This window comes from Hordeum vulgare, chromosome 3H, assembly GCF_904849725.1.
Source record: "Hordeum vulgare subsp. vulgare chromosome 3H, MorexV3_pseudomolecules_assembly, whole genome shotgun sequence".
Classification (NCBI taxonomy): domain Eukaryota; kingdom Viridiplantae; phylum Streptophyta; class Magnoliopsida; order Poales; family Poaceae; genus Hordeum; species Hordeum vulgare.
Genome location: NC_058520.1, coordinates 615,618,664 through 615,687,857, shown reverse-complemented (window position 1 = coordinate 615,687,857; position 69,194 = coordinate 615,618,664). Strand labels below are relative to the sequence as shown.

At 44.1% G+C, this 69,194-nt stretch overlaps 8 protein-coding genes and 2 long non-coding RNA genes across 15 annotated transcripts in view; 5 read left to right on the top strand and 5 right to left on the bottom strand.

Moving 5' to 3' along the window:
* Window positions 1-38, bottom strand: part of LOC123442297 — a 2,025-nt gene extending 1,987 nt beyond the window's left edge. The window contains exon 1 of the mRNA XM_045118318.1: window positions 1-38. This exon is cut by the window's left edge and continues 1,179 nt beyond it. Within this exon, the coding sequence (XP_044974253.1) occupies window positions 1-38 (38 nt within the window).
* Window positions 39-201: 163 nt separating this feature from the next.
* Window positions 202-1,504, bottom strand: LOC123441172. The gene has a single exon (XM_045117675.1). The coding sequence runs from the start codon at window positions 1,401-1,403 to the stop codon at window positions 210-212; it is 1,194 nt and encodes a 397-aa protein (XP_044973610.1). The 5' UTR covers window positions 1,404-1,504; the 3' UTR covers window positions 202-209.
* Window positions 1,505-6,814: 5,310 nt separating this feature from the next.
* On the top strand, window positions 6,815-9,130 carry LOC123441171 (uncharacterized protein C24B11.05-like). The gene is made up of 9 exons (XM_045117674.1): window positions 6,815-7,056; window positions 7,263-7,344; window positions 7,459-7,524; window positions 7,711-7,808; window positions 7,897-7,934; window positions 8,060-8,147; window positions 8,228-8,500; window positions 8,596-8,661; window positions 8,755-9,130. Exons 2-9 carry the CDS (start codon window positions 7,281-7,283, stop codon window positions 8,908-8,910), a joined length of 849 nt encoding a protein of 282 aa, XP_044973609.1. The 5' UTR covers window positions 6,815-7,056; window positions 7,263-7,280; the 3' UTR covers window positions 8,911-9,130.
* Window positions 9,131-14,027: 4,897 nt separating this feature from the next.
* LOC123445701 (respirasome Complex Assembly Factor 1-like) lies at window positions 14,028-17,411 on the bottom strand. Its single transcript, XM_045122727.1, has 4 exons — window positions 17,087-17,411; window positions 16,901-17,004; window positions 14,596-14,725; window positions 14,028-14,274 (listed from the first exon to the last, which is right to left on the bottom strand). Exons 1-4 carry the CDS (start codon window positions 17,204-17,206, stop codon window positions 14,236-14,238), a joined length of 393 nt encoding a protein of 130 aa, XP_044978662.1. The 5' UTR covers window positions 17,207-17,411; the 3' UTR covers window positions 14,028-14,235.
* A 21,452-nt stretch (window positions 17,412-38,863) lies between these two features.
* On the top strand, window positions 38,864-43,830 carry LOC123445700 (telomere-binding protein 1-like). 4 transcript variants are annotated; one of them, XM_045122722.1, is made up of 11 exons: window positions 38,864-38,978; window positions 39,766-39,942; window positions 40,233-40,377; window positions 40,469-41,291; window positions 41,462-41,593; window positions 41,745-41,807; window positions 41,890-41,969; window positions 42,327-42,571; window positions 42,732-43,043; window positions 43,136-43,199; window positions 43,338-43,830. In XM_045122722.1, the coding sequence occupies exons 3-11, from the start codon at window positions 40,297-40,299 to the stop codon at window positions 43,512-43,514; spliced, it is 1,977 nt and encodes a 658-aa protein (XP_044978657.1). In that variant the 5' UTR covers window positions 38,864-38,978; window positions 39,766-39,942; window positions 40,233-40,296; the 3' UTR covers window positions 43,515-43,830. The 4 variants fall into 4 exon arrangements, with proteins under 4 accessions (XP_044978657.1, XP_044978658.1, XP_044978656.1 ...); XM_045122721.1 differs by having other exon boundaries at window positions 38,865-38,978; window positions 39,766-39,836; XM_045122723.1 differs by lacking the exon at window positions 39,766-39,942.
* A 612-nt stretch (window positions 43,831-44,442) lies between these two features.
* On the top strand, window positions 44,443-50,035 carry LOC123445694 (pentatricopeptide repeat-containing protein At4g39530). Of its 2 annotated transcripts, none has more exons than XM_045122716.1 (5): window positions 44,443-47,293; window positions 48,130-48,286; window positions 48,645-48,750; window positions 49,333-49,457; window positions 49,642-50,035. In XM_045122716.1, exon 1 carries the CDS (start codon window positions 44,527-44,529, stop codon window positions 46,798-46,800), a length of 2,274 nt encoding a protein of 757 aa, XP_044978651.1. In that variant the 5' UTR covers window positions 44,443-44,526; the 3' UTR covers window positions 46,801-47,293; window positions 48,130-48,286; window positions 48,645-48,750; window positions 49,333-49,457; window positions 49,642-50,035. The 2 variants fall into 2 exon arrangements, with proteins under 2 accessions (XP_044978651.1, XP_044978652.1); XM_045122717.1 differs by having other exon boundaries at window positions 48,599-48,772.
* A 1,556-nt stretch (window positions 50,036-51,591) lies between these two features.
* LOC123445696 (4-hydroxyphenylacetaldehyde oxime monooxygenase-like) lies at window positions 51,592-53,916 on the bottom strand. Its single transcript, XM_045122720.1, has 3 exons — window positions 53,228-53,916; window positions 52,705-53,142; window positions 51,592-52,605 (listed from the first exon to the last, which is right to left on the bottom strand). The coding sequence occupies exons 1-3, from the start codon at window positions 53,717-53,719 to the stop codon at window positions 51,991-51,993; spliced, it is 1,545 nt and encodes a 514-aa protein (XP_044978655.1). The 5' UTR covers window positions 53,720-53,916; the 3' UTR covers window positions 51,592-51,990.
* A 3,022-nt stretch (window positions 53,917-56,938) lies between these two features.
* Window positions 56,939-61,379, bottom strand: LOC123445695 (ankyrin repeat-containing protein ITN1-like). Of its 2 annotated transcripts, XM_045122719.1 has the most exons (4): window positions 61,306-61,379; window positions 60,139-60,802; window positions 59,446-59,981; window positions 56,939-58,695 (listed from the first exon to the last, which is right to left on the bottom strand). In XM_045122719.1, exons 2-4 carry the CDS (start codon window positions 60,776-60,778, stop codon window positions 58,096-58,098), a joined length of 1,776 nt encoding a protein of 591 aa, XP_044978654.1. In that variant the 5' UTR covers window positions 60,779-60,802; window positions 61,306-61,379; the 3' UTR covers window positions 56,939-58,095. The 2 variants fall into 2 exon arrangements, with proteins under 2 accessions (XP_044978654.1, XP_044978653.1); XM_045122718.1 differs by lacking the exon at window positions 61,306-61,379 and having other exon boundaries at window positions 60,139-60,902.
* On the top strand, window positions 59,889-60,189 carry LOC123445698. The gene is made up of 2 exons (XR_006631142.1): window positions 59,889-60,074; window positions 60,157-60,189. It is a non-coding gene; the product is annotated as an uncharacterized LOC123445698 (long non-coding RNA).
* Window positions 60,639-62,793, top strand: LOC123445697. The gene is made up of 3 exons (XR_006631141.1): window positions 60,639-60,727; window positions 60,896-62,327; window positions 62,523-62,793. It is a non-coding gene; the product is annotated as an uncharacterized LOC123445697 (long non-coding RNA).
* The last annotated feature ends 6,401 nt before the right edge of the window (window positions 62,794-69,194 follow it).

The following is a 69,194-nucleotide window of genomic DNA, read 5'->3' as shown; positions in this document are numbered from 1 at the left end:
AACTCGTGATCAGGTTCCATGAATCGGCGATGTCCCATATAGCATTTCTTGTGTCCATTCTTTAACCAAATAGAGCATGTATCTGATAGACAATGGGAGCACACTGCTAAATTTTCCCCGGACAAAGATCCACGCCCAGGCCAATCACTTATTGTCCATAGTAGTGCAGCACGTAAGAGAAACTTCTTAGATCGAGAGGCATCATAAGTCTAGACTCCATCATTCCAAAGCTCCAAAAGATCATCTATGGTCAGCTGCATGTAGACATCCATGTCTTTTCCTGGAGATTTTTTACCAGGGATGATGACAAAGAGGATAAAGTTTGATTGCTTCATACAAATCCATGGTGGAAGGTTGTAGGGGATCAAGATGATGGGCCATATGCTATATGAGAGATTCGTATTTCCAAAAGGGTTAAAAGCATCAGCTCCCAATCCAAGTCTAATGTTGCAAACTTCTGAACTGAAGTCTTCATGAGTAGCATCGAAGTGTTTCCATGCAGGTGAATCTGCTGGGTGTCGTATCAAGCCATCCTTTGTGCGGCCTTCGCTGTGCCACCTCATATCTGATGCTGTCTTTGTAGAAGCGAACAACCTTTGGAGTCTCTTCTTTAGCGGGAAATGGCGAACCACCTTTTGAGGCACCTTGTGGACACGCCTTCCATCAACTCCAGTATTTACGCTCTTCCATCTACTTGTGCCACACACTGGACATGATATGGCATCATCATGTTCCTTCCTAAATAGAATGCAATCATTTTTGCATGCATCTATACTGTCATATCCAATACCAATGGCTCTCACAAACTTTTTGGCCCCATGAAAATTTTTGGGCAAGGCATGACCTTCTGGAAGTGCTTCCTTAATTAGTGTCAATACCTCATCAAAGCAGACATTGCTCATTCCCCTCATATTCTTGACGTGAAGCAACCTCACCAAAAATTGCAGCTTCGAGAATCTTTTGCAACCCGGGTACAGCTCTTGGCGTCCATCATTAACTAATCTGTAGTATTCTTCAGCATCGTCGTCCAAATCATCTTCAGATTCTTGCTCCTCTCCTAAAGTACGAGTATCGTACATCCCAAATCCTTCCAGTAGCATCTCATCCATCTCATCACTATCAACATATTCTTCAAACTGTGAACTAGGACCTGAAGTTGTTTCAGAGGGCCGCATAGTTTCTCCATGATGAATCCATGTGGTATATCCAACCATGAATCCATCATAAATCAAATGATCATAGACTTCAAGTTCACCTAACCAGCGAGAGTTTGCACATATCTTGCAAGGGCAGAGAATCCTGCTGTTTTTTGCTGACGTACGAAAAGAAAAATTTATGAAGTTGGTAGTTCCTTCAGAATACTCGACGGAAGACCTTGCTGCTCGCATCCAACTCTTATCCATTCTCAACTGAATAGAACCAAGTTGTACACTCCTTCTGGGAGTACAGCTAGCTTATTGTGCAAGTGCCAGTAATTAGTGTATCTATATATCACCAATCTACAACATAGTCAAACTGCACAATGTCAAACCAAAATGATTGTTCAGGAGAATTATCTCAAACGATGTAGAAAAGGAAAGTAGCTGGGAGAGTTTCATCTAGCACATACATATGGTCAATCTACATGTATTAAACGATGTAGAACATCTAGCACAAACACAAAAGGAAAGTAAAACGATGTAGAAAAGTTTAGGAGAATTATCTCAAACACCTTGTGTGCACCTGGGCGTTGGATCAACAGCAGAACGTGAGCGAGCTTGATCCGTGCACAGCAACAGAACTTCAGGAGATCGGGAAGAGGGCCACCTTCCTCCTCCTCCGTCGCCTCCTCGGCCTGGCCAGCGCGAGTGGGGGGATCGGGAAGAGGGTCGAACTGGGCGGCTGGATGCGGCCGATTTGGTCCGAAGGCCGCCGGATCAGAGCTTCCCCCAAAGTTAAACCAGCGGCGCGGCCACGAGCATTGCGCGAGTGGAGCGGCGGGGAGACGGCGCGAGCGGAGCGGCGGGGAGGGCTACCGGCGGCGGCGGTTACCGGCTGCGGCTGCACACAAGGTGTCCACCGCGATGTGCAGAGAGAGTTTTCTTTTTTCTTTTTTCTTTTTTCTGTGTTGTCCACCGATGTGCAGAGAGAGGTGGGAGGGTTGTTTCGTAAATAGTCAAACATCAAGGGTCAAATTGTATAATAAAATTAATATTAGAGGCGCTCTCGGCCGGAATGCCAGTAACAATTGGAGGCACTTTTTCAAACTGCCATTAGTACATGATTTTAAGGCATTTTAGGAAATCGCCGTTAATAAAATGCCTCCTAATGACGTACGTGTTGTAGTGGCTTGCTAGGGACAGTGTTTTGTCTATGTATCCACACATGTATCTAAGTCTTCATTCAATACAATTATAGCATGGATAATAAACGATTATCTTGATACATGAATTATAACAATAACTTATTTATCATTGCTTCTAGGACATAATTCCAACAAGATCCATGTCCTCCATCGCCGAAGCCGACTCCGAACGGATGGAATTCAGGATGATCAGCTGCTCCAGCCACAGATCCACGTCCTTATCGCCGGAGCCGATTCCAAACAGATGGAAATCCGGATGATCAACAGCTCCGCTCCAGCCACAGATCCACGTCCTCCATCACCGGAGTCTCCTCCTCCCCAATATCTAGCGGCGGCGCCTCCTCCGTCGACTCTTGTTTGTCCCCCCCCCCCCCCCCCCCCCCCGCGGGCCACAGCTAGCGGTGGAAGGAAACAGGTCAGGCATCTGGAATCTGGACGGTGTACTTGTCCCTCCTTTTTGCATCACATTTTTTGTAATTGGATGCAAAATTCCGATTGCTTGTGTGATGGAGAATGGCACACGTAGCGGCATGACCACGTGATTCGGCAGCGTCCAAGATGATGGGCTGGCAGCTGCCTTCACACCCAAGTTAGCATTATATATTGTTATTACTACTATTGTACGTATTCAAATCATCGAATAATATAATTTGTTGGCTGATACCGACGTGAGTCATGGCGCCCGGTTGGTTGATTAGGACAGCAAACTGCACGCACTTGCACCGACCACAAGATATTAGTCACAAACTTTTTTCCTCGACTCGAATGGTACGAGTAGATTCCACAACATCACGAGACAAGACTAAATAAAATAATGGAGTACGGCGAATTAATATGTGTTTGATTGGTTACAAGGATAGACCATGAAAAGGGTGTTTCTTTATCGGAATTTTTTGTTGTAGGGACTAAAAAAATTCCTTTTAATCTCATATGAAAGAAACAAGAGAAAATTTTAGGAACTAAATAGAGTTATTTGGGACTAAAGGAAGAAGTCTCTATGGAAGGGTCTTTTTGAGACTTTTTGACACTTTTTCAACAGTACCCTTTCTTTTAGCATGTCATATAATAACTTTTACTCCCTCCATTCCTAAATATAAGTCTTTTAAGATATTTCATTAGGAGTCTACATACGGAGTAAAATGAGTGAATCTACATTCTAAAATATGTCTATATACATCCGTATATAATCCAAAACCTCTTTAGGCCTCGTTTGGTTAAGGGGGATTGAGGAGGTTTTCAAAGGGAGGGATTTCAGGGGATTGGGTGAATCCCTTTGTTCCACCCAATCCTCTCAAATCTCCGGGGTTTTGCTTCCACTAGTCCCCCGAGGAGGGTTTTGAAACACATGAATAGGAAGGGATTGAAGGGGAACGGAGGGGATTGGGCTAAGGAAACCCCTCCTACCAAATGGCACGCGGGGATCTGTGGGGTTTCTGGACCCCCTGGGGATTTTCCTCTCAAACCCTCCCCAATCCCCCTTAACCAAACAAGGCCTTAAAGACTTATATTTAGGAACGGAGGGAGTAGTAAATTACTACGGAGTATTATAACATGGTCTTTTTGCATGCCTTATTTTTTGCGGCAAAATTGACAAAAATGACCCCTGGGGCGAAAGAACTCACGGATTGACCCCTCGGAGGAAATAATTCACCGGCCTGACCCTTTTGTGTGGCGTCCGACACCTAGGCGCCACACTGTACTGTGTGACGCCTAGGTGTTCGGCGCCACACCCCCGACCACGTGGTAGGGAGGGGGCCACCCCCCAGGCAGTGTGACGCCTAAGCCTCAGGCGTCACACATTGTAATGTGTGGCGCCTAACGCTTAGGCGCCACACATGGACTTATACAGCCACGGCCCAGCCTCCCTCCCCACCCCCTCCCTCATTCAAACAGAAACTGCCGCTGTGGCGGCGGCTGGCTCTCATCCCCTCCCCCATCTCCTTCAGATCTGGGGATTTCTTCCTTGGATTGATCCCCCAAGGTAATGTCCTCCCCCATCCCTTCCCTTGGATCTGTTATCTTTTTCTGCTAAACTGATGCATGTTTGTTGTTACTTGTAGTTGGACGATGCTTGTCGCAGGACGACAAAGGACGATGGAGTTGGTGGTTGTATGCTCCTACTTTCAGTATGGAGCTGGGAACGCCTACCTGTTGGACGCCCTAAAAGCTCACAGTGGAATACCTGGGATGACCACGGCAACCCTGTACGGCAACCTACATGGGCTTACAAGTGGGAGTTGGTATCGGAGGTGGCAAGCGAAGTGAACCTATTGTACAAGCAATACACCAACGAGATGGATTCGCTTACCCCCGAGCAGGTAAGATGGTTTCAGAGTTAACTTCCAGCTTCTATGTTGTGAGTGAAATGAATTGTGGTATTCATCTTGTATTGTAGGTTGAATGGGAGCCATATGGTGTCGGGCCAAATTTTGGTGATGCACACATGTTCGAGCTGAATCCACTATGCGTGCAGGAAAGACATCTTTGGCTAATGCGTTGTCCCCTAATATGCAATTAGGCGGTTGAGTTTCATCTCTCGCATCGTGTGATGCGTCAATTTGGGTACTTTTAGCCACACCCGCTGGAGTGGGTGGACACGGACACACAGCTTCACAGGTAACAAAAAATAAATAGTGATTAGTTTTGTTCTTAATGTTGAGCGAGCTACTTATGTGTTTTGTTCAAAGCAGGTTGGATAGGAGGAGGCAGCGAAAAATCAAGGATTGGCAGAAGCATCATAAGAGCTATGTCGTTATGTTCGAGCAAAGTGTGCAGGCAACTTCGAGCATACAACGAACCCAGTACCGTCAGCATTGTCCTCTTGCGTTCAGCAACTACCTAAGATGGTTTCAGGAGAGTACTCGTGTCGAGATTTGTCTGCCGGCTTACGAGGAGGACATATTGGAAGAACCCACTGAGTACGATGCACTTGCCCAAGGCGGTTACAGCAAGTTGATTCGCGAAGGGTACCAAACTTCCTTCGCCTCTGTCCTGAACTTTGTGGTAAGTGTGCTCCCCTATGAAAATTATGAATTCTAGTGGACCTATTCACTTGCACTTATTTGTTGTCATTGTCTTGTGATCATAGCGCAAAGAGGTGAAGAAACAAGCTGATGAGTCGGAAGATATTCTAGATAACACACCTGGAGGACAAAAGGGAGAATCTGCACTTCGTCTATTCATAAAGGTGTTGTGTCATTATTATTATTTTGCCCACGAATGCAACATTACAGGTTACCTAATATATGTCATTTATATTTGAATCTAACAGGAACAGGGCAAGAAGTTACGTCGCCTATCCAACATTTTAGGTTGCCGTGACCCTGAATATATTTCACCTTCGAGATCCGGTTCATCCGAAAGAAATACTCTTGACGATTCAGCTTCTTCAGGCGCTCGTATGGATGATGGTGACATTACCTCGGCGGCTAATACCCAAAGAAATACTGTAGAGGATGATGTTGACACTCCTGAGGTATGACATAGCCATACAATTTGCACTTTCAACTTCAGCTTTGAACCTTCAAATTTGAACTTTCAACCTTCATATGTATTAGGCTGCGGACGACATGACGTTGAAGGCTTTCCAACGCTCCGCTTACATGTTGAAGCCCAGGAAGGAATTTAAGCGCTACTCACCGGATGATTATGCGAAAGGAAAGAATCCGGTGGCCGGGGGCTCTCGTTTGTCAAGGATGAGAAGCATGGACGATGAGGTTGAGGATGGTGATGACGATGAGTCGGATGACCCGGAGCAATTTGTGGTTGCGAGAAGGAAGAAGCTAGTATCCAAGAGGGGACGAGGCCCCAAGTGATTTGGAGTTGGTGTTGCACTTGTCGAGCTGAACTATTTACTTTTGTTGTGAACTATTTCGAGTTGTGAACCATTTAGTTGTTGTTAAATTTGTTTTGAACCATTTAGTTGTTGGCTATGATGATGATGTCAATAATTGTTGCACTTGATGATTCCTTGGCTTTCACATATATGATTGCTGCCAAAATTGCTTTATTGCTGTCAAAAATGCTGTTTTGATGTCTAAATTCAGATTCCAACAGGTTTTCACATGTGTGACGCCTAAGCCTAAGGCGCCACACACCTCACATGTGTGTGGCGCCTTAGGCTTAGGCGCCACAGATGTGAAATGGACTGGGGGAGGGGTGGGGAGGGGGGCTGGGCCGTGGCTGTATAAGTCCATGTGTGGTCCATGTATAAGTCAATGTGTGACGCCTGAGGTAGGCGTCACACTGCCTGGGGGGTGACCCCCTCCCTACCACGTGGTCGGGGGTGTGGCGCCGAACACCTAGGCATCACACAATACAGTGTGACGCCTAGGTGTCGGGCGCCACACAAAAGGGTCAGGCCGGTGAATTATTTCCTCCGAGGGGTCAATTCGTGAGTTCTTTCCCCAGAGTCATTTTTGTCAATTTTGCCATTTTTTGCGTCGGTTTTGCACCACGCTTGACGGGAGGGGACGGTTCCACTTTTCCGCGCCGAACGTCACCTTCTTTCCACCTTCCTCCTCCGTCCCTTCCCACTCCCACGCCGACGCCGACGCCGCCGACGCGCCCGTCCTCCGGTCTACATTATATACCCGCGCCCTCACAATCCACCATTTTTCTTCCTCTCCAACCCGCCATTATCCATCCTCAACCAGACGGTTCCCATCCCCGGGCGTCCTGCGTCTGCCATCTCCTTCGCTCCATCCGCGCAGGTAACTAAGTAGGCGCTGAGTTTTCTCCACTCCAATCTCCGCTCGTCCGTGCCGTGTATCCTCTCTCGCCGGCGGCACGGCCCTTTCTCCCGGACGCCGCCGCGCGCGCGCGCTGGGGCCTGTAATGCGACGCCGCAGATTCGATTTTCTCACAGATCTGCGCTCGTTTGGGGATTGATTGGCTCTCTTCTGCTGTTCTCTTGCAGATCGGCCGGCCGGTCGAAATGGGCCACGAGGGCGCCAAGTACGGCGACGACGGCCGCCCCACCTGCGACTGCCTCCTCTTCGGTACGACGTCCCTCTGCTCTGCCGCTGAATCTCCCCGTCAGGCTAAAATGATTCTCACACCAACTTCCTAGTGAATGTCTAATATACTCTACTTTGCTCCCTTCTTTTTTTTAGACCTCGATGACACGCTCTACCCGGTGGGATCAGGCATCGGCCTCGACGTCATGAACAACATCCAAGGTAACATACATAACTAACATAAGCCACACTCTGCTGATTGCTTTTACCGAAAATCTGCACCAGTAACATCGGTTTGCAGGGAGAGATAGATGTCAGATGCATGCCTTCTCTGTCTATGTATGTATATTATGGTGTTGATGAGTTCTCTTGCTGCTGTCTGACTAATTGGCTTGTCTGATGGTCCAGAATACATGATCGACAAGCTCGGCATCAACAAGGGCGTCAGCCTCGAGCTCTGCATCCTCCTCTACAAGCAGTATGGAACCACCATGGCCGGTCTCAGGGTGCGTATATATGGTCTCAATCCACAGCAAAAACGGCTTCTTTTGTTTCTTTCTATATATTGACCATATGTATGTCCTTGCGATGTAGGCCATTGGGTACCAATTCGACTACGATGATTTCCACGGGTAGGGTGCTGCCATGCCGGCTTCCCTACAATACAAACTCGTTGTTTCACTCTTCGTTTTGACCTGCAATTTTGGCAAAAACAGAGTAGAATTGCAGAGCCTTGATTGTTTCATTTGCTCTGCAGCTTTGTTCACGGAAGGTTGGCCTACGAAAAGCTCAAGCCCGACCCGGTGCTCAGGAACATCCTCCTCAGCCTACCCATCCGCAAACTCGTATGTATCTGAAACCTGAAACTTTTCATCAGGTCCAGTGATGGGATGTGACTATAATGTTGTATCCATTGTGCTGCTAGGTGTTCACGAACGGTGACAGGCTCCATGCTTCGAGGGCCATGAAGAGGCTCGGAATCGATGACTGCTTCGAGGGGGTTCTGTGCTTTGAGACATTGAACCCGGCATCGCCCACTCCTGTGCCATCTGACAAAGTTGAGATCTTCGATATAATGAAGCACCTGGCTCATCCTGAGCCTGGGGTTGAGCTGCCAAGATCACCAATCCTGTGCAAACCGAACATAGATGCAATGCTGCATGCCCTCAAGCTTGCCGACATCAATCCTCAGACTACTGTAAGTCCCGAATAACTCAATGGTCATATTCAGAGAGAGATTCATGGGTACCTCATGTTGTATGGTGTGCTAACTGGCTAAGAAACACGTGCCAGATATTTTTCGATGACAGCATCAGGAACATACAGGCCGGGAAGCAGATTGGAATGCACACTGTCCTGGTATGTAAAATCCTGCCTCCGGTTATGTCGCGCGAATTTGGTTGATGATCAGAGTTTGCTAATGTGTGTGTCGTTGAATCATTATACTACCAGGTTGGAACCTCTGAAAGGATTAAAGGCGCTGACCATGCCTTGGAGAGCCTTCACAACATGAAGGAGGCGTTTCCTGAACTGTGGGTGGAGGCTGTGAAGGACGAGGACGTCAGGAACTCGAGCAAAGTCGGAATCGAGACATCGGTGATCGCGTAAATCCTCATGAACTGACTCGGCCTTTTTGGGCGAACGGGCAGATGGGACAAACGTATCATTATCAGAGGCAATCCATGTACGCACTATCTGTATGTCTGACAGTAGATGCACTGATTAGAACAAGGGAAATGTTGTAATCGTGAAGGGAAACTGATACCACTTTCCTTATGTTTTTCCCCTGTAATAAGAAATAAAATGTTCTGGATGTCTGTGTCAGTCAGATCATAGCTGTTCTGCTAAGAAAACGTTAATGCTCTTGGCGTCAGCTTAATACACTTCACATGGCAATAGACCTGCTATGCTAATACTATTGACATTGCCAATAGGTGTGTAAACGAGTCGAGTTTGAGCGATCTAGACTATGCTCGGCTCAGCTTGCATCATACAAGTGATCTCCATTTGTTTTCTATTTGGCGCCTTAAGCATCTATTACTGTGTATTTTGCAAACGAGCGCACACCCTCTTCCTCACATATGACCTGAGGTAACCACTGGGATAGCTAAACTCTTGTGCTTTCTTACTTATCTTTTATTTTATCTTTTTTAAGCTAGCTGAAAGCCCCCAGTTTTGGAAAGCTTCCAGAGCCTAATCCGGTTTTTCCGGTCGCTGAATAGTTTTCGGTCCCCGGTTTCTAGACCGTTTTTGTTTCCTTTTCTTTTCGTTTATTTTCTTTAATATTTTTAATTATTTATTTTCTTTCTTTATTTTACTTTTTTACTTTTTTCAAGATGCTTGAACTTTTTCAAGTTTGATGAACATTTTTTTCAAAATGCATGAACTTTTTTCTTTCAATTCAATGAACCTTCCATATTTGATGATTTTTTCGAAATTAATAAACTTTTTTCAAAAATCAATTACTATTTTCAATGATTTATTTAAAGAATGATGAACTTTTTCAAATTTGATGAACTGCTCTTCGAAATAGATGAACTTTTCAAATTCGATTAACTGTTTTTTGAAATAGATGAACTTCTTCAAGTTTGTGAAATTTTCTTCAAAAAATGAACTCTTTCAAAATTGATTAACATTTTGGTTGGACCCTAAGAAACAAAAAATGCGATCGAGTGGCCAGGGAGAGGTTTCCTTCTTTCGGGGCGCCAGCAGCCTGTTTGGGCGGCTTAAGATGTCTTTAATAGTGTGCATGAGCTCAAAAATTACCTACAAACCCACTTTTGACTGCTTGATAACGTGTATAGACTCACGTTGACTATGCTCATCGCCTAGAAAAAGTTCTCCCATCCATGTTGAGTTGAGCACGCCTATATAGGTGGGTGCATGGACGCAGCCATGCTCTCCCCGACACATAAAAAATGTTCATAATTTCAAAAAATATATTAAATTTACAATAAAATTCATAATTTATAATTTCGTTTAAAATTTTAAAAAACATTTAGAATTTGAAAATTTGTTTAAATTTTCAAACAAGTATAGAATTTCAAAATTTCGTTAACTTCTCAAAAAATGTTGGGAATTTGATATCTCGTTTAAATTTTCAAAAAACAACGAGCAAGGGGTAGAGCATCTTCATACCTTTGAAGATCGCTAAACGAAAGCATTATTAAGAACGCGGTTGATGGAGTACGACTCGTAGCGATTCAGATCACAGAAGATTCCGATCTAAGCGTCGAACAATGGCGCCTCCGCGTACAACACACGTGCAACCCGATGACGTCTCCTTCACCTTGATCCAGCAAGGAGAGAGGAGAGGTTGAGGGAGAGCTCCGGCAGCACGACGGCGTGGTGACGGTGGAGCTATGCAGTTCTCCAACAGGGCTTCGCCAAGCACCGCGGAGGAGGAGAAGAGGGAGAGGTAGGGCTGCGCCACTCTTGGTGAAAAAGTGTGTGCAGCCCTCCCAAAACCCTCTTTATATATAGGAGGGAGGGAGAGGGGGGCGGCCACCCTAGGGTTTCCCCTAGGTGGTGCGGCGGCCAAGAGGAGGAGGGGCGGCGCCCTAGGGGTGGGCTTGCCACCCAAGGCAGCCCCCACGCCCTAGGGTTTGGCCCCCTTAGCCCCCTTGTGCGCCTTGGACCTTGGTGGTGGCGCACCAGTCCATCTAGGGGTTGGTTCCCATCCAGTTTTTGCCCATATGGTGCGTCGGGGCTGGTGGCCCCTCCCGGTGGACCCCCGGAACCCTCCCGGTGGTCCCGATACAATACCGATGATCCCCGAAATATTTCCGACGATCAAATCTCCACGTCCTATATATGAATCTTTACCTCCGGACCATTCCGGAACTTCTCGTGACGTCCGGGATCTCATCCGGTACTCCGAACAACCTTCTGTAACCACATACTATTCCCATTACAACTCTAGCATCGTCGAACCTTAAGTGTGTAGACCCTACGGGTTCGGGAACCATGCTGACATGACCCAGACACCTCTCCGGTCAATAACCAACAGCGGGGTCTGGATATCCATGTTGGTTCCCACATGTTCCACAATGATCTCATCGGATGAACCACAATGTCGGGGATTCGATCAATCCCGTATGAAATTCCCTTTGTCTACCGGTATGATACTTGTCCGAGATTCGATCGTCGGTATCCCTATACCTTGTTCAATCTCGTTACCGGCAAGTCTCTTTACTCGTTCCGTAACACATCATCATGTGGCTAACTCCTTAGTCACATTGAGCTCATTATGATGATGCATTATCAAGTGGGCCCAGAGATACCTCTCCGTCACACGGAGTGACAAATCCCAGTCTCGATTCGTATAACCCAACAGACACTTTCGGAGATACCTGTAGTGCACCTTTATAATCACCCAGTTACGTTGTGACGTTTGATACACCCAAAGCACTTGTACGGTATCCGGGAGTAACACAATCTCATGGTCTAAGAAAATGATACTTGACATTAGAAAAGCTTTAGCAGACGAACAATATGATCTAGTGCTATGCTTAGGATTGGGTCTTGTCCATCACATCATTCTCTTATGATGTGATCCCGTTATCAATGAAATTCAGTGTCCATGATCAGGAAACAATGACCATCTATTGATCAACGATCTAGCCAACTAGAGGCTCACTAGGGACATGTTGTGGTCTATGTATTCACACATGTATTACGGTTTCCGATTAATTACAATTATAACATGAATAATAGACAATTATCATGAGCAAGGAAATATAATAATAACCATTTTATTATTGCCTCTAGGCATATTTCCAACAAACACAATGTCTACATGCGGGTTGGAAGAACTTGTGAAATGCGCTCGAAGCAAAATTCGACGCAATGATGATCAAAGTGAATTGGAATTTATTACTCTCTCCTTCCCAAAATATAAGGCGCGACTGACTTTGCACGGTCTTTGACGCATGACTTTGACCACTAATATATATCAAAGTACATAGATTGAACATGTATAAATGGCATGGTCGTATCTGCTTTGCAAAACAATTCTATTTCATATGTGTGTATAGTAATTTGTAGACATACAATACACGAAATTATTCTCAAAGTTGTGCAACGAAGATAAGAAAAATCAAACGACACTTTATATTTTAGAAAGGAGGGGTACTATTTATTGGGTTGCTCAAGTATATGAATTATAAAATAAGGGGGGAATCGTGATTGTGTATATATATATGAAGACTTTCATATAATTTTAGCGAATAAAATGTACCTTCAAATATAAGAACCATTTTATAGCTCTTGATCAACTGAAGATAGACTCACTTGTCAATACCTAGATATGAACCACCAATGTACTTGAATAACTCGGTGGAGAAAACACAATTATTATCAAAATGCTTAAAAAGCTTAAAATACACATAGAAGTATGTATCTCAACGAATAGAATTTTCAGCAATTTAAATCAAAAATATGTTTCTCCGAGTCTTGGGTCAGTTTAGATAGAGGATGAGAAGTGACAGGACGAGACGGATAATCGACCAGCTGGTGCAGAAACGACATGGACAACCCATCATTAAGAACCTATGTCACTTGTTTATATTAATCTTTTTTACTTGTCTATAAATTGTTTTCTGGTCTCATCATCTTAAATAATATATTTATTATATTATACATAGTAGAATTAACTAAAAAATACATGCTAATAAAATATTAAGTACAAAACATAATTTGTAACGTTTTTTATTACAATACACTTGCGGTAAACTAAAAACATATTTAGTTGCAAAAGGTTATGCTTTTATCAATATTTTGTTTGACATGTTTCAGAAAAGTATAATTTTAAATAGAAAATAATAATTATTTTTATACTAATTTCTACTATTTATAAGTTTTGTATTATATTCATTTGTGTTTGCATTTTCCTTTAATACCTTTTTTGCGGGGTCTCCTTTTATATCTTCGTAAAGAGATATCTACAAATGCACATTCCTAAAAGAAAAATCTCTAATCTAAGGCAATTGATTGTTAAATATTCTAGATGGCTCGACAAGTGACTTTGCATTTGGTACTTGGAACAATATGATAACCGCTCTATAACATACAAGTATGTTCAGGTATTTTTTCTTTACTTGATCGGCACCCCGCATAAAGTGTGCAACTCAATCCTAAATAACATCAACTTTGACTCTCCCTACACCAGAAACTTATCCAACATGTGATGGTGTGCACATGTGGGCATCCATCGTTGAAGATGATGGGCCCTGGGCGGGTGACAACATTGCCATGGCCTAGTGATGATGATACCTCTATGCCGATGCAATCTTACCGACGGTCAGGCGCACATGAACTTAGAAAATTTGAATGACGTGTTTTTTTACGGGCAATTTCAAGGACATGTTTCCTATAGGAAAAGTTCATTTGAAACAATTTGAAATGAAGGAATGGCTATTCTGATTCTCTTGAAATCAAGTCCATCAGAATTTTGGAGGTCTTTCCTAACTTTTTCTCATGTTTTTTCTTTGGTTCACCATGTTTCAGTTTTGAAGTTTTCCTCTTATTTTGGTTCCTATTGGAAGTATGTACATGGCACCTCAATTCCCAGTTTTAATATTCATGTATTTTGAGTTTCAGTGTTTCATCAAGTTAACTTCAAATCTCAGAGTAATCGTATGTGACCTCCTAAATCGATATTATTCTGGGAAAACAGAGTAACAAATGTGAGTGGAACTATAGGTTCAAATTGGCGAGATTTAACATTTACATGAAACAATGATGGAGATGATATTACTTTGAGCTTGACCGAATGGACCCAACAAGTGGAAGGCATTCTATATAAATTACAGTTATAGCTCCATGACGTTGTTCTACAGTACTATGACATTACATCCATGATAGCTAATTGTACAAAAGAGTGAATGAAATGAACTACGAAAATCCAGCATCATAGTTCCGCAGACGGGCTTCTCAGAAGTGAGCCAAGCTGTATACTAGAGTCCATGAAAGCTGCAAGCCGAGAGAAGAATCTGTTAGTAATTGATGACGACCAATTTATTCAATGTGCGAACAGAAAGACGCAAGAACTTAAAGGAGTTCATTCAATGTTACAAGCTTGTGTTTTTTGTTTGACAGCTCCTACTGAAAAAGTAGAATCACGTGATAGTGCTAGTTTTATGTGCCGGTAGCGGTTGCTAGTTAGGAGGCAAGCTGACAACATGTGAAAAGAAATCACTAGTAAGACATGTGCATGTGTGGTAGAAATGAGTTCAACGTCGGTGCAACTAGGAGGCGGTGATGGAGCAGACATGATTATGGACGATAGCTTACCAGGAAAAGGGTGAACGAGGCAAAGAGCCCCTCCTGAAGTAGGGCGGCATGGCCTCCAAAGTCTTCCTCATCAATCTTCAGCAGATGTGCATAGTACAAATGAACTATTACGGTGGAAATAGTAAAGAATCTGCAACAGAGAAAAACAAAATATGCCACATGGTCAATTTGGCTGAGAAGAGGTAAAGCATTCTGCATTTATCGAAAGGGTGTTGAAGCTATCCTAAGACGGCACGCGGATTTTAGAAATAAGGGACCCTGTTACTAAATTCTCTGACTAACTTGTAACAAGTCATACGGGTTATTATAGTCCTGAATTGCTGATACCAAAATACAATCATAATCCAGTATGCCATGCGCTTTAAGCAAACGGGCATAGTACTGGCCATGGGAATGTGAAGCCATGATTTCTAAGTGTCTGAATATAGAAAATGCTCAGGTGTTCAACAAAGATGAGCAATCAGGCAATATCACTGCTCACAACACAATTTGCACCAGAATTACCCCATGCTGAAGGGAGCAGATAAATATACTCTCATGGACTGAAGAAAAAGCACAAGTCATATCTAAATGTCACCAAGGAACTCTAGCAATGTGAACAGAACCGGCCAATCATACATCAGCAGCGCTTTACCAATTTATTCACTAATGAACACCTAGAAACTCAGAGCAGTTCATATCCCACTGTGGCAATTGTGTTTGTTTGCTAATGTTACAAATCAATTATCACGGTGGAGTGTTAAGGAAAAATTATCAGTGGAAATAGTAAAAAGTCTGCAACATAGCAAAAGAAAATACGTCACATGGTCAAATTGGCTGAAAAGAGGTATATCAGTCTTCAATAATCGAAAGGGTGCTAATGTTCAAAAAAGCGGAAAGCGTAAGCGAAGCGGAAGGCCACAGCTTAGAGCAATGGACGCTTAAGCGCAGCTTAACCGCACTTAAGCGTTTTTTGAAATTGGCTAGAATTTGATAGATTTTGAATAATATACACAGGAAAATAGGAAACATGGCACATGTGTAATTGAATAGCCATCTAAAATACAGTTCACACCATAGCGAGTACACATTAACTTCACATGGCAAGCAAAATAGCAACTAAAATGCAGTTCAGTTCAAATAGTCATATAGCCTAATAGAAAACATGTGGCCATAATTTTGCAAGCATATGAAGGAAATAATTCCCAAACAGAGCCTAATAATAAGATAAATGGGATATTGCCATTATTGTGCAAGCAGACAAGCAAAAGTAGTTCAAACAGTCAAATTCTGGCCAAATTTAAAAAAACGCTTAATCTACCGCTTAGGGCAAAAGCGAAGCGCTTTGCCAAAAAAACCGCTTAATCTACCGCTTAAAAACGCTTTCTTGAACACTGAATTATCCTAAGAGGCTAAGACAATATGCAGATCTCCAAAATAGGCACCATGTTACAAAATTCTCTAGCCGACTTGCAATAGACCATCTATGTTATGATAATCCTGAATTTCCGGTACCAAAATACAATCGCAATCCAGTATGCTACGTGATGTAAGCAAACACGCATATTCTTGACACATGAGAAATGTAGAGCCATGGTTTTAAGTGTTTGCATACGGAAAATGCTCGGCTGTTTAGCAAAGGTCAGGAATCCAGAAATTCATCACTCAGAATGCAATTTTGCATCACAAGCAACTACATATACTCTCATGGACTGAATAAAGGGCACCTCACATTTTGTTTGAGAATGCTAATCTCTCCAAGGAACTCTAGCAAGACGAGCAAAACCAGCCAATCATACATCAGCAGTCCTTTGCCAGTTTATTCAACTAATGAGCACACAGAAACTAAGAGCAGTTGGCATCCCACTGTACATATGCGGCAATTGTGTTAGTTTTCTGACGGCCACGCCAAACAAAGAGCTGATTAAACAGCCCATGTCGCATCTAATACCAGACAAAGTGAAGAGCCACCCCAATGCTCGTTGACGAGCTGGTGGCCACTGGCCAGTACTGAGACGACCCGAACGAACCTCCAATACGCAGTGAATCTAACACTCATTTTACCTCCTCAGACTGAACAAAGCGGCCTTCTGAAATCAGGCAGCTAACAGATATCGCTAGGCTCATCTACTGATGAGACGCTAATGCTGTACCACACGGTGGGGGAGAGATCCTGAATTCAGTGTAAGATGAACTCATGAATTCAGTTAACAATGGACCTGAATTAGTACTGTACCACGCCCCATCTACAGTATGTATGAAGGGAAAGAGAAGAAAGATGGTGGCTTTGAGGAAGCAGGGAGGGAGGGGGGGGGGGGGGACTGACAGGGCGATCCAGAAGGCGCCGACGAGGGGGACGGCGCCCCAGAGCAGGCCGCAGGCGAGCCCCACCGCCTGCCGGATCCAGTGCACCGCATCCAGCAGCTGGTCCTGCAAACCAAGAATAAACACCGAGCCAATCAGAACCCCACGGAGTCGCTAGGATTCGCGGCGGCGGCAGTGGCATGCATACCTTGTCCAAGGACGCGTCGGGGTCGAGGTACCGGGCGAGCCTGGACGGGAGGGCGTGGCCGTTCTGCGCCGCGTGGTGCGGCTGCTTCGCCGCCGCAGCAGCCGCCTTGGACTTCCTCATGCCTCCGGCTCGTCCGCGGCGGCGGTTCTCCACGCGGGCGGCGGCGAGATGGGAGCGGCGGTTCTCCGGGCGGGTGGGCGGCGAGATGGGATCGCTGGTGGAGGGAGAGAGAAAAGACTGAGCTTGCTCGGTCCAGTCGCCGACGGAGTCCTTTTGGCTTCCGCCTTAGCAGGCTGTTGGCGTATTCCAGAACTCCGTCTTGTTATCCAGAAGAGACCCTTCTCTAACACGTTGTCGCTTATAGGATACACGAACCACGTATGATTGAATGGTTAGGGAAACAAATAATATTCTTTCTTTTTCCTAAAGTTTCAGTCCCTTGAATGTCAGAATGTGTTTGGTCATTCATATGTACAAGTACTTTATCCGCTCACCTTTTTTAAATAGGATGGACTTACTACCCATTTACCAGCACACAACACACACAACACAAATTGATCACCAGGAGCAAGATCAAAACAAGAACAACCCAAGAACAAATCAAGAACTGGCAGTAAGTACTAGTAGGCATGAGTTTTAAAACAACAGGGCATCCCATGCCCCTGTTGTACCCGAGGATGCTAGTTCCTGTGTAAAATATGGACAAGTTCACAGTAAAAGAGACGATGGGCATCAGTTCAAACATACACTACTTAAGTTCAGACTACGAGGAACAAACTAAATAGCATGAGCGATGTTGCCGACGCAGCTGTGCTTGGAGCATCCGACCCTGTAAATGTTGGAGTTGTTGGCGTTGAAGATCTGCGCTTTCATCCTCGTGCGAGAGAGCCTTAAGACTACAAGGTCGCTGGGGACGATCTTGTGCCGAGAGAAGAAGTACTCCCAACCGCGTCCCAGCACCATGTGCCCCTTGAACATCTGCACTTGGACATAGAACTCGCACCACTTGTTAGCGGAGAGGATGATGATCCGAGGAGGGCCGTTGACCAACCATTGCTTCATCACCTACTTGAATTTAGGCGGGATGATGAGCATGGCGATGTCCTCCTGGTCCCTTATCTGCACGTAAAACCTGATAGGTTCCCGTGCACCCTCCTCGTGGCCGGTCCTCAGCCTCCTCCCAGCACATAGCAGCATCCTCATGTAGTCCATCATGCTAGGGGCACCACCCTTTTCAGCCTTCGGTTTGTGGGGATGAGGTCCTTGTTAGGGAACGTTGCATGGAAAACAAAAAATTTCCTATGCTCACCAAGATCAATCTAGGAGATGCACATCTACGAGAGAAGAGATTGTATCTACATATCCTTGTAGATCGCTAAGCGGAAGCATTAAGGAACGCGGTTGATGTAGTGGTACGTCTTCGCGATCCAATCACGATCCGTCCCACGAACTCTCGATCAAGCGTCGAACAGACGACACCTCCGTGTTCAGCACATGTACAGCTTGATGACGTCTCCACCTCCTCAATCCAGCAAGCGAGGGCGGAATGGTAGATGAGTTCCCTGGCAGCGCGACGGTGTGACGGTGGTGGTGGTGTAGTTGTCCCGGTAGGGCTTTGCCAAGCACTACCGGAATATCTAGAGGAGGAGACGATCTAGAGGGAGAGGGAGAGGCTGCGCCGTGGCGTGTTTCGTGCAACCCTCCCTCCCCTCTCATATATACAGGAGGATAGGAAGGGGGCGGCTCAGCCTAGGGTTCCCCCCCTTGGGCGGCCCTAGGGTGCCTTGCCACCCAAGGCAAGGGTGGTTGGCCTCTTTGTGGGCTTAGCCCCCACCTCCAGTCGCATGGGCCTTGGTGGGAGAGGCGGCCAGCCCACCAGGGGCTAGTGTGCCCCCTCTCACAGCCCATGGGGCCCCCGGGGCAGGTGGACCCTCCCGATGGACCCCCAGAACACTTTTGGCACTCCCGTCACACAACCGAAATATTCTCGAACTTTTCCGAACCTCGAATACCAACTTCCTAAATATAAATCTTTACCTCCATACCATTTTGGAGCTCCTCGTGATGTTCGGGATCTCATCCGGGACTTTGAACAAATTTTGGTTACCATCACACATAACTCATTAATACCAAATTGTCACTGAACCTTAAGTGTGCAGACCCTGTGGGTTGGAGAACCTAGTGAGCCTTTACTAGACTAGCTCGTTGATCAAATATGGTTAAGGTTTCCTAACCATATATATGAGTTCTCATTTGATAACGGGATCACATCATTAGGAGAATGATGTGATGGACAAGACTCAACCATAAGCATAGCATTTGATCGCATCACTAAGTTTATTGGTATTACTTTCTACATGTCAAGTATGTGTTTCTAAGACCATGAGATCATGCAACTCCTTGACACCGTAGGAATGCCTTGTGTGTATCAAATGTCACTTCATAACTAGATGATCATAAAGATGCTCTACATGTAACTCCGATGGTGTCTGTTGGGTTCGCATGGATCAAGAGTGGGATTTGTCACTTTGTATGACGGAGAGGTATCTTTGGGCCCTCTCGGTAATACACCATCACAAGAAGCTTGCAAGCAATATGACTAAGGAGTTAGTCATTGGATCTTGTATTACAGAACGGGTAAAGAGACTTGCCGGTAATGAGATTGAACTAGGTATGGGGATACCAACGATCGAATTTCGGGCAAGTAACATACCGCTAGACAAAGGAAACTGCATACAAGATTGATTGAATCCTTGGCATCGTGGTTTGGCCGATAATGATCTTTGTGGAATATGTAGGAACCTATATGGGCATCCAGGTCCCGCTATTGGTTGTTGACCATAAAGGTGCCTCAGTCATGTGTGCATAGTTCTCGAACTCGTAGGGTCCGCACGCTTAGTGTTTGATGACAATATAATATTGTTGAGTTTTGTATGTTGGTAACTGAAGGTTGTTCGAAGTCCCGAATGAGATTCCGAACATGACGAGGAGCTTCGGAGGTAAATATTCATACAGGGGAAGTTGGTTTTCGGGTTCCGGAAAAGTTCCGGGACTTACCGTTTTTTTGTCGGAGATGCCGGAAGGGTTCCGGGGGTCCATCGGGAGAGTCCACCTGCCCCGGAGGGCCCCATGGGTTGAGAGGGAGGCGCACGAGCCCCTGGTGGGTAGGGTGCCCCACATCCCCAAAGGCAAATGCAGCCAAGGGCTAGGATTGTCCCTAGGGTGGTCGTCGCCCCTTGCCTTATGGGCCAAGGCAGCCCCTAGGCCGCTGCCCCACACCTAGGAAACCCCTAGGATGACCAGCCCTCCTCCCCTTCCCCTTATATATATGAGAGGAGAGGGAGGGCAGCAACGCGCCAAGCCTTTGGCGGCACCCTCCATCTCTCTCTAGATCAATTTTCTCCTCCGTCGCGTTTGCGACAGCGCTTGGCGAAGCCCTGCTGAGATTGCACCACCATCACCGTCACCACACCGTCGTGCTGCCGGAGAACGACTCATCTACTACTCCGCCATCGCTCGCTGGATCGAGGAGGCGGAGGTGTCATCGATCTATACGTGTGCTGAACGAGGAGGTGTCGTCCGTTTGGCACTAGATCAGGACGGATCATGATTTGATCGCGAAGACGTATGACTACATCAACCACGTTTCTGAATTCTTCCGCTTAGCGATCTACAAGGGTATGTAGATGCACTCCCCCTCTGATAACTATACATCTCCATAGATAGATTTTGGATGTTCATAGGAAATTTTTTGTTTTTCATGCAACGTCCCAGAACAGTTGACAATAGGCCTGGCAAGGTGGATGTGTTAGTAGATGATCCTTGCAGTGTGCGCATGCGGTTCCCGCTGAGAGTGTAGTGGACTGCTGTGTGACCCAGACCCAGCAACTTGGTTGGAGTCTTTGAATTTAGTTATTGTTTTTTGGTATGAGGTCTGGGTATGTAGCTAAGATAATTTGTACCTCTTCATCAAGCGGATAGGAGTAGCGACATATTTCACCAAAATGATGGCTTTAGACATATTGATGTATTACTTTATAAGGTATTGTTGAATAATTAATAAAATGGTTGTATGCATCGTCCTCATACAAAGGGCGGGAGTCATCCTTCTCTTTAAATTTTTTTCCTATATAACCTAGTACTACAAAAGTAACCTATTTTTCTATCATATACATAGGCAAGATGCGCAAACTGTTGTAAATATGCCCTAGAGGCAATGATAAATAGTTATTATTACATTTCTTGTTTAAAGATAATCGTTTATAATCCATGTTATAATTGTATTGAATGAAATCATAGATACATGTGTGGATACATAGACAAAACAATGTCCCTAGCAAGCCTCTAGTTGGCTAGCCAGTTGATCAAGGATAGTCAAGGTTTTCTCACTATGTGCAAGTGTTGTTGCTTGATAACCGGATCACGTCATTAGGAGAATCATGTGATGGACTAGACCCAAACTATGAACGTAGCATATTGATCGTGTCGTTTTATTGCTATTGTTTTCAGCGTGTCAAGTATTTATTCCTATAACCATGAGATCATATAACTCACTGGCACCGCAGGAACATCTTGTGTGCATCAAACGTCGCAACGTAACTGGGTGACTATAAAGTTGCTCTACAGGTATCTCCGAAGGTGTCCTTGAATTAGTATGGATCAAGACTGAGATTTGTCACTCCGTGTGACGGAGAGGTATCTCAGGGCCCACTCGGTAATACAACATCACACACAAGCCTTGCAAGCAATGTGACTAAGTGTAAGTCACGGGATCTTGTATTACAGAACGAGTAAAGAGACTTGCCGGTAACGAGATTGAAATAGGTATGCGGATACCGACGATCGAATCTCGGGCAAGTAACATACCGAAGGACAAAGGGAATGACATACGGGATTATATGAATCCTTGACACTGAGGTTCAACCGATAAGATCTTCGGAGAATATGTAGGATCCAATATGGGCATCCAGGTCCTGCTATTGGATATTGACAGAGGAGTGCCTCGGGGCATGTCTACATAGTTCTCGAACCCGCAGGATCTGCACACTTAAGGTTCGGCGATATTTTAGTATAGTTGAGTTATATGTGTGGTTATCGAATATTGTTCGGAGTCCCGGATGAGATCACAGACGTCATGAGGGTTTCCGGAATGGTCCGGAAACGAAGATTGATATATAGGATGGTTTCATTTGGTCACCGAAAAGTTTCGGGCAATTCCGACAGTGTACCGAGAGTGACGAATGGGTTCCGGGAGTTCACTGGGAGGGGCCCACCCACCCGGGAGTGAGCCCAAGACACTAGGGTGACGCCACAAGTCCTTAGTGGGCTGGTGGAGTCAGCCCAAGGGGCCCATGGCGCCACATAAGAAAATACCAAAGGAAAATAAAAGAAAAAGGGAAAGAGGGAGGTGGGAAGGAAGAGGGGGACTCCTCCTTCCCAAACCGAATTGGAGGAGGAGTCCTCCTACTCCCGTTGGCCGACACACCTTGAGGGATTGTCCCTCAAGGCTAGCCCTACCCCTCCCTCCTATATATAGTGGTGTTTTAGGGCTGATTTGAGACAACTTTTGCCACGTGCAACTCAACCCTAGACCACATAGTTCTACCTCTAGATCGGATTTCTGCGGAGCTCGGGTGGAGCCCTGCAGGAATAGATCATCTAGTCATTTGAGTGGTACATGATCCAAATCCACTATCTCAAGTCCGATCATCACGTGAGTCGAGAATAGTTTCAGTGGTAAGCATCTCTATGCTAATCATATCAACTATACGATTCATGCTCGACCTTTCGGTCTCATGTGTTCCGAGGCCATGTCTGCACATGCTAGCCTCGTCAAGCTTAACCCTAGTGTTCCGCGTGCGCAACTGTTTTGCACCCGTTGTATGTGAACGTTGAGTCTATCACACCCGATCATCACGTGGTGTCTCGAAACGACGAACTGTAGCAACGGTGCACAGTCGGGGAGAACACAATTTCGTCTTGAAATTTTAGTGAGAGATCACCTCATAATGCTACCGTCGTTCTAAGCAAAATAAGGTGCATAAAAGGATTAACATCACATGCAATTTATAAGTGACATAATATGGCCATCATCACGTGCTTCTTGATCTCCATCACCAAAGCACCGGCACGATCTTCTTGTCACCGGCGTCACACCATGATCTCCATCATCATGATCTCCATCAACGTGTCTCCATCGGGGTTGTCGTGCTACTCATGCTATTTCTACTAAAGCTACGTCCTAGCAAAATAGTAAACGCATCTGCAAGCACAAACGTTAGTTATAAAGACAACCCTATGGCTCCTGCCGGTTGCCGTACCATCGGCGTGCAAGTCGATATTATCTATTACAACATGATCATCTCATACATCCAATATATCACATCACATCTTTGGCCATATCACATCACAAGCATACCCTGCAAAAACAAGTTAGACGTCCTCTAATTTTGTTGTTGCATGTTTTACGTGGTGACCATCGGTATCTAGTAGGATCGCATCTTACTTACGCAAACACCACAACGGAGATATATGAGTTGCTATTTAACCTCATCCAAGGACCTCCTCGGTCAAATCCGATTCAACTAAAGTTGGAGAAACCGACACTTCCCAGTCATCTTTGAGCAACGGGGTTACTCGTAGCGATGAAACCAGTCTCTCGTAAGCGTACGAGTAATGTCGGTCCAAGCCGCTTCAATCCAACAATACCGCGGAATCAAGAAAAGACTAAGGAGGGCAGCAAAACGCACATCACCGCCCACAAAATTTTTTGTGTTCTACTCGAGAAGACATCTACGCATGAACCTAGCTCATGATGCCACTGTTGGGGAACGTCGCATGGGAAACAAAAATTTTCCTACGCGCACGAAGACCTATCATGGTGATGTCCATCTACGAGAGGGGATGACTGATCTACGTACCCTTGTAGATCATACAGCAGAAGCGTTAGTGCACGCGGTTGATGTAGTGGAACGTCCTCACGTCCCTCGATCCGCCCCGCGAACAATCCCGCAATCAGTCCCACGATCTAGTACCGAACGGACGGCACCTCCGCGTTCAGCACACGTACAGCTCGACGATGATCTCGGCCTTCTTGATCCAGCAAGAGAGACGGAGAGGTAGAAGAGTTCTCCGGCAGCGTGACGGCGCTCCGGAGGTTGGTGATGACCTTGTCTCAGCAGGGCTCCGCCCGAGCTCCGCAGAAACGCGATCTAGAGGAAAAACCGTGGAGGTATGTGGTCGGGCTGCCGTGGAAAAATCGTCTCAAATCAGCCCTAAAACCTCCGTATATATATAGGTGGGAGGGAGGGGAGGAGGCAGCCTCAAAACCTAAAGGTTTGGCCGAAATTGGAGGTGGAGGAGTCCTACTCCAATCCTACTTGGAGTAGGATTCCACCTTCCCACTTGGAAACTCTTTCCACCTTGTGTTTTTTCCTTCTCAAACCTTATGGGCCTTAGTGGGGACTTATTCCAGCCCACTAGGGGCTGGTTTATCTCTTCCCATAGCCCATGAGACCCCTTGGGGCGTGACACCCCTCCCGATGGTCCCCGGCACCCCTCCCGGCACTCCCGGTACACTACCGATGAGCCCGAAACTTTTCCGGTAATGCACGAAAACCTTCCGGTAACCAAATGAGGTCATCCTATATATCAATCTTCGTTTCCGGACCATTCCGGAAACCCTCGTGACGTCCGTGATCTCATCCGGGACTCCGAACAACATTCGGTAACCAACCATATAACTCAAATACGCATAAAACAACGTCGAACCTTAAGTGTGCAGACCCTGCGGGTTCGAGAACTATGTAGACATGACCCGAGAGACTCCTCGGTCAATATCCAATAGCGGGACCTGGATGCCCATATTGGATCCTACATATTCTACGAAGATCTTATCGTTTGAACCTCAGTGCCAAGGATTCGTATAATCCCGTATGTCATTCCCTTTGTCCTTCGGTATGTTACTTGCCCGAGATTCGATCGTTAGTATCCGCATACCTATTTCAATCTCGTTTACCAGCAAGTCTCTTTACTCGTTCCGTAATACAAGATCCCGCAACTTACATTAAGTTACATTGCTTGCAAGGCTTGTGTGTGATGTTGTATTACCGAGTGGGCCCCGAGATACCTCTCCGTCACACGGAGTGACAAATCCCAGTCTCGATCTATACTAACTCAACGAACACCTTCGGAGATACCTGTAGAGCATCTTTATAGTCACCCAGTTACGTTGCGATGTTTGATACACACAAAGCATTCCTCCGGTGTCCGTGAGTTATATGATCTCATGGTCATAGGAACAAATACTTGACACGCAGAAAACAGTAGCAACAAAATGACACGATCAACATGCTACGTCTATTAGTTTGGGTCTAGTCCATCACATGATTCTCCTAATGATGTGATCCCATTATCAAGTGACAACACTTGCCTATGGCCAGGAAACCTTGACCATCTTTGATCAACGAGCTAGTCAACTAGAGGCTTACTAGGGACAGTGTTTTGTCTATGTATCCACACAAGTATTGTGTTTCCAATCAATACAATTATAGCATGGATAATAAACGATTATCATGAACTAAGAAATATAATAATAACTAATTTATTATTGCCTCTAGGGCATATTTCCAACATGTTGAACGCGGAGGTGCCGTCCGTTCGGCGCTAGATCGGAACGGATCATGGGACGGATCGCGGGACGGTTCGTGGGACTGTTCGAGGGACGTGAAGACGTTCCACTACATCAATCACGTTTCTTAATGCTTCCTGATGTGCGATCTACAAGGATACGTAGATCCAAATCTTCTCTCGTAGATAGACATCACCATGATAGGTCTTCGTGTGCGTAGGAGTTTTTTTGTTTTCCATGCAACGTTCCCCTTCACAAACGAGGTCTTTTTTTTGCATGGTTATACGTGTCTCAGTTATAGAATAAGATCAAGTTAGAAGGCACGTAAGCTCCGACCTTACAAGACTGAAAAGATAGAATAATCCTATGCAAAATATCATCGCCTGTCCTTTTCCTTCGACACCACCAAAGCGGCCACCAAAAGAAAAGAAGCCTGATCACCTCCTCACCGGGTTCGACGCGGCTCCATCGCTGATATGCAACTTTACAGACCTCCAAACTAGTTTGCCAGAAGCAAAACCATTACCGTTGAAAGAACCAGACTGGGGAAACATGTCCCCAGACACGCCATTGAACTCCAGATCCGACACCCCCGCACGACGACAACGTCGGAGGAGGAAATCAGAACTCCCATCCACCCACCACAAACCCAATACAAGATGCACCACCTTCCAGCTGTCGCTTGCATAGAAAACCGTTTGCACGTACTCCTGAACGACAAAACCTCGCTACTCCCTATGACGTCGAAGACAACGCCACAACAATGGGGACAGAGCAGAAAGAGAGACACACCAGATGGAGTCGCCGCTGCCACCTCGTGGACACCATCCATGAACCCTAAGACCGCCGATCTGAAGGATCAACAAACACACGATGACATCAACTCCGAGATGCCGCCATGGAGGAACACCGTCGGTATGGGAGTAAAGTTGAGGAAGATTTATTCATCCGTATGCCGCTTCCATCACCCAACGACACATCACGACCTACAGATCCAAGCCCTAACTACAGACCGGAGGATCGGGGTCCTCCTCCCTCCTGCCGCTGGAGTAGCAGCCGGAGGGAGAGGGGCCAACGACCTGTCCAGTTGAGATCCGGCGAAAGAAAGTCCTCTCTCTAGTCGCCTCGCTCCTCGCGGTAGCTAGGGTAGGAAACCAAAGCGGATAGGCGCAAACGAGGTCAACACACCGAGTAGCAATGGATTACCAGCAACAAAACACAATGATGCAGCCGTATGTACTAGTATAAGGTAGACAAAAACGAAAATGCTAAATGGAGGCCGAGCTCCATGAAGCTCTTTATTTGATTTTAAAAAAAAATCACATTTTTAAGTTTTTAAAAAATATAAAAAAAGTCATACGCATTCATACTGTAATACATGTGTTAAAATTTGAAAATGATATACCTTATGATGAGAGATACACAAAAAGACAAAATCATAATTTTGAAATGACGAACGGTACATGCACTGCTTACTACTCCCTCCGTTCCTAAATATAAGTCTTTTTAGAGGTTTTACTAAAGGACTACATATCGATGTATATAGACATACTTTAGAGTATAGATTCACTCATTTTGCTTCGTATGTAGTCCCTTAGTAAAATCTCTTAAAAGACTTATATTTAGGAACGGAGGGAGTATAAAAATGCACGAATTTATCTTTTTGTGCAGCCCACATCATAATGTATTTTATTGTAAGACTTTGCACACATGTAAAACACATCCATATGAACATGTATGATTTTTTCGGAATTTTTTGAAGCTTAAAAATATGACTTTTGAATTTTTCAAATACAGAGCTCCATGTAGCTCGTCCTCCAAAAACACTGCACTCAGACAAAAATAGCAAAAAAAATTACGCCAGCTGTGCGAGATGGGATCGAAGGTGTCGCCACAAGCAAAAAATAAACTCAGTTGGATCATCACCATCACCGTCATCATCTTTCCTTTAGAAAAGTTGTGTGGTTGTCCCCCCCACCAAACGTCTATGAACCTTCTTATCTGCCCAAAATCTCCATGCATCTACCTGTCTGATGGAGAACCTGTTGAGTAAATAGGCAATTTTCCGAGTATATTAATCCACGAGATAATAACTAGCATGACATTGACTAGACTAATGACATACTGATCTTGAGCTAACCTAGCACATACTACGCATATAGTGGATACATCTATGCAGACAAGCAATACTGCTAGGATAAATACGAACATGAGGATAAACGAGTCATACCCTCCAATCGGCCAGTTGGCCGTAGCAGCAGCGGCGGCGGCGGCAGTATCCTCTGTCGTCTTTTTCTCGACTTCCTCGTGGAGACGGTCAGCTTCGCTTGGTGAAGACATGGCGATGACGAGGGCGACGCGGACGTAGACGAGGCAGACGGACGGAGGCGAGCAGTCGCGTGATCGCTCCCCAAAAACCTAATCGCCCCTCTCCCGTACAGGAACCGGAGAGGCGAGGTTTCGGAGGCCTGCTCTCCCGTCGACCGTGTACGCGCTGAACGGGACGGAGTCGCCGGCGGCAGCAGCAGTCAAGGAAGGAACGCGTGAGGCAGATGTGATCTGATTCTCGTGACGGCTAGGATAGGCGATCGCGTGCTTATAAAGGCGGCTGGGTGGAGAGACGTGGGCCGAACCCACGTCCGAATCGGTAACAGCCCACGATCCGACGTCTCGGATCGTGCCGTGTCCGTTACGTATTCTCCGTTCCTGACCGGCAAAAATAAGCGCGTAGGTATGAGCTCGGCTCGGCTCATTCCCGCAACCCGCATCGCGTCGTGACGAGGCGTAGCGTGGCGAGGCGGGCGGCGGAGGAGGAGTGCGCGAGGGCACCTTCTCTTCTCACTCTCCAATAGCATGTGGAAGAGAGACCCTTATAAAGGGGTCCAAACTCTCCTCCACTAGCGGGTGGGACTAAACTTCCCACCACATTGTCATGCCACCACCTACATGGGCCCTTGGAGATTTTCCTGAAATTCTCTAATGGGCCTAAAGCCCACCTCCAAATTTCAACAAAACCAACCACTGCCTAGCTAGCTACAATTTTTTCCTCAGATGATGTGATCCTCTGCCCCCCCTCCCCTAGCGTAGGCTAGGGTTTCCAACTCCTTACGGCGAATCCCCGCCGTAAGTCCACTCGCACCGGCGTTCCCGCGAGAATCTGCAGCTACCCTCGTAATCCATCGCCTACCACCTCGCGCCTCCCGCCTCCATCCTCACGTATCCCCGCCTCCCCTTGGGTATAGCAGAGTCCCCCCTCGGAATCCTTGGTGATCGCGTCTTTCGATCTACATGCGATAACGATGGCTACTTCACCTTCCGTCGGTGTTATTGGCAATTCCCAAGGGAAAGAGGACGACCTTGGTGATTTTTTCGAGAAGCTTGATCTCCACGAAGATGAGTTCGATGATGTTGTCGTGGAGGAGGAAGCTCCTGAACTTCTTGAGGAAATCCGCTGGATTGCCCTCGCTAGGGTTCATACCCCCAAGCTGTTTAGCCAAACCACGTTCTACAAAGATATGCGAGCAACTTGGAACTGCTCGCAGCAGGTCCGGTTCCGCCCCATCGGACCAAATCTTTTCGTGGTGCAGGTCTATTGTTTGGGCGGCTGGGATCGTATAATGCAACAAGGGCCTTGGCTCTTTCGCAACATGGCTGTTCTGCTTGCACCTTACGACGGATTTACACGAGCAGAGGACGTTCCGATGTTCAAGATGCCCATATGGTTGCAAATTCACAAATTGCCGGATGGCTACTGCAGGCATGATCTGATTGTCAAACTACTGCGGTCTGCTGGTGAGGTTCTAGAAACTCGGATCAATGGGAACTCCCGAGGAGACTATGTGCGTGTTAGAATCAACCATGACATCAGGAAGCCATTAACTAAATTTGTGAGCATTGTCAAGGAAAAGGTGCGCCACATATTTGCTGTCCGATACGAGAAACTTGCAAGATTCTGCAGTGCATGTGGTGTAATAGGTCATGAGCATAAAGAATGTGGTGACAGGTTTTTTGCTGAGAAGGATCTAAAATTTGGTGCCTATCTGTATGCGGATCAACCAGCCCGTGCCCGTTCGGAGAGGGTTTACACACAAGACAGCAAAACCTCTCCAAATTCTGCAGCGGACACACAAGAAGCTCCGCCTCCTGGGACAGTTCATGTACAACAAAACCCTAGCCCTCTCCTGATGGACCAACTTAGCGACATGGAACTGGATAAGCTCTCTCGGAAAAGGTTGATGATTTCTAAGGCTGCTGCCATACAAGATGTTGTGGAGGATATTTCCCCAAGGGATGGGATCATGCTGTTGACTGATAAACCCTCGGACGCCCTTGATGAAATTATTGTCGCTGGGTGTAGTAAACGCGCAAAGGTGGGTATTGCTTCAAACTTGGCGGGCTCCGATGAGGAGTGCCGCCCGTCCCAATGAGTCACTTGTTCTGGAACTGCCGGGGGGTGGGGAACCGCCGGACAGTTCGTGAAGTTAGGGCTCTTGTAAAAGCCCATTCCCCTCGCTTGGTCTTTCTTGCGGAAACGCGACAGCCAAGTGCAAAAGTTGAGACTCTGAGATGGAAATTAGGACTAAGAGGATTCTGTGGTGTTGATTCTGATGGCCGTGGCGGAGGTCTTGCGTTATTATGGGATGAATCACTAACAGTCACAGTACTCGAGTCATGCAGCAGGTTTATAGATGTGGTGGTGCTAGATCAAGGAGTGGGGACAACTTGGCGATCTACCTTTGTGTATGGTGAGCCCAGGGTCGAAAACCGTCAGCGCATGTGGGATAATCTCGTGAGACTAAAGAACACATCGGCCCTGCCATGGGTATTATGTGGTGATTTTAACGAGGCTATGTGGCAGCATGAACACTTCTCTAACACTAGCAGGGCTGAGAACCAGATGATGGCATTTAGGGATGCTCTGCAACTCTGTGAAGTGGTGGATCTAGGCTTTATAGGCGTGCCCTACACGTTCGACAATGGTCAACAAGGACAGGGTAATGTCCATGTTCGTCTAGACCGGGCATGTGCTTGTGAAGGCTGGCGGGAGCTATTCCCTTATGCTAGGGTGCAGCACCTTGTCTCCCCTAGATCAGATCATTGCCCTATAGTGTTGGTCCTGGATTCAACTGAGGATCGGCGGCGCAAAGGAACTCCAAAGTATGAGATTATGTGGGAGCGTGATCAGAAACTTCCGGAGTTTATTTCACAAACATGGGCTACGGTACGATCTGGAGGTGATCTGGGCAATATGTCCACTTCACTAAGCTCGGTCATGACTGCCTTACGCAGATGGAGCAAAGCAAACTTTGGGCAGGTGGAGAAATAGATCGAGGACCTGCGTAAAGAGCTTGAGAACCTGCAACTTGCTAATGCTGACCGACTCTTACTCCGTATGAAAATGCAAAAACTTGATGAACTTTTGTATCGAGAGGAGATGATGTGGTTGCAACGGAGCAGAATATCATGGTTGAAAGAAGGGGATCGTAACACGAAATACTTTCATCGTCAAGCAGTCTGGAGGGCTAGAAGAAACAATATCCGTAGGCTCCAAAAGGAGGATGGATCTTGGTGTCATTCTCCTACAGAGATGGAACGTATGGCTGCATCATACTTCAAGGAATTATATACTAAGGATCCAACCCTAAATCCGACCCCCGTTCTGGATACCCTTTTGCATACAGTTTCCCCCGAAACAAATGATCGTTTGTTAGCCCCGTTTACAGATCAGGAAATTTCAGATGCACTCTTCCAGATCGGCCCGTTAAAAGCACCAGGTCCAGACAGTTTCCCGGCAAGGTTTTTCCAAAGGAATTGGGGATGTCTCAAAGAGGATATAGTGGCTGCAGTTCATCGGTTTTTCGAGACTGGACAGATGCCCTTGAGTATCAATGATACTAGTATTGTACTTATTCCAAAAGTCCAACACTCGGCCACCTTGAAAGAGCTATGACCTATATCCCTTTGCAATGTAATCTACAAGGTGGTCTCTAAATGTCTGGTTAACAGGTTGAGACCGTGCTTGACGGATTTAATCTCTGAAAATCAAAGTGCTTTCATCCCAGGGAGGTTGATTTCTGATAATTCCCTTATTGCGTTCGAATGCATTCACCACATCCAAACTAGTACTGGGAATATAGATTTATGTGCCTACAAACTTGATCTATCCAAAGCATATGACAGAGTGGACTGGGATTATTTGGAAGGAGCTCTATTGAGATGGGGTTTTGCTCCACGTTGGGTCTCTCTAATTATGGTCTGTGTCCGATCCGTCAAGTTCTCTGTCAAGTTTAATGGGCGATTGCTGCAACAATTCACTCCCACACGCGATATTCGTCAAGGTGATCCCCTACCCCCCTTTTTGTTCCTCTTTGTGGCGGATTCACTGTCTTCCTTACTGCATAAGGCTGTACAACACGATGGTTTGGAGGCGCTCCAAATCTGCCGAAGAGCACATGCCGTGTCACATCTCCTTTTTGCGGATGATTCCTTGCTTTTCTTCCGAGCAAATATCGAGAATGCAACAATTGTCAAGGGTGTCTTGAACACTTATGCCTCAGCTACGGGTCAACTTATCAACCCATCAAAGTGTTCCATCCTTTTTCCTGACAATTGTTCTACTCAAGTGGCTGATGAGGTTAAGCTAGTTCTCCAGATCACACAACAAGCCTTTGAGCCAAAGTATCTCGGCCTCCCTGTGCCGGAAGGTCGCATGCATAAGGGACGTTTTGAATCTTTGCAAGCTAGGGTGAGCAAGAGTATAGTTGAATGGAGTGAACGCTATTCCTCTTACTCGGGCAAGGAAGTGCTTATTAAAGCAGTGGCTCAAGCAATCCCAGTATATGTTATGAGCATCTTTAAACTCCCGGTGGCAGTGTGTGATGAACTATCAAGAATAATGCGACAATTCTGGTGGGGTGTTGAGAATGGGAAAAGGAAAATGGCGTGGGTTGCTTGGGATCGGCTATCTCTTCCAAAGTCCCGTGGTGGTCTGGGTTTCAGGGATATGCAGGCCTACAATCAAGCTCTCCTTGCAAAGCAGGCATGGCGGCTCATTACTACTCCGGACTCCTTATGTGCTCGTCTTCTAAAGGCAAAATATTACCCCAATGGTAACTTTGTGGACACGGTTTTCCCTGCTAACTCTTCGGCAATATGGAAAGGCATAGAACATGGACTTGCCCTTGTCAAAAAAGGTATGTTATGGAGGGTGGGGAATGGTGAACACATTCGGGTATGGAGAGACCCTTGGATTCCACGAGGGCCACCCTTCACGCCTATCCTTCCGAAAAGAACATGTCGCCTCACAAAGGTTAAGGACTTCCTCGATGTTCATGGGAATTGGAAGACCGAGCTGTTGCAACAATTCTTCTGTCAGGTAGATGTGGCATCCATTACAAAGATCCGTACTTCGGTGCACCAAGTGGATGATTTTATTGCTTGGCCATGGGATAAATCTGGAAATTTTACGGTCAAATCTGCTTACCACCTCGCTATGACCACATGTTGGAACCAGCTGAGTCCTGGCGCATCCTCCTCTGCTCCTACGGGTGATCGCTCTATGTGGAAGTTAATATGGAAAATCAAAGCTCCCCCAAAGTTGCGCCACTTCGCGTGGCAGGTGATCTCTGGATCCCTTCCATCTTCGACAGAGATGCAACGGCGCCATATGACTACCCAGGCTACATGCCTCTTATGTGACCGCGATGTGGAATCATCATTTCATGCTCTCCTGGTTTGCCCGAATGCTGCGATGCTATGGGACGCAATGCAGACAGTCTGGCCTTTATCTCCTCGTACGGACATCACATGCACTGGTAAGGAGTGGCTGTTTCACTTGCTGTTGGAGGTTCCGGAGTCTATTCATAGCAGGATCATCATGGTCTTATGGAGGATATGGTACTTACGGAATGAAATTGTTCATGGCAAAACGGTACCCCCCCCTTGATATCTCCTGTTCATTCCTTGCTAGCTACTATAATTCCTACAAGAACATATCCTTGAGTGTGGAGGATATGGTGAAAGGAAAAACCCTAGTGATGGAACTACCCCCTCCAACATCCCCACCCGTAAGAGTAGTCAAGAAGTGGCCAGCTCCGGACTCTAACATGGTGGGCTTATCTACTGATGGCTCTTTTAACCTCGAGGATGGCACCGCGGGTTCAGGGATGATCCTTAGGGATTGCAAAGGGGATGTCATCTTTGCATCCTACCGGAAATTGCTCCAATGCAATGACGCGCTAGAGGCGGAGCTTCAAGCAATAAAAGAAGGGCTACAACTGGCTTTTATTCATGCCTCATCACCGGTGGTGCTGCAATCTGATTTGGCTATGGCTCTAAAGATGATAGCTACTGGTTACTTATGATAGATCACCCTATGGTGTCCTAGTGGTAGAGATCAAGAGTTTACTTTTGAATAGGGAGGTTACTTTTTGTAAGATTAGTCGTGAACAAAATAGAGTTGCACATTGCTTAGCAAACTTTGGTCGTAGTGGAGATAGTACTGCATGTTGGTTGGGTAGACCACCTCCATGTGTCACTATGCTGGTTGCTGAGGATTGTAAGTCTGTTACAGTTTAATAAATCTCCCTGTTTCTCCGCAAAAAAAGTTATTAGATGTGGGTTGATCTCACGGGGTGTAGCTAGCTACTACCTCTGTGAACTTTTATAAAACGTCTTATAAAATACGTTTAGTTTGATCTCCAAACCATGTCAATTCGTGTTTAGTTTTGGGGTTTACGTTTAATCATTTATGATAAAACATTGTTTTATATGTAAAATGAATTCATACCGTTGAAATCGTGCTCCAAATAAGTTACCAGGAGTGATAATTTTATATGACATTTCTTACATACCATTGATGTAATAGATGACCAATTGAAAAAACTATCCGAGAAAAAAAAACCGGCATCACCACCTCCGGAAACATGGGAAAACCCTAGCCACCGCTGCCGAGAGGGTCGGCCGACGTGTTGCTTCTGCGACTACGAGCACTATCTCTATTATGGAGTTCGGGATTGGGGGGGGGGGTGGATGTTGTTTATGCGTCGTTCTAGCGGTCCCGGGCAAGGTTTCTCGTATATTGGCCATGCTGGATGGCATGCGGGCCATGTGGCATGGAATGAGGGGCCTTCCCGCTCCCGCACGCACGTGAACACCTACCATGCCCCAGCAGGGTGACAAGGATGGTTGGCTCCCTCTGCTTGAATGTCCACCAGCCTTTTATAAATGGTATCTCCTCTCATATGTATTGTAGTTTCTCAAAAAAGCAACCAACTAGGGTCGACTTAGTTCTCCCCTTTGGTGATGGGTTATGAAGATGGTCATCTTCGAGGCGTTACATCACCTTACCCTGTCCATACCATGCCCGCTGACGCCAGCCGACTTCGATCGATCTTACCAACATTGACCATATTTTAAGCCCAACCGTACCTCCCCTCTTGCGTCCGGTCAATCTCGCGTCGTGTCTGTCTCGATAGAACGAGCACAAGGGGTCGTGACGTGATCATCATAGAGCCCTTTTGTACCATGCGTCACCACTGTAAGGGTACACCGAGAGTTGGCCAACCACCTCGTGTCATGTGAGGGACATCTTCAACGTCCTTGGTCCATGAGGGCATGTACACCGGGTAGCCTCAACCTGATGCCCCGCAGATCCACGTAGGATCGGAGCTAGGTTCGGATTAAAAGGTGTAGCCTCATAGTAGCTAGTATAGCCTGTAGAGGAGCCGGTCTCTTCGGGGTGAAAAGCGAGAGAAAGTGAAAAAAACAAGCATGCGAGGAGAGAGATTGACAGAGTAGTAAAAAAGTATCATGCATGCGAAGGATGGTGGGTCTGATAAAGAATGTGGCTTCGGCTGGCCAGAATTTTCTCAAAACAATGGCTTCATTACTTTTTGATTAGTTTAAAAGCTGAGGCACTAGCAGGGTGATGCCCCCGTTGTACATGCCCTGAGGGGTCTCTCGTCCATTGAGCCTCTAGTTGGGGCCAACCAGCGCCCTATGACCCATCTAAGGTGGCCCCCACTCCTATATCGCTGACAACCCCATAGTCACTGTCCTCGGTACTTGCCGTCAGAGGGAGAGGGCATGTTTTGAGAATAGATGGGCAAGTTTAAAACTCGAAATACGAGGACACAACATAAACGGAATAATTAAAAGACTACTAAAATTCCATAGTGTAATGGTTACAAGTGATCCTCGTCCGCAATTAGGCTGGTTGCAATGGAGAGTAACATGTATTAGTATCATGCATATGATATAAGTGCATGATACTACCTTTGCAGTGCATATTATCATAACTTGATATCAGAGTAGTCTTATTTATTACCGTGCAAGAAACATGCTAGTATATCATTAATATGATACTGTATCATATCATGGTACATAATCCTCTGTTTCCTCATTTAATTTCATGATACATAAAAAAAGCCTAGTTGATGTGTATGATACTACCTATAATACTTTTATTGTGACCAGCCTTATTTTTGGTACCAACATTTCCCAACCTCCATGAATTCAACTGAAAAAATGTCACACCGGTGGGACGCGTATGGACACTCAAGTCAGTCATAGACAATTACTACATTCTACTATTAATTACTACACCAGAGTAGACTATATGTATGTGAGATGTTGATTGGCATGACATGAAGTCAATGATCCAGGCTTGCAAAGTACTAAAAATTTAAGATAACATTATATTATACAGGCTCACTGATTGCATTCTACAATTATCAATTTCAGCCGTATAGCTAGCTAGATCTGCACATCACTACCCCTCAACCCCCAAAAGAAAATAGATCTGCACATCAGGGCCCTAATAACTAACAAATCCTTTGTATACATACAGATATAGTATGATACCGAAACACATATATCGTAGTAGTAAAATAGATCCTTGGGGACCTTGGTGCATGCAAGGGCCCACACGGCAGTGTCACCGGCAGATTACATGGCACATAGAGATGGTCTAATCCACAAACAAATAAATCCTTATCTCAACAGGGATAGCCTCACCTAGCTACTCCATCCATCCATCCATCTCCTCTCACCGGCCATCATAATCCGTGGGAAAGCATCTCCATCCCCATCATCTTATCCTCCTGCCAATTTTAAATAGTGATGATAAATGAATAGAATTCAGACAAAAAATTAATTCTCATACATGCTTGGTAAAGCCAACTTCAACATTAAGGAAAAGGAAAAATTCAGCACAACTTTCCAATACGTATATAAAAGAGAAGAGCTTCTTTCAGAATTCACAGGGTAAAAGAAGAGGGTTGACAAAGAATTAGCTTGCTCTAGTTTACTTTCTGTTTTCAAATAATCCGTTGTTGGCATGGCACATACAGTCAGAGACATATATTTAACAGCAAAGCATGTGATGCTTAAATAAAGATGGCTTGCAAAAATAGAAAAGAAAAAAGGAAAAAATACCTGACCACACAAGAACACGCATTCTATATACAGTAACTATTTATTCATGGAGAAACTATACATTATTAGGGAGATTCTTTGCTTGGAAAGCGATGTGCTACCCTTCTGCACCAAGCCACTGTGTGCACTTCCAAGTGGATCATAAGAAAGCTGCTGCTCACAAGAGGAAGAAAAAAAAAAGTGCAACAATTTTTTTAAAATAAAAAGCTGCAGCAGATTTGGGTTTTTGTGATTGGGTGCTAATATAACCTTTTTTTGTTAAAACCAAAGTTCACATTGTGCGCGGCATTAGTTTATTTTCATCAGGCTTTGTGATTACTAAGTGCTTTTTTGACACCTAATGGTGTAGATTAATGGTGCTGGATCTTCTTCTTATGCAAACACAGCTTTGTGGTAGCCCAATACAAAATCAGCACCGATTTTTGTCTGGCTTGTGTTTAGTTAATGTTATAGCTCTGGCAAATCTTGGATGTTAATGTAAGCATGTATGATAATGCCTGATCAGCAGCAAAGCGTTCTTGTCCCATGTACTGCTAATGTGCAAGGCAGCTTTAAGCAAGGAAAAATAAAATAAAATAAAATCCTACCCACCTTTTTGTTCACAAGTAAAACAAAAAAATGAACATAATTGATCTTAAATAGTGCATAATGTGTACTACTCTATATTCCACGCACACACACACTGGAAAAAAGGTACTCTCTCCGTTTTAAAATACTCTATAAGTATTTTTAAAATTTTTATTACAGACTACATACAAAACAAATGATGAATTTAAATCTAAAACATGCCTGCGTACATCCATATATATGTAGTCTGTAGTAAAATCTCTGAAAATACTTGTATTTAGGAACGAAGTAAGTAATAAAAGTAAAGGAGGAAAACAGAGTTTCACGGCAGATTGCCAGATGACAGTCAGACACACAGAAAATAATCAATGCTAAAGAAACAGATGATGCAGTAAGGAAAACAGTCATTCAACATTATGCTAGGTAAGGTATTGCAGCAGCCATACACACACAAGAGCAAGTTAGGCCTACCATAGGTGGTGGTTAGCCACACACACACTAAACAACCAAGCCAACCCTGGCCTAATTAGCACTGCACTGCAACAGTCCTCCATCTTCCATCTTGCTAATTTTATTTGAACATAAACACGGAACCCCACATGACATCAGCCTACATGCACGCGACACATCAGCATCGTCGCCGTCAGATCTGATCTGAGTGAGGTTAGACTAATCAGAAATTTACAACTAATTAAAAGGAAGATAAGGGGGAGCCAAATGTAGATCTGGATCATACATACAGTACATGTACATACCAGCCCAGCCCAGCACATCAGCTATAGACCAGACTTGAGTAATTAACCAATGGTGTCAGATCTGCTGCGTTGCGTCCACCCGACATAACATGCACACACTTAACTTAAAATTAACCAGCGGTTACCAGTTAAAAATGCGACCTTTTTTTCTGTTCTTAAGAGGTAAAAATGTGAGCTTTTTTCTTCTTCTTAAGAGGTAAAAATGTGAGCTTTGCTTGCATCTAGTGCTGTGATTGTGATGCACATCCGGTGCAACCGGAGCGGAAAGCAGGGGAGCGGTTCGGGCGGGGCGGGGAGAACCGGGCGGGTGAGGGGAGCGGAGAACCGGAGGAGGGGAGGGGAGGGGAGGGGAGTGGGTGTGGACGGACGGTGGTATAAAGGAGGAAGGAACCAGCGAGAGGATAGCCGAGGGTTTAAGCCATCGACAAACAGAGAGAGGCCGAGCAGAGGAGGAAGCAGTTCGTCCCGCCGATCCACAACCAGAACCAGAACGGGAACCGCAAGGGTACGTTCCCCCGATGCATCCATTCATCCATGCCACCGCCGGAGATCCGCCGACTAGAGCAGCGGGGAAACCCCGAGATTTCTGCCGTTTCTCTCTTTTCCGCCGGTCGTCTTCTTCCCCCACCCGTCGTCCCCGCGGCTTCTTCTTCCCGGATCCTCCACCGGTCTGGCTGCCTGGTCGGCCCGTCGCCGCTTCGGCGAGGAGGCGCCGGATTCGGCAGGGGCCGGTCGAATTATGCTCCCGGATTCGCCGAGGTCCGGCCGAATTATGCTCCGCGATTTGGTTTTCTTGGGCCCGATTCGCGGCCATGGCCGGCGCCCGGCGGAGCTTTGCTTCTTGACCCCGGCGGATTCGCTCGGTCCTGTTGTTGCGTGCTGATGCGGACACATACATCGCTTCTTCTTGCCCATTTCAGACTTTTTCCCCCCGAGTTGAATTTTGCCGTGTTCTTGATTCGTCCCAACATCGCAAAAGATCGCCGCCGCTCTCCCCAATCGGGACCCTGTTCAAGAAGCAGGCGTGGCTCCCCCCTGGTTCGATTTGGTTGGGATTTCTGGGGGTTTCCCGATTCAGAATTCCGCTCTTCCGATGCAGTTTTTTACTCTATTTCTGGATCTGCGCAACGACTTTTCTTGCTGATTCAGAATTTGGCTTCCTTGTTCGGTGCGCCAGCCAAAGAATTTTACCGCACAATAATATTACCTTTTTGTTTTTGTTTCAATTCATGGAGATGAAGCTGACCACCGGATTTGTGCTTCCCCTGTCTTTGATTTCTATTTGTTTGCAGAAACCGATGAAAAGGATTCCTGGGCAGGTGCTCATCAGTCTTGGGTGACTCGTTTCAGATGCTCCTTGGAGGTGATCTCACTCCCCTATAAAACCCAATCAATCAATCAATCTGCACCGTTTCTTCCTACTATGGCTATGGCAACTCCTCCTCCTCCATCAAACCACTCGGCTTCAGGTTGCTCTGCCCTGTTGGCATACATACATACACAAAACATGTTACTCCCTCCGTAAACTAATATAAGAGCATTTAGATCACTATTTTAGTTATCTAAACACTCTTATTAGTTTACAGAGGGAGTGCAAATTATTATTCTCGCTTTGCTCATATTCAGAGGGAAGGAGATATTTCCCCTCATTTTAGAATTGTTAGTCTCTTTGCTCTGGTTGGGGCCAAGGAGTTCCAGCTTTGCTGTTTGAGCAGTCACTAGTTGCTAATCCTCACTGAATTCGATACATTTGCTGCAGATAAAGATCATATATGTGCTCGTTTCCTGCCTGCAAAAGCCGTCCTTTGGAGTGAGATCAAGATATGGTGGTGCGGAAGAGGTTGGATTATGGATCTCGTGGCCACCAGGTTCCCGCCATGCCACGCGTTCCAAGCTCTGCTCGGGTACATACACATTCGATACCCTGTACCTGCCATGACCCCCCCTGCAATTTGCGTGTTGGATATTATGTATTAACGACCGATGGTGATTCAGGGGAAACGCTCAGCCAGGAGAAAGAAAGATGAGATGACTCCGTTTGATTTGCTCGCGACCGTCGCGGGAACCCTGTTAGTGGATCATGAGAATTCATCTAATGCTCCTGGCATCAATGCAGCAGCTTTGACCTATGCCAGGAAAAGGAAATCAGTTAAAGCTGAACTGTGTGATGACGTTCCGCCGCTCAAAAGCGTGGCCGTGGAGAACTGTATAGTGGGTTCTGGTGGTGTGTGTGCCTCTCCTAGGCAAGCTAACATCTGCTTGGCAGAAAACTCGTCGACACGAAATGGTACTGACCCAGTATTAGAGTCACTGACCGTGAAACCAAACATGTTGGTTAGGGACTCGTTGTTTAGTTGTACAAAGTCATGTAACCGAGGCCACGGTGTTGGCGGGATCCCAGAGTGCGGAGCTTATGGAGTTTGCCTTCCTGGAACTTCACGGTCACTAGAGGCTACTAATCAAGTGCAGGTGCAGCAACCTGTGGACGGTGACACCACAGCCTTGTACAGCTTGGTTAGCTCTGTGGATTTGGATGGCAGACCTCCTGCTTTGGTTAGCTCTGACAGTAGCTCAGGAGTGCCTTTGTGCATCCATGACAAGGACCACAAAACCTCCCCCTTGTTCCATGCTGAAGCGAGACATGCTGCAGACAGAGATGATGACGAAAATTCTTCCGGGTGCACTCATCCATGCACCACGGGAAATAATAAGAGCTATATGCCACAGTATACAGGCGATAGCAGGATCAGAAAAATGTTTGCCTCCAAGATAAGGAAGGCAGCTCGTAATAAGATGTGCGGAGAGATGTCCAATAAAGGTATGCCAATCCTCATCACAAAGTTTAACCTTTTGCTTCTCCACAGGCCTCCTAGCCATATACCAGAGAAGCATGTGTCTTTTACATCTTTCCACCACCATTATTATGGCACTGACTAAATATTGCAGGAATTGGACTAAATAAGGCTATTTTTTTTTCTGTTCAACTAGGTAGCAAGCTAAATTTATGTGCAAAAAAGATATCCACCTCACGCCAAAGAGTACAAAGAGCAATGTTCAAGAGACAAAAGCCAGTGCGCCGTCATTTTACACCATCTTCTGCTAAAGGGATTCTATCTGAAGGTATGCTGGGTCATTAATTCACGTTTACCTCGTACGATGATACAATTGTTACATTGCACAGTCATTGAAACTTCCCTTCTATATGCCATCTGATAGCCTCAATCCTTATTTTGGTATACTTCCTAAAAGAAAATGCCGCTTGCCATTTCAGCTAGCGGGGCATCATTTTCTGTGGAAGGTCAAAATCCATTATGTGGATCTGAGGACTACAATGGTATATTTTGGATATATAGATTTGTTATATACTTTTTGTCAGCATGAGAGCTTATCATATTTCCCCCCTCCCCCTTTTTCAGTTAAGTTAAGAATCAAGTCATTCACCATCCCGGAACTGTTCATCGAGATCCCTGAAAATGCAACAGTTGGTTCATTGAAGGTAAAGGCTATATCGACTTCTAGAAGTTACTGGTTGGTGATATTGCATTAAAATTTGGGATTGGTGATATATCTAGCAGTTCTTCTTTGAGCTCTGTTCTACATAGTTCTGTACATAATTAAGGAATGGACAAGTTACTTCCTGTAATTGCTGAGTCCAGAGGTCATGGTTAGATTTCTGAATTTTAGCAACAGATCAAATTCATTGCACAGTGAAATTTGTCCCCTCATGACAGTTTTAATGTTTTCCAGACACACACGTTTTCTATCTAGAATTTCTTGCATGCCACTGATCCCCCCTGGAGATAGATATTGCCTTATGGGCGTTCCCCATTAATATTCTTCACTTTCTCTACAGAGAACTGTAATGGACGTTGTTACTAGTATAATTGAGAGTGGCCTCCGGGTTGGTGTGCTTCTTCAAGGGAAGAGTATTCAAGATGACAGCAAGACGCTTCGTCAAGCTAGGATTTGCCATGGAGAAAATCTAGAAAACATAGACTTCACACTGGAATGTGAAGCTGGGCAAAACTCTTCCCATGGGGTCAGAATACCAGAGGAAATGGATTTTCCTGGTGCAGATGCCATGGAGCCATTAGCCATGTAAGGCATAATGAAGTTATTTCTTGTGCCATTATATGGTAGTTTTGATTTAGGAAGACAATTGTCAAGATGCATCTGATAGTTTCTATAGTATGTACGCTCTGGAGCATAAACCAAATCTGAAGACCATTGATGGTTTTGGTGTCCCCATGGTTTGCAGGGTAAAGTGTGAAGAGCCTTTTTCTGAGACCAAGGCCGGTTATAACAGCCAGCAGCGTGTGCAGGCTTCTCCAAACCGTGTTCAGAGCGAACATGGTTCTGTTCATTCTCTTTTCGAAACCACCGCTCACGAAGCATCAGCTAGCTCACAAGCCATTGTTCCGGTTGCCTCTCCAAGCTCAGAGGCTCTAGCCATTGTGCCTGTTTGCAAGTCAAAGCGGCCTGTTATTGGGCAAAGACGCATCAGGAGGCCCTTCTCCTTGCCTGAGGTGGAGGCGCTAGTGGAAGCTGTCGAACAGCTTGGAACAGGAAGGTTCGTGCACGAATGTTTTTTCTCTATATTGGCACAAGGTCGTTGCCGTAAACATGTTCTCATATGTCGTCCGCTTGGTCTGTTTTGTTCAGGTGGAGAGACGTTAAAATGCTCGCGTTTGACAATACTGATCACAGGACCTATGTTGATCTTAAGGTAATTCAGTAACCACAGCCTAAAAACGACAGCTATTGCATTCCTTTTTTTTTTATTCCGTTCTGTTTAAAACATAGATTGTGAAGAACGAGGATTTTCAAATGTGCTAAACTGTGAAACATTTTGTGGATGAACCAGGACAAGTGGAAGACCCTGGTGCACACGGCGAGCATCTCCCCGCAGCAGAGGCGGGGCGAGCCGGTGCCACAGGGGCTGCTCGACCGCGTGCTGGCGGCGCAGGCCTACTGGTCCCAGCAGCAGCAGCAGCAGATATCAGGCAAGGCTGCATTACAAGGCTGCTCCTCCAGCTGCTGAAGGAATCCATCTCTGCCTTGCCTTGCCTTGCCTTGCCTTGCCTGCCTAGAGAGGAAAACTGATACTCTGTAAAAAAAATGTTTAAAGAAGGTTGACTAATTTCTGTATTTATTCCAAACTCACAGATCATTTTATTTTCCCTTTCTTCTTCTCTGTTTGCTGCTCGGGCCAGGCGCTCTATTTCCTCTGTCGATTAATAAGAGAAACTAAAACGCCGGGTCCCGACAGCCCCTTTGTAAATGATTTTATAAACTATTTTGGAATGTTTCAGTATTTACCAGATGTTCATATATAACAGTTCACTCCAGTTCTTGCACATTTTCTCACTAATTAATTATTAGTATTACACTGTCTTACACAGGCATTCGGTTATTGTTTTTTTTTTTCATTCAGAAAGATTGGATTATTATTTTTCCTTGAGTGGTTGGATTTGGTGATTTCTACTAGTACTTTTTTTTAGGAAATGGTAGTTTTTTTTTTTTTTGCTTTGCCTCCTTATTAGTCAAGGATGCAACGGTAACAGATCCTGATCAAGCAAGGTTGCTAGTAAAAATAAGAGGAGTTTTTTTGTGAGAAAATAATGTGGTTTTTTTCTTGCACATTTTCCCATTAAATTAATTTATACCACACTGTCTTGCATTGGAGTTCTTTTTTCTTGAGAGAAATTGGATTATTGTTTTGTTTTTCCTTTGGAAAGATTGGATTGTTATTTTTTCCTTGAGTGGTTGGATTTGGTAATTTCCACTAGTATAAAAAAATGTTACTCCTTGAGTGTCAAAAAAGATCTTATATTATGGGATGGAGGGAGTAGTTGCTAGTAAAAATAAGAGGAGTTTTTTTTTTAGTTGCTAAAAAAAACTATTTGTTTTTTGAGCGAGGGCTATATTTTTGTTGGTGAAGCCAGGCTGAAAAAAGCTAGCCCAGTGGATGAGGCCCATTAGCCCAACAACACCCAGCACTTACCACTCCTCCTCTGCCCCCACTCCGACCGAGCCGGCGGCGGCGGCGGCACATGAGCGGCGGGAGCCTCGCCCAACTGCTCCTCTCATGCCTCGCCGGCGACCGCCTCCGCCGCGTCCTCCCGCCGGCACACGCCCGCGCCGTCGTCTCGGGCCTCCTCCCGGACCTCTTCCTCGCCAACCTCCTCCTCCGCGGCTACTCCAAGCTCGGCCTCCTCGGGGACGCCCGCCGCCTGTTCGACCAGATGCCAAGCCGCAACCTCGTCTCCTGGGGCTCCGCCATCTCCATGTACGCGCAGCACGGCCGCGAGGACGACGCGCTCCTCCTCTTCGCCGCCTTCCCGAGCGCCGGTGCCGCCTCGCCCGACGGCGAGCCGCCCAACGAGTTCCTGCTCGCCAGCGCCCTCAGGGCCTGCGCGCAGTCGAGGGCGGCCCGCTTCGGCGAGCAGGTGCACGGCGTCGCCGCGAAGCTCGGCCTCGACGCCAACGTCTTCGTCGGGACCGCGCTGGTCAACCTGTACGCCAAGGCTGGCCGCATCGACGCGGCCATGTCAGTCTTCGACGCTCTCCCGGCCAGGAACCCGGTCACCTGGACCGCGGTGATCACGGGGTACTCTCAGGCTGGGCAGGCCGGGGTTGCATTGGAGCTGTTTGGGAGGATGGGGCTCGACGGCGTCAGGCCCGACCGGTTTGTGCTGGCGAGCGCTGCCAGCGCTTGCTCTGGGCTTGGGTTTGTAGAGGGTGGCAGGCAGATACATGGCTACGCGTACCGAACTGCGGCGGAGTCAGACGCATCGGTGGTCAACGCGCTGATCGATCTGTACTGTAAGTGCTCCATGCTCTTGTTGGCTCATAGGCTGTTTGATTCCATGGAGAACCGCAATCTTGTGTCTTGGACGACGATGATCGCTGGTTACATGCAGAATTCGCTCGATGCTGAAGCCATGTCCATGTTCTGGCAGCTGAGCCGGGCTGGCTGGCAGCCGGATGTTTTTGCCTGCACAAGCATCTTGAACTCGTGTGGCTCTTTGGCAGCGATATGGCAAGGAAGACAGGTACATGCTCATGTTATAAAGGCTGATCTGGAATCTGATGAGTATGTCAAGAATGCTCTGATTGACATGTATGCTAAGTGTGAGCATCTAACAGAAGCAAGAGCAGTATTTGAAGCCTTGGCAGAAGATGATGCGATTTCTTACAATGCAATGATCGAAGGATATGCAAGGCTGGGTGACCTTACAGGAGCAGTCGAAATATTCGGTAAGATGAGATATTGCTCACTAAAGCCAAGCCTACTGACATTTGTTTCGCTGCTTGGTGTGTCCTCATCTCGGTCAGACCTTGAACTGAGCAAGCAGATTCATGGTCTCATCGTCAAATCAGGAACTTCACTGGACCTATATGCAGGGAGTGCTCTGATCGATGTCTATTCTAAGTTTTCCCTTGTGGACGATGCCAAACTTGTATTCAGCCTCATGCAGAACAGGGACATGGTAATCTGGAATGCTATGATTTTTGGCCTTGCACAGAATGAGCGAGGGGAAGAGGCTGTGAAGCTCTTTGCCCAGCTTCCTGTCTCTGGGCTAACACCAAACGAGTTCACATTTGTTGCACTAGTGACTGTGGCAAGTACTCTGGCAAGCATTTTTCATGGTCAGCAGTTCCATGCCCAGATCATCAAAGCAGGTGTGGACAGTGATCCCCATATTTCAAACGCTCTCATAGACATGTATGCAAAGTGTGGCTTCATCGAAGAAGGACGGCTGTTGTTTGAGTCAACATTGGGAAAGGATGTCATCTGTTGGAACTCGATGATTTCGACATACGCGCAGCACGGACATGCTGAGGAAGCTCTTCATGTTTTTGGGATGATGGAAGGGGCTAGAGTAGAGCCGAACTATGTAACATTTGTCAGTGTGTTGTCAGCATGTGCTCATGCTGGCCTTGTGGATGAAGGTTTACACCATTTTAATTCTATGAAAACAAAATATGCAGTTGAACCAGGCACCGAGCACTATGCTTCTGTTGTCAACCTTTTTGGAAGATCAGGCAAACTGCATGCCGCCAAGGAGTTTATTGAAAGGATGCCGATTGAACCAGTTGCGACTATTTGGAGGAGCTTGCTGAGTGCCTGTCATCTGTTTGGTAATGTTGAAATCGGGAGGTATGCCACTGAAATGGCATTGTTGGCGGATCCTGCAGACAGCGGCCCCTCTGTTCTTATGTCAAATATTTATGCCTCTAAAGGACTGTGGGCTGATGCGCAGAAGTTGAGGCAGGGGATGGATTGTGCTGGTGTGGTGAAGGAACCAGGATATAGCTGGTGATGATGGTTCACACGTTCATTGCAGGAGGACAAGAGCACCCCGAGGGCGGAGGCAGAAGTGATATATGCAGTACTGGATGAGCTGACAAGTCTACTTAAAAAGGGTATCTCTCTGATACCTCTGAACTTACTTTGCTTGATGAGAATGGTTGATGGTACTTACTGAATGGTAACTACATAGTTTTCAGTGTGTAAACAGATGGTCTTGGATGAACTGTTCTAGCTACGTCCCAACACACAACTAATACTGGGAGGATGATGCTTTGATATTAGTAGTTCTGGCCGTCTTCTTTGATAACTTTAGTGTATTTTACAACAGCTTGTCCAACGACTATCTGACTAGGTACTAATTACTGAAAGAGACCACAGTTCTTGATCAGATCAAATGCAAAATACGGAGTGTGCATGTTTACTATGGGCTTGACAATGTACAACTGCACATGGCCATGCTTAACTCTGATATTGAAGGCTCAGTGTTGCTAGCTACTCATGAGGTAATAAGAACACAGTATTTTTATTTCAGTCATTTGAATCTTGTAGTTTCTAAGAGAAAAAGGGAAACTGGAATCTTCTGTACACGAACATGATTTTATAGGATAACAGTGAACTACTAGCCAGTAATACTGGAACATTAGAATGATTATTCAGGTGAAACTGTTCCTGAAACAGTGAAATAGAAGTGCTATTTACCTAATACTCCCTCTGTCCCAAAATTATTGTCTTGGATTTGTCTAGATATGGATGTATCTAGTCACCTGTTAGTATCTAGATGCATCAATATCTAGAAAAATCTAAGACAAGAATTTTGGGACGGAGGGAGTAAGATATAAGATAAAGGTGCACAGATAATGAGTATGCTCTTTGTGTGTTGGCCTTGACTAGAAAGTTGCAGTTGTACGATTGGAACCTGGAAACGCAAGATCACATCATAGAAGTGCTCATGATCACGTGTTCCCTGGTCTAACTCACCATTCAAAGACAGTGACAATCGATAAAAAGATGCTCTTTGTGTTAGACTTCAGCTAAACAGCCATATCATAACACTGAAACTGTGGTGCATATGAATATTATGCTTCAGGTTCAGTATATTCCTGGCATGTATTTTTAGCTGCACTGACGATAGAAGCTGCTCTCAAATTATGTAATATGAGAAGCCCCTCAACAGCCTAGCAAGGTGAAATAAAAAATTTCACAGCATGTTGTTTCTGGAGTTATTATACAGTTTGGTGTATTTTTTTTACCTGTTCATGATCTACAACTTTGTGTGCTCATTCCTGCTATCCATTCAACAGTCAGTGTGGTTATATTTTATATTTACGTGCCACTGCAGGTTGTACAAAAGGAAAGGGAGGAGAAACTTGCAGAAAATGTGAAGAATAGATTGAACATTTATGTTGAAGGAAACAAAAAGGAATTTTTTTTGCGGGTGAAATAAAAAGGAATCTATCCAGCTTCTGTGGCTGAGTTGTGTAAATTTTCTAATGCAGGTCTGCATCCATGACAATCCTTTCATCACACTCTTAGATATTTCTTTCATCACACTCTTAGATATTTCTTTCCCTCAGTTGCAACTGCTCTGTTAATTTTTTTCTCGAAATAAAAATAAAAATAGAAATTGACTACCTCCTGGTGCCTTATCTGCTTTTACTCCAACCCAGTAGATCTGTTTGACCCTTTTGTCTTTGTGTATTTCCTATATGAATCAGACTTTGAGACTTCTCTCCTCTTTCTTCCATTATGTTCATAACCCTGACTTCGATTGACCTCATTGTTCGTTTCTGATTTTGCATGCTCTGAAGCATATGGGGATTGATGTGCTGAGTATTGTTGGTTGCATGCATTCAGATAATTGGATAAGGGGCATGTGAAGAAAGTTATCTTTTTCGGTGTTCCAGTTATAGCTGAGTGATTCAGAAACAAAGTCCATTTTGTGCCATCTGTAACTGCCCTGGTGTGTGCCCTTTTTGGCTGCAGTGAGTTTTTTCCACAAGTCTTTGATTGGCATCTGTAGCTAATTTTTGGGTGGTCACTTGGTAATTACAAGCTAACCTCGCCATGTACTTGCATTATCTGTTAATTGTACATAGTATTTCGCTCTGTCCGGGTTAATTATTCGTATGGCACAATAGCATTTCTAGCGAGTTAGTTTATGCAGCAGCTGTGGCTTATACTCCCAACTCCTAATGATAATCTTCTATGGTTCCTTGGCTGGTGTTCTGAAATTATGTGGTGTGCTTATATATACTGTCCTTTTTCAATTTTTTTTCTCAGAGCAACTGTAGTTTTAAGCTATCCATTAAAGTGCACTAAACTTAAACATTATGAGAAGACATCAGTTTTCAAGGAAGGAAGGAAAACAATCACGTGCACGTCAGACATCTTTAGAAGCGTAACATAAAGTGGACGTTGAGACAAGCCTTAACTCCAAACATTAATATTTTCTATAACTGCCGTGTCAATGTCAACAAGCTTTTCCTATATATATGAACCATGAAGCATTTGATGGTCATGCACTCATCAGTCCCACTTACAGGAGTACTCAACATTACCTCCGATCCTCAGCAACGATGACCAAGTACATGAGAAACAGTGTCCAAGGGTTTGTGCTACTTTGTTTCATTCTGGTGATGTGTTTTGCCTGTCTTGGACACGCACACGGTAATTAACAAATCAAAGTTCGTTTTATCGGGGAATAGATTTTTGTCTTCGTTTTTATGTCATTTTGTTATTGACTGTATCGGGTTTTCTTAACCAGAAAACAAAATTCTAGGTGTACATATATATGCTACACACCCTCTTTTTGTATGTTGAGAGGATAAACCTTTTCTTTTATGCATGTTAGGTGAAGGCACAAACAACAAGGAAATCAACAGGAAGATCGAAGTAAGCCACGTAGTCCGCCCCCCTTGTTACAAGAACGTGCACCAGGTCCCAGGCCAACCATTCTGCTGTAAAAAGGATAGGCTGTGCTGGCCGAATCTCGGAGAATGCTTCATAAACTGCCCGTGCAAGATTAGATGCCTACGACCAGCAGCAATACACTAGTTTTATCATCTCTTTCTTGTGTGGATAAATATAAACCTTACAGGTCTCTAAATAAGGACGTGTTGATCTATGATGGACACACAAAAATATGGAATTTAATCTTTCTCTACTCTTCATTATATACGTTAAGACATACATATATTTTTTGTTACATTTGATTACATTTTTTTGGTGACAGAAGCTTGATGTGCAAAAATATTTATTTGCAATGTCCCATTGATGACACATTGCAATGTCCCATTGATGACACATTGCAATGTCCCATTGATGACACATTGCAATGTCCATTGATGACACATAGCAATGTCCCATTGATGTGCAAAAATGCATTAGCATCACTGTTAGAAGTTCTGGTTGGATGAGCATAGTTTTTTTACTGAAAAAACAGCATGTTAAACACGGCCTGACCTGTTTATTATTGAGCAATGTAGTTTATATTGCAGATGCTGCTATGGCTTTAGGCCATTAGCTACACCCTATGTGGTTTTGAGTTAACCAGGGCCTAGTTTCCTGTGTATACTCAACAAGGCTTTGCTTCTTAACACAACCATGCTTATTCTGTCGCAGGTTTAGATTGATATGTTCAGTGAGGTAGTGAACTCGACTTATTAGTAACAACTAACAACCTGCCTGGAGAAACTATTTACCTTCAGGTCCATGTACATCTGTTTTTTCAAACTTAATCAGAAGGGAAATTATGGCTTCAACTTTGCTGTCGAGCAATCAGTAATTGCCAAGTGTTCAATATATTCGAGTTCATTCGTTGCAGATAAACATTATCAATGTGTTTTTTGTATTAATTTATTACCAGTCAAAGCTGTTTAAGTGAGATCAAGACAATATGGTATGGAAGATGTTGGATTATGAACCCCGTGGCTACCAACTTCCTGCTATGGTGCGTGTTCCAAGCTCAGCTCAGGTACACGATTCTCTGCCTTTCATGAACCATAAATGTTATATTGGATCTGTATTAAGAATTGATGACAATCCAGGGGATCTGCTCTACACAAAGAAAGAAATATGTGGATTTAATTTTCTTTTTACCTGTTTCAGGAGATCAGGAGAATTCGTCTATCTTCCCAATGTCAGCAAAGCAGCTGTAAGCTATGCGGAAAACAGGAAATCACTCAAAGGCTCAAAGCTAAACAGTTTGATGAAGTCCTGCTGCTCAAATGCGTAGCTGTGAAGTAGGGTGTTCTGGTCCTGTTTGATGATGTTGATCATAGGACATGTGCCGTCCTTACGGTAATTAACGGCGAACTCGCCTTTCTGCCACATTTCATTTTTAGCTATTATTTGAAAATCCATGATGGTGCACATGCTTCAAGTTCTACCTATAGAATTAACAGTACAATATTTTTGTTGTCATGAATAAGCAATACTATCAGTAGCCAGACAATATCTGATGCTGATCAATAAAAATATATAATTAGGAAGCCACCATAAGACACATTACTGAATCAGACTTGCTTTGCTTGCTGAGAATGGTTGAATATACTTACTGAATGGTTGATTTTAGTAGTTCAGGTCATGGTTTTCAATTTCAGTTAGATTTCAATGAAATTCACTGAATTTCATTAATTTTTGAGACTGTTGGCTTAACTTGCAACGGCTTCTCCATCGACCATTTGACTTGATTGTTTAATACATATTGAAGGTAACCGGGTTTGGAGTGACTGATCTGATCAAATGCAAAATACTCAACGTTGCATGTTTACTGTGGGCTTGGCAATTATTTACAATTGCACATAGCAATTCTGAAAATAGAAACGTTGCCGTAGCTGTCGTCCTCATCATCGGACGGCGATAGCTAGCCAGAAGCATCCAACATTCGTTTTTTAAAGAGGTGGATGGTTTCCTGATGCTCAGCTCCACCAACCACCATAGAAATTAGGACAATCTTGTATTCTCATCTGTTTCAGGACAATTATGGCCACACAATCTCTCTGTTTTTCTTTATCCATATATATAAAGATAGCTAGCTTCCCAAAGACAAACTACCAAGCACACATGCATCATATAGCACAACAACAGGTGCCAATTCTATTTGAATTAATATACTTGATATTTTAATAGGTGATATACCATCACATGCTTAATTATCCTATAGCTGCCTAGCTGGGAGCATATTAATTTTGACCGGAGATCAGTTGTCCGGCCGCTGATACGCGGTGGGCACCAGCACGAGCGGCGTCTTGAGGAGGGGGATGAGCTTGCCTTCCTCCTCCGTGCTCACTGCCGCCCCCTCCGGAAGCGCCCACTCAAAGCAGTACAACAGGTTGGCCAGCGTGAACTCCACCGTGGCCGTGCTCATAGACAGTGCAGGGCATATCCGCCGCCCCGCGCCAAATGGCGTTAGCTCGAAATGTGCACCCTTGAAGTCTATCTCGCTCGCCTCGAACCTCTCTGGCTTGAACTCCTCTGAGTCATCAGGCCAGCTTGCCGGGTCCCTGCCAATGGCCCACACGTTCACATAGATCCGCGTCTTGGCTGGCACGTCATAGCCGCCAATCTGGATGTCCTGCATGGCCTCCCTCGGCAGCAACATCGTCGCTGGCGGGTGCAGCCGTAGTGTCTCCTTCACCACCATCTTGAGGTAGCTCAGCTTGGCCAGGTCGTCCGGTCGCACCCTCTCGTTGCCGCCCGCCATGGCCCTGATCTCGTTTTGCACCTTCTTCAGTAGTCGCGGCTTCCGGACCAGCTCCGCCATTGCCCATAGGATCGTCACCGAGGCCGTGTCGGACCCACCAATGAACGTGCCCTGCATGGATCCATGCATGATGGTGAGTGACGTCAGTTAGTTGATCTTTTTTTCCTCGTCTAGGACAGGACAGGATGTAGAGGCAACTATATAACGTACAAAGATGATGCCCTTGACATGGTCTCTTGTGATGCTGAGGGTGCCACTGTTGTCCTTCCAAAGGCCGATGAGGCGGTCGACGAGGTCGCCGTTGTGAGGCTTGACGCGCTGAGGGTCGAGATGCTGCTCAATGATGATCTCGAAGAAGGTATCAAGCTGCTTGAAGATTCGTTCACGGCGAGCGGCGAGGCCGGTGATTCGGTCGACTAGGCGTCCGACAATGTTGGGGAAGTAGTCCTCGGCGGAAAAGCTGGCCTGCGCGTGTGTGGCCTCCTCGAGCACGTGCTCCAAGTTCTTGTGGTGTGGGAACTTGTCGCTGTTGTACATGTCGCCGAACCCTAGCATGCCGATGGTGCCGTCGGCCAGGCTGAAGATGTGCTCCTTGAGCGCTACCGGCTCTCCGGCCAAGCCGCTCAAAGTGCTCATCAGTTTCTCCACCTGATCACGAATACAATCCATAACTGCACGGTTTTCCGTGATCGATCGGTCACATTCATTCTAAATTTAACAGGAATGGTCGTACCTGATGCTCGCGTGCTTGCCATGCAGCCTTGGCGTGGCGCACGCCAAAGAGTTCGACCACGAGGAACTTGCGCATCTTCTGCCAGTAGGCACCGTACGGCGCGAACCCAACGTTGTTTTGGCCGTAGGACAGCTGTTTCATCCCTGGGGACACAGGCCGGGTGCAACAATCCTCGTCATGCGTCTTCATCACCTCCCGCGCTGCCTCAGCTGACGACACCACCACCGTTGGCACCGTGCCGAGCTGCAACTGCATCACCGGCCCGTGCTGCCGCGCCAAGTCCCGTAAGCTCTGGTGCGGCAGCGGACCTAGCTGGTGAAGGTTCCCCAGGATCGGCACCTGGGCTGGGCCCGGCGGCAACCTGAGCCCTTTGTTGCTCAGTCTCTTCGACAAGAACATGAGGGAGATGACTGGAAGGAGTGCTAAGAGGAGCTGCCATTGTATTTGTTGGGGTAGGGAGAAGAGCTCTGGGCTGAGCGCAGACATTACCATTCTCCGTTCTTTAGTGATGTTGCGCTGCTGCTTGTGTGGTCGAGGGCCGGCTTTTAAACTTTGAAGAGAAGCCTGGACTGTAGGGAGGAGGGGCACGTGTCAATGATAGTGTTTGAATAATGCTAGTGTGAATCGTACTTGGCGACCGAGTGCGTCTCAGATGTGTGGCAGGTGTTGAACCATCGGTGCCAACGTTTTGCGTCTAATTATTAATTAATATCTACAGTATCAAATATATGGAGTATGGAAGTATATTTTATGATGAATCTGATGGAACTAGTTTGATGTTGTACATGTTGATATATTTTTCTGCAGTGTCAAACTTAAAGAAGTTTGACTTGGGACGAATTAAAGCTAGAACTTCAAATAATTTGGGGCTGTCTTATGGTGTGTATCCTTGTGTTGGTAGGGAGCAACGTGTAACTGACCAAACCAACCACCTTGACAGCGCTGATTGGGACGTAAAGTTTCCTTTTATGTCATGTCTCATCATTGCCCAAATTTGATCCATGGAGCCCATTGCCATATTGGTCTTGCTGGCATGACATATACCTATCATTGCCAAATTTGATCCGTGGAGCCCATTGCCATATTGGTCCTGCTGACGTGAAACATATATACTTGCATCAATTCAAAGCATACATGGTGCTATTGGATCTTCTAAAGAAGAGAAACAACTTTCTTTTGACAGGAACATATATTTTACGTTTTGTCTCTTTACCTGGTGCACAGTAATTGCAATTGTTACTTGCTGTGAGATACCATTGTTGATTTTTTTGAAGCAAGGAATTTCTCCCTGATTTCCAATAATAGAACCAATATATCACCGGTGCTATGTCATACTTGTTCAGATATCACTATTGCTATACTGCTGATGCTGCAAGCGGGCATTAAGTATACAGATGGAGATTTAAGGCAGATACTAGATATTTCTTTAGTCATTTATTTTCATGTGCAAAGTTGCTGATTGGTTGACCCACATGCTTTGATAAGTAATCCATTTTGGTATTAGTATCTGATTAGACAAATGGTTCTGAATCGACCACGTCCCTTGCCCGAAAGACCACAGATATTTTCTACGTTGATTAAAGCATGCCATGCCATTGATTTTAATGCATGGTTGGCAAAATGATATCCGCCAGTGTGAACTATGCTCATTTCAAATGTAGGAATTATGTCTGCTGTAACTATTTAATTTCATTTGCAAATTTCCTCATTGTGCAGTCCTTGTTGAGATGGAATGATTACCTGATGGAATTATAACTTGAGTAATTTATACATATTCAAGGTCTACTTAAGTAGATACTTGAGCAAGATTAGTACTGGACAATATGAGTTATTTTTTATTTCTTGGGGTTGTTGGTTTGGTCCCTTCCATCCTGATCACCATTAGCCTTGTCGATGCTGCTAGGCGTAATTGTACTCCGTGCACTGGATGTTTGGATTAACAGTAATATGACTTGATTAGGAAGAGAACTTGTTGCTACAAACTGATGAGATTCAGTAAGGTATGGGCTGTCTTATCTAACAATGTGATTGTGTTGCTCAGAGGCCGGTTGGGCAGCACATCGATGTATGCGTGGAGGATTAGAGGGTGAACCACTTGAATATGAAGGATGTTCAGGAAGCGCTCCATGTGAAGCTCATTGGTGCAAAAGATTGGGAAGTTTGCAGAAGGTATTGGATATATACAGATGAAGTATGTGTGTGTTCAGATATTTTTGTGTAACTGTACCTGTTATATTGAACCACTGTTTATTGTGTTTTCGGTTTTGTTACAGTGCTCCTCAACTTGCAGATTCCAGCAAACAACATAGTGGGATCACTTGTCAAGTCTGCCATCACAGTGCTAATTTACAGGTACGAATGGATAAAAAGATTCAGAGAGTAGCTCTTTTCTTGTGAGCATCATAAAGGTCAGGAATATCTTGGTAGAAAACAAAAAGACTAGAAAACTGAATCTAAGGACCAGGCCTAAACCTCTGTACTTTACTGCCTTTAACATGGTATAAAATACCTGAACTGAATTTGTCGGGTCTCTGAAATTATAGGAAACAGTAAAGCTCAAGAATCTGGTGTTTAACCCTATTGGGTTGCTTGTAGAAAATGAATAAAAGGGGTGGAAAAGTAAATCTGTGGAGCTGGCACTTCACATAAGGTTTTAGAGCATTGTACTTTGCCGCCCTTATCATGATACAAATTTGGTATCTGTACCTTTCTTTTGGAGAGTCCTCTGAACTTCAGTGAACCATAAAGTTCAGGCAGAACTGTCGTAACATGTAGCCTCTGTTTCCTCACTAATTTAGCTACTAGTTGAAAATCTATGATGGTGCACACGCTTCAAGTTCCAGACGTAGAATTACCAGCACAAATATCTTTTGTTGTGATGAATAAACACTACAATATTAGTAGCGAGACACTATCTGTTACTGACGAATCAAAATTTAGAAAGCTACCATAAGACACATTAATGAGGTCAGACCATTCAAGGAGATCGGACTTGTAAGCTTGAGCGCACTGAAACATGAATTTCAGTTCATAACAGGCTTCAGTAACCTGTCTTTAAGCTGAGATTTCCTGTGCAGTCACCTAAACTAGATAACTTATACTACTTAACACTAGAATGTGAAGCCCGTCTTGAAGCTCATCTTCGAGACAGGTTATCTGCGTTGCTTCAGCGTTGCCAAACAGCTAGTTGGATCGCCAGCGGAGAGCTTGGCGCAGTGGCTATCGACGGTAGATCTGACAGGGCAGCAAGGTCCGTCAACAGTCAAAGTGATACTGTACTGGCCAAGTGTTGTCTGGGCTCAGTGTTTTTAGAAGACTATGCAATAACTGTTGGATTAATCTTGACTGGATGGCCGAGTAAGTGACCGCTGGAGAGACCAATGCACCGCATCCCCCCTCTTAGACGGTGGCACCTGTCCACACTAGTCGGAAAGCATATTAGCCTTACTGAATCTGACTTGCTTTACTTGATGAGAATCGTTTATTTTATGTATCTCCTCACACACACACACAACTATATCTTGCAGGAGGATGCATTGATTTAGTAGTTCAGGACTGTCATGTATTAGACTGTTACTTTGACTGACTTGACTGCTTACTAATTGGCAGATGCGGAGAGTTGGAACGTCCAATCAGATCATCAAATTCAGAATACCTGAGCATGGATTGTTACTGTGGGCTTGGCCATGTACAAGTTCATAGCAGGTGCTTAACTCTGATGTTGAAGGTTTAGTGTTGGTACTACTCATGAGGTAACAAGAACATAATAAATTTGAATCTTCTGTACAGGGAAATGATTTTTTTAGCACATACTATTAAACTGCTACTTCCTCTATTCGTAAATATAAGATGTTTCAACTTCTTCTGAATCGGATGTATATAGACACGTTTTAGTGTGTTTGCTCACTCAGTTCAGTCCGTATATAGTCCATATTAAAATATCAAAAGATCTTATATTTGTGAACGGAGGGAGTATTTATTAAGCCAACAATATAGAAACATACATATGGTTTGATGGCCTTACAGGTGGAGAACGAACGTTTGGTGATCGAGCTCATTGGAGCTCAAATTTTTTCAAGACTTCCAAATTCAAACTTTTCGGTTTCAATAAAATCTGAAAAATATTGTGCAAGTAAGCAAGGATGTTATGTGTATGTGTGTAAATGTTTAGGATGAGATATCTTGAAATACGATCTGTATAAAAAAGACAAATTCATGGCCTAGGAGGACGAATAGTATCATGTGTTAAAATGCCTGAGATTTTTTTTTCACAGGCCTCAATTTAATGTATTTTGCCCTGAAAATTTACACACATGGGTGTTATGCATTCATCTATCTTTGTAATTTTTTTCAAACTTTTTTGAAATGTAAAAGTATGAATTTTGAATTTTTCATTTGGAGGCCTCCATGGAGCTCGGCCTACAGAAGAAATTTCCGTTATAGGTGTCCTTATATAGCTTGTTCCGGAAGATCTGCCTCAGCAGAAGTGGTTACTAGTTACTACGCATCACATGCTTATATCTTATACGCGTCCTAAAGATTACTTTGCCATACTCATGGGTTTTTTTAGTTGTATTATGACACATCATTCTAGGATTGAACTTCTGGAAAACTATTAATAATGCTTGCAATTAACATGGCCTGCTGGTACTAGTCACACTGTATCAGTTTCACACAACTTCCACAAACACCAGCAGAAATAGATCTGTTCAAGCTCTACCAGGTTTGATGCAAAGTATGGAACTTACTCTTGGCTTCGTCTCTACAGTGATGGAAGCACTTCACCACAATTTTGGGATTCTGATAATATTTATTACAAATTCAGAAGTACTATTGAGAAAGCATAACCATAATACAAATTGATGAGGTCAAACCATGCTAAGAAGATCATGCTTGTATTTTTTACCCAGCCTAATTTTGAGCCTCCAAACAGGCCATTTGCCTAGTAGCTTAGTGACAATGGGCAACGCAGCTACCATAACACAAATCGCAATGGCCAGCCAGTGGAGACGTGGAGCCAGCACCGTGTATAAACCAGTTGAGAAAGCCGTAGTTGTTGCCGCATATGCAATCCACATGAGCTTCTTAGTGAAGTATCTGTAATGAGTCAAGAATTCGTAATCTTCCCACCTTGCCATGATGCATATGAAGGCCACAGAAAATGAGAAGCACATTGCTAAGGTGTCAGATATCAAGAATGCTATAAATGCAACCTTCCGAGACATGACAGGAAGCCCCTCTCTTTCAGGAGCACTGCTGTATCCTCCAGGCAGAGTGAAAGCAGCGGCAAAGGTGATTGTCGTAATGAGGATCGCCACTAATGAGGTGTTGGTTGTGTATGTTTTAGTTAGTGACTTCACATTCTTCCTTGATTCATAAATTGCCAGTTGCCTGGCCTCCACGTAGAGGTTATGAAGAGCGGTAGCATCTTGTCGATCAGCTTCCGACATACGCATGATTACTTCGTTCTGCATAAATGGCATAAATTCTAGAGATAAGGTACACACACAAAGCTCACAGTGTAACAATAAAGTTTAGCTGTTCCACCATGTGAATAAAGTGTGGTCTGACAAACTATAGCCATTTGTATTTAAATTAAGCCATTAAACAATTCAAGAGGAGGGTATATATTATGAATTTATGATACTGAATTTTCCCGTAACTTTTTCATCGAAGAGAAAATTCGGAAATACCTTAAACTCACACATTTCTCACCTGTTAGAGTTATAATATAAGTCATGTACCCCTTTGTATTTCCGAGTTACAGTTGACGGATTTCCTGACGAAGGCCCAGACTAGAGCACAACATGGCTTTTATCTCTCCAAACTCAGTATTGTTCATCCACCATGAGTTTGGGGGGGGGGGGGGGGGTTAGAGTTATAATATAAGTCATGTACCCCTTTGTATTTATCCCATTGTATAAGGGGTTTGCTGCATTTGTTCCGCACCTGTACATGTATATATATCGGCCTATGGCCTCATGAAAATACACGTTGCTTATTCCTAACATCACCCACCTACCTCAAGTCATTTAGGTGTTTTCTACTGCTGACCAAAGCTAGCACCATTGTCGGCGAGTCCTGAGCTATCCCTTAGTTTCATGGATGGTTTTATCATTAATTACTTGCAGAACATAAGAAAGAGGTACACCCCACAAAAAGTACTTTCTTATTTGTAACAGTTTTATACGTTTCAATATATTTAATTACATACGTACCCAGTTCAAAGTCTTGGCACTATGCATGTTGTGCGACAGTTCCCGAACTGCTGAACCAGAAATATTGTCAATCACTGTCTTGTCTATATCCTTGCAGGACAGTAAAGCAGCAACCATCTTAGGATTGCACTTCTGGACTGCATGATGTAGAGCGGTTTTTCCATCGATGTCTTGCATGTTGATGACTTTTCGGAGTTGTTTCTTCTTCAGGATAAATTGGACGAAGTTCATATCATCTTTCTGTACAGCTTCATGAAGGCATGTAAAGAGATTTCCGCGTGTATTGTGATAAAGAGCATCTGGACAATGCTCAAGCAGCTCTGTGGCAACCTTAACATGACCTCGAGACGCGGCAACGCAAAGGAGCGCATTACCTTGTTTGCTTATTTCGTATCCTAAAGAAGAATCATGTTCCAGCAATACTCGTAGTACTCCAACCTTGGTATAAATCACAGCCAGCATTGTTGGAGTATTCCCAGCCTTGTCAGCCTCTCTGGCTAACGCAGGTCGTTTCTCCATAATTTCTTTAGCAACATCTGGAAACAAATCAAAACATGAACGATGGTTAATGATTTGTAATGGTTACATATACAATACTATTAGATCGTGGTCAACTACACTAGCTTTGGGTAATTCTCCTTGGAGCTGGTTTTTGGTAAATACTGTAAATACTACTCCACAGATGAATCTCACCTTCATTTCCATTTCTAGCTGCAGCATGCAGAGCATTGCGGCTATTCTTTCCCTCATGAGAAGAATAAGGAATTTCCAGTAGCTTCTTGAAAACTTGCTGAAAATTTCTCATCACGGCGATAAACATTGGTGACTCGTTGAAATTGGTCATTGCTTGCGACAGCACGGGCTCTTTTGCTATCAACTCCAGCGCAAGATCCTTATGGCCATTGCGAATGGCATGGTGCAGTGCATTAAATCCATACATGTCTTGTTGTAAGATCGCCTGCCTCAATTCTAGCTGATGGCAGCATCCTAGTAAAAAAGAAGCCAGTGAAACATGGCCAAGTGTAACGGCTGTGATAAGTGCAGTCTCCCCCTCAAAATTGACCTTTGCGAGGAGAGATTCATAATTGACATTTGAGAGGAGAGACTTCTCCTGTTGCAGGAAGTCCTCGCAGAAGCCCCGGTGATCATGGATGGAGGCTATATGGAGGCAATTGTTCCCCTGTGGAGTTGTTCCAAGTAGAATGCTTGGATTCTGTGCAGCCAACTGCCTCATTGATGTGGAATCACCAGTGCTGGCTGCGTTCAGAAGACGCTTGTCCATGTATGCCTGTCTTCCTCCCGGTGAGCTAGTTCTTGGTGTATTGGCTGCCATGCATCTATCAATTGATTGACTTCACTGCAGGAAAAAACTGGTGGTTATATATATGTGTATACTTTATAGTGCTATACTTTTCTTTCCGAAGATATGATGATCTGCTTTTCTCTGCAGGTACATCTTGACAGAAACAGTCCAAGTGGAATCAGCAGGATCTGATTCACAGATTGAACAATACTCTAGTATATTCTTGATAGACGGAATTTTTGAAATTCAGTGACATATATTTCTTAGATTTATGAAACTTGAGTTGTCACTTTCATTGCATATCCTACCTATGGCATGGGAAATAATATTCATAGCTGTACTCTTTGTGGTGAGTAGCAGGGGGAGTGGTAGCTGACTAATTGAACGAGTTCTAGCTAGGATAGCGACCAAACGCGTGCCACTAAAATAAGAGCAAGTAAAAATAACTGACATTAGGCTGAGTGAAAAAATCAGGCTAACAATGGAAGAAACGAGCCAACTGTAGCCCAAAACAAGAGAAGCTTAGAGCACAATGTTCCTGGTTAAATAGCACGTACCTCGCAAAATAGCAGAGATTGCGTATGTAGTAGTCGCGCAATGAAGAGTGCAGCTTGTACACTGATGGCAAGAGAACTTAAAGATGCTGGAGGTCAGGGCAGCATCTCAATCATTCAGCTAATTTAGGTATCTAAGCTTTTAGGATTAGCCATGTGATGGAGAACCTTTGATAAAGTTTTTGAAACGGGGAGCCAGGTTTAACAAAGTAGGATTATCCATACCCTTATAACAATAAAAAATATATATCATCCATAACCTTTCAGTATTAGGCATGTGATGGAGCTAACCTTTAGGATTGATTAAGTAGCACACAAGATGCATGCCTGCCTAAAATAGATTACTGTTTCATACTGTCAACTTTAGTACGTACGTGCTTGCCGGGCATGTTCGCAATATCTGTTCTCTGATAAATTATATTAGATCAGTCCTCGCGCACAACTAGTTCTGGGAGGATGGGCTTTGATATAGTAATTTACAGCAGCTTGTCCATCATATATCTGACTTTATAGGTTACTAATTTACTATGTACTACTTACTGGAAGACACCGGAGTTGGAATGATGGATCATATCAAACGTAGTATCATAACTGAATCTTCTGTACGCAGGATGATATTTTTAGTCTGTAATTTTAGCCTCCAGAAACTTCAGTTCAGATAAAATTCTTCCAGAATAACTGCCCTAGTAGAAGTGCTTACTATCAGGTTTACATCTGTCCAACATATTACTTTACCGCTTGTTTTTTGGTTGTATCTTTGAGACTGAACTTCAGGATCCAACCTTTCTGAAGAATTACTTGGTTTGCATACCATAACCGTGCCTTTGGTCTTGCTTTGCTGTATCCTGTGCCATGGACTTCCACATACCCTGACAGAAGAGGGCATGGACTTCCACATATCAGAAGGCTTTCAAAGCTATATCAAACGCATCATATTTGAATCCTTTGTACAGGAAGATGATATTTTTCGTCTATAATATTCAACTACTACTGTATTTGTTTAGCCTCCAGGAACTGCAGTTCAGGTAAACTTGTTCTGAAAGAACTGCCCTAGTAGAAGTGCTTATTATCGGATTCATAGTAGTCTAACAGATTACTTTCCCTCTTGGTGTTCGTTTGTATTATGACTTATGAGACTGAACTGAAGGATCCAACTATGTAAAACTATCAATAAGTATCCAGATACTATAACCGCGACCGGTTATACTTTGTTGTATCAGGTGCCAATGGACTTCCACAAACCCTGACAGAAGAAAGGCATGTTCATATGGCCAAGCCTTAGAGGCTAGAGCTCTATCAAGATTTCCTGGGTTCTTCGGTATTTTCTCCTCCAAATGGAATGACCTCATCCACCCAGAGCTTGCAATTTTCTGTTGGATGGAAATACCATTTTGTCCCCTCTGCTTTTGAATTATTACCGCAACGGCATGATGCTTATATCAAATAAGGTGCATGATCTTGTTATAGCAAAATAAACAAATTTGCATGATAGATTGATGAGTGAATGGTTGCTGTATCTTGGGAATGGTCAGGTTGATCTGCTACCATCATACCGATCTACTATTTTTTGGGCACCCTGCCCTAGCAAACCAAGATAAGTCGTTTGGTTGCAAGACATGTACCAATATTCATTGTCTATGGTTTCTACATCCTTACTCATTGTCGTATGTTGGGAATTTGTATCTCTGGAGAAACTGTATCAACATCCGATTTGTATATCTGGAGATTCATGGTTGGTAATGTTAAAACATTGTTGAGTTTTTGTCATATACTCTTTTCGTGGTGACATCTTTTGGTATGGTTCCCACATAATGCAACATTCATCTTTCAAATGTTAATAAACCATTGCCATGGACCCTGGCCATTGCGATTGTAGATGGCAGGGTTGCGACATTTTCTTTCTACTATGACCTTAAGGAAGTAGTAGCAGTAGCTTAACACAGTTAAGACCCCTAAGGGCCTCTTTGATTCGTAGGATTTTCAAAACGCAGGAATAGGAAAAATAGAAGATTGAAGTGGCATGTCCATTTGAACCCTATAGGATTAGTAAGGAGTGTTTGATGCCACAAGAAAAACAAAGGAATTGTAAAAAGAAGTTGGAGTGGATGTTAGATTTCCTATGAAATTGTAGTACAAAAGATTCCATAGGAAAAATTCCTATGGGATTCAATCCTATGATTCAAAGGACCAACATAGGAAATAATCCTAAGGGTTTCAATCCTCCAAAAATCCTATAGAATTCCTTTATATCAAAGGAGCCCTAAAATCTTTAGTTGTGAACATAATGACCCATAGCACTAACAGAACAGAAGATGGTTTGGTTTGACACGCACATCCATCCATTGCACTAGCAAAAGTCGGCGACGGGGGCATGCATGCGATACTACTACTCCCTCCGTTCCTAAATATAAGTCTTTCTGGAGGTTCAACTAGTGGACTACATACGGATGTATAGACATACCTTAGAGTATAGATTCACTCATTTTGTTCCGTATATAGACCCCTAATGAAATCTTTTAAAAGACTTATATTTAGGAACGGAGGGAGTAGTAACCTTTGTTGCTGATTTCCCCGTGTGGGATGACAATTGGCAGGAACATCTTCACCAACACGCTCACCCTCGGATCATCTTTGCCACAATAGATCACCGTCCTTTCGATGCAAGGATAGCCACTTGTTAGAATATATCGAGGCGTACTGTCGATCATCCTAGGACCAAGCAATCACACGAATACGACACCGAGATTTGTTAACGAGATTCACCGATATGGCTACATCTTCGGGGTCTGACTACGGGTGCTCCTCCCTGTGGCACCGTCACAATACTGCACCCTGGTCGTCCTGGGCGCCGACATACGTCACCGGCTTCCTCTGCATGCCTTGCTATTATGTTGGCATAATTTATATTGTGTGTCTAGTCCCGCTATATATGAGAGACCTAGGATATAAGTGTCCTATTTGAACATGACTTCATATCCTATTTAAACACAATACAACTACAAGTCCAATTATAACCTACCCTATACACTATATTCGACACAACTCTAACAAATTCCACCTTGGCAAATATTCTCACCACTTTATATTCGTCCATGCGTCAAGCTTCCATGTACATTGGACTCGAGCTTACCCCATGAGAACCTCTGCCGCTTCAAAGACTCCATGTGACTCCACCCGCAACTTGTAACCCCTTCTTTTTCTTGACCACAGTGAACGCTCGAGCGAAATTAAGTTCCACATTACTCTTGTTTGCGCTCTCAACTTCCATAATTTCCAAAAACATCACACATTTATCACTGACCCGCGTGAAAGTGAATAACTCACATATTGGGTGCCACACATAAGAGTTAATTAGCTGAACTTAACATCACCGCTCTTCCTTGACCGCCTGTCTGAAACTTGAAGTAATTTCACCAATGCTTGTAGTCATCTCGAGTAAAATTCGCAGCTGTCTCACCACATGTATAAGCACCAGAGTCCTGGCCCATCACAATGTCACGTGCGTATGACACGCCTCGCCACTATTATCGCGTCGAACCTCCACTGTCCGGATCGAGTCTCAAGGGTCGCAAACCCACACCACTCAACCCCCACTGCAGAGTACCATCGATCATTACCGATCGATGACGAACCATGTGACACTCGCTTTCCCCCCGCTAAATAGGCTTCGATTCTCTGGATCAGTTCACCTTCAACAGAACTCCATGGTGGATGATCAGTTCACCCTTGCCCCGTGGACTTCAAGCTCACATGTGCACCGTCTTGAATCAACCCCGCCACATAGTCTTGTCGAAGCCACACAAGCCTCAGGCTTGTGCCACGTGTTTCCATGCCCAAAAGTTGGTCACCACGAACATCAGCTCCTATGTTGTCGTCGTTGATTCCACCACCGTCTTCTCTTCTATACCAATTGACTCACGTCGATCCATCAGACTAGCTAGTCCGACCCAGCCGACCTTGTTCGAATAGATGACACGCTCGATGCTCCCAGAACATGTTCCACAAATTGTCATCCATCACATGATAATTCCATCTTAGCTGGCATGACTTCCCGCAACGTCTTCAAGCATCTCTGTTGTGTAACATTTTTTTTCACATGTGTCTTCCATAACCCAAGGATTTCAGTCCCGTCGAACTTCTCCACCTCGAACCTGGTACCCGATGGCATCATGGTTCTTTGTATGGCTGATTGTGTAAAAAAATAGCTGAGTTATCCCGGCGACACCTTCGTGCACTAGTAGCAATCCATCAAATAAATTGGCCTTCCATATGGTCTACTCATAGGCACAAATCTGGATGCTTAGTGCTAATTGCTTTGCCAAAGCATGATGCTTTACGATGTATTTATTAATTACTCCCTCTGTTTTTAAATATTTCACTAAAATATTATTTATAGATGTATATAGACATATTTTAAAGTGTAGATTTATTCATTTTGCTCCGTATATAGTCTCTTAGTGAAATATCTAAAAAGACTCATATCTCCCTTAATAATAAAGCGCGCAACGCTTCTGCCGTCCGTCATGATGTTTTTACAAAAAAGCCCCTGACGTTTTGTGTATTTAACCCGCACTCCCTTTTTAAGTTGAAAAACGAAAAACGGTCCGTTGTAATTTGGTATATATAAAGTCCCGCCTCAATTTCATCACAGTATTGGACGTAGCTCAGTGGCAGACGCTCCGACGCCTTACTGCACCACTAGCAGGAGACCTGAGTTCGACTCCGGCACTTGCCTTGTTTTTTTATTGCTTCATTTTCAAACATTCATATCTTTTAAATCCTAACTCCAAATCTAACATGTTATATAAAAATCGCTCAGAAAAAAGTGAAGATTTCAAATATGCTATTATTTTGCATGTTACTTTCTACAATAAAGCTTATTGTGCAATATTAATTAATACCTTTTTTGTGTGTAAATTCAAATGCTTTTTAAAACATTCATATCTTTCAAATCCTAACTCCAAATGTAACATGTTATATATGAAAATCATTCAGAAAAAAGTGAAGATTTCAAATATGCTATTATTTTGCATGTTACTTTCTACAATAAAGCTTATTGTGCAATATTAATTAATACCTTCTCTATATTGGTTATTTTGGAAATGCCTATTACACATGTTTCTTGTCCCATTTAACTTGAGTAGATATAACAGTTTAATGCTCTCATAAAAGATAGAGTTGACACTATAGCGGATGTTGATTCCTACTAGCTACCATATGTACATAGTCATCGTATTTTCCATCATGCACAATAGCCAATGAATATACGATGATGTATACTAAATTGTTGATACGAGGTTTAGGTAAACAAGTGAATTAATGTTGACCTTCATATTTATTTAAATCATGCCCATAAAGATTTTTAGAAACAAATTGAGTACACTAAAAAATATCATGCAGTCATTACATTTTTATGTAACACTATTTATCATGTTGTTTATTGTCAAAGAATTTAGAAACATCGTCCAATATGTATAGGGGTGATTTTTTTCCGTTGCAACGCATGGGCATGTTTGCTATATCTTTACCTATTAATAAAGCATTTATTGTTTCTGTGGTACGTCATGAAAATTGCCCCTGAAGTTTGCATAAATTACCCACCATGCCACCGGTAAGTAATAGAAAACGTTTCACAAAGCGAAAAATCTCGGACTCGGCTGGCCCATGTAAAAACCTCCTATATTACGCTCTGCACCCTGGGAGAATATCCAGCACACCGTATGGGCCGGCCCATGCACAGGCGCCAGTTTTTTTAGTTCAATCCTCCAATATAAAAAAATATGTTCGTCTTTTCTAGAATTGGTCGCCAATTCAAAAATATATATTTAAACCCGTTTGAAATATGAAAAATATTCACAGGCGCTAGTTTTTTTAGTTCCATTTATTTATTTATCTTCAGTTCCATTTTATTTTTCTATTTTAAATAATTTAGAAGTTCAAATAAACTTTAAACTTTTAATAAACTTAAAATTTGAAATCAACATATTTTAAAAAATAAAATGTTTGTGACTTCAAAAACTGCTCGCATATACAATAAAATGTTTGCAAGTTTGAATTTTGTTTTGTAAAATAAGAAAAGTCCATGATTTCAAATCAAACTCCATGTATTAAAAATTGTTAAAAGCATTTAACAAAATGCTTTCTAATTCAAAATATGTTAATACATTTAGAAAATGTCCTAAAATTTTAAAAATAGCTAATGCCTGTTTTGATAGTTTCTTTTTTTATTTAAATTTTTTCCGTTCCATTTTTGTTTACTTCTAATGTAAATAATTTAGAATTACAAAAACATTTGCATATTAAAAATAAGAATTTTGAATTAAAATATTGACAAAAACATAAAATGTTTGTGGATTCAAAAAAGACGCGGGGTTTTTATATTTTTTTGTGCAAATTCCAAAACAATGTCCGTGAATATAATAAATATATTACTGACTTATAAAAATGTTTGTTTATTCAGAAAAACTTCATGCGTTTAAAAAATGTTTGTGAATTTAAAGTAAAATCCTCCAACATAAAAAATTATGTTCGTCTTTTCTAGAATTGGTCGCCAATTCAAAAAAATATATTTCAACCCATTTGAAATATAAAAAATATTCATGATTTTTAGTAAATGTTTGTAAATTGTAAAAAATGTTCTCGATTGTAAAAATGTTCTCTTATTTGTAAAATTGTTCATTAAAGATCTAATGTATGTAATTAAATATTAATGCTTCTAAGTCTTCGTGAAAATATACCCGTATGATTTTTGAAAAATTAACTGTTGGATGGATCGGATTATTATTGTATGTTTTCTAAAAAAATTCTTGAAATTAAGAATAATTCTTTGAGTTACCAAGATTTTTGACAACCATGATATTTTTTTTTTGAAAATGTAAAGATTGCTTCAACTTGTGAATAAATTTTAAAAAAGAAAAAATTTATTGCATTTGTGTACAAAATTTCAAATCAAGCGATGATGTGTGAACATAATGTGGTCATCATCATTGAAGATTATGTTTTTTTTCTCTCGTTGCAACGCACCGATCATTTTGCTAGTTTAATAACGAAGGGAGTACCTATCAATGGACTTTTTCTTCCATCAATTGTGCGTCTCTGTGCCGTACGAGGACTGGGTCCTTCTTTTGTTTCCAAGAATAAAACAAATCTCACGTGCATCGATCGCATCGCTGCAGACCGTGTGTTTTGCCTTGGGCTAACACCTCCAAGCCTTTGGGCCATGCTGCTGACCGCTCGCTCATACACACTGCTTTAGGGTGGATTGCGCGTGCGCCGCCGTCAAGCACCATCGATCGATCTGATTGATCTCGCCAACATGGTCTCGAACACACCACACCCTGCTGTACACAATCTTCTGCCACCTGATTGTTTTTTTCCCATCACATCGAGAACCACGCCGATAGCCGGCTGCATCTCAGACTCGATCCTTTCCGTAAATCAACGATCGCAGCCTCGAAACTCAACCTAGCTCATGATACCATTTGTTAAAATAAACTCAAAGTACATCGTCGATCATCAAGGATCAAGCAATCACACGAGCACGACACTGAAATTTGTTAACAAAGTTCACCGATATGGCTATATCCACAGGGCCTGATTACGGGCGCTCCTCCCCATGACACCGTTACAATACTGCATCCTGATCATTCTGGGCACCGACAGACGACATCGGCTCCTCTTGCATGTCTGTGTTATTATGTTGGCATAGGTTACATTGTTTGTCTAGCACCATTATATATGAGAGGTCTAGGATACAAGTGTCCTATTTGGACGTGACTCATATCCTATCTAAACACAATACAACTACAAATCCAACTGTAACCTGCCTTGTACACTATATTCAACATAACTCTAACACCGCCCGACGACGGTATCTCCCTCCTTGACGGATT

Excerpts from the sequence above, each read along its gene's own strand:
- LOC123441172 (XM_045117675.1), bottom strand. The coding sequence starts at position 1,403 with ATGGATAAGAGTTGGATGCGAGCAGCAAGGTCTTCCGTCGAGTATTCT.
- LOC123441171 (XM_045117674.1), top strand. The coding sequence starts at position 7,281 with ATGGGCCACGAGGGCGCCAAGTACGGCGACGACGGCCGCCCCACCTGC. Across the intron at positions 7,809-7,896 it reads CCACCATGGCCGGTCTCAGG|GCCATTGGGTACCAATTCGA; the intron begins GTGCGTATATAT and ends CTTGCGATGTAG. Across the intron at positions 8,501-8,595 it reads ACATCAATCCTCAGACTACT|ATATTTTTCGATGACAGCAT; the intron begins GTAAGTCCCGAA and ends AACACGTGCCAG.
- LOC123445701 (XM_045122727.1), bottom strand. The coding sequence starts at position 17,206 with ATGAGGAAGTCCAAGGCGGCTGCTGCGGCGGCGAAGCAGCCGCACCAC. Across the intron at positions 14,726-16,900 it reads GGCGCCTTCTGGATCGCCCT|ATTCTTTACTATTTCCACCG; the intron begins GTCAGTCCCCCC and ends TCTCTGTTGCAG. Across the intron at positions 14,275-14,595 it reads CCTCGTTCACCCTTTTCCTG|CTTTCATGGACTCTAGTATA; the intron begins GTAAGCTATCGT and ends CTCGGCTTGCAG.
- LOC123445700 (XM_045122723.1), top strand. The coding sequence starts at position 40,297 with ATGGTGGTGCGGAAGAGGTTGGATTATGGATCTCGTGGCCACCAGGTT. Across the intron at positions 41,594-41,744 it reads TAAAGGGATTCTATCTGAAG|CTAGCGGGGCATCATTTTCT; the intron begins GTATGCTGGGTC and ends TTGCCATTTCAG. Across the intron at positions 42,572-42,731 it reads GCCATGGAGCCATTAGCCAT|GGTAAAGTGTGAAGAGCCTT; the intron begins GTAAGGCATAAT and ends CATGGTTTGCAG.
- LOC123445694 (XM_045122716.1), top strand. The coding sequence starts at position 44,527 with ATGAGCGGCGGGAGCCTCGCCCAACTGCTCCTCTCATGCCTCGCCGGC.
- LOC123445696 (XM_045122720.1), bottom strand. The coding sequence starts at position 53,719 with ATGGTAATGTCTGCGCTCAGCCCAGAGCTCTTCTCCCTACCCCAACAA. Across the intron at positions 53,143-53,227 it reads GGCAAGCACGCGAGCATCAG|GTGGAGAAACTGATGAGCAC; the intron begins GTACGACCATTC and ends ATTCGTGATCAG. Across the intron at positions 52,606-52,704 it reads ATGTCAAGGGCATCATCTTT|GGCACGTTCATTGGTGGGTC; the intron begins GTACGTTATATA and ends GGATCCATGCAG.
- LOC123445695 (XM_045122719.1), bottom strand. The coding sequence starts at position 60,778 with ATGGCAGCCAATACACCAAGAACTAGCTCACCGGGAGGAAGACAGGCA. Across the intron at positions 59,982-60,138 it reads AGCTAGAAATGGAAATGAAG|ATGTTGCTAAAGAAATTATG; the intron begins GTGAGATTCATC and ends ATTTGTTTCCAG. Across the intron at positions 58,696-59,445 it reads GTGCCAAGACTTTGAACTGG|AACGAAGTAATCATGCGTAT; the intron begins GTACGTATGTAA and ends CCATTTATGCAG.